General features: G+C 41.6%; 2 protein-coding genes and 1 long non-coding RNA gene across 3 annotated transcripts; 1 reads left to right on the top strand and 2 right to left on the bottom strand.

The window, feature by feature from the left end:
- Positions 1-2,224: 2,224 nt before the first annotated feature.
- Positions 2,225-2,966, bottom strand: LOC109402962 (uncharacterized). Its single transcript, XR_003894489.2, has 3 exons — positions 2,489-2,966; positions 2,355-2,421; positions 2,225-2,300 (listed from the first exon to the last, which is right to left on the bottom strand). It is a non-coding gene; the product is annotated as an uncharacterized LOC109402962 (long non-coding RNA).
- A 33,393-nt stretch (positions 2,967-36,359) lies between these two features.
- Positions 36,360-49,081, top strand: LOC115260053 (uncharacterized). Its single transcript, XM_062848289.1, has 2 exons — positions 36,360-36,673; positions 44,890-49,081. The coding sequence occupies exons 1-2, from the start codon at positions 36,360-36,362 to the stop codon at positions 49,079-49,081; spliced, it is 4,506 nt and encodes a 1,501-aa protein (XP_062704273.1).
- A 1,356-nt stretch (positions 49,082-50,437) lies between these two features.
- On the bottom strand, positions 50,438-50,862 carry LOC134286642 (uncharacterized). The gene is made up of 2 exons (XM_062848288.1): positions 50,851-50,862; positions 50,438-50,776 (listed from the first exon to the last, which is right to left on the bottom strand). Exons 1-2 carry the CDS (start codon positions 50,860-50,862, stop codon positions 50,438-50,440), a joined length of 351 nt encoding a protein of 116 aa, XP_062704272.1.
- Positions 50,863-72,089: the final 21,227 nt, after the last annotated feature.

The raw sequence follows: 72,089 nt of genomic DNA, 5'->3' as shown, positions 1-72,089 counted from the left end.
TTCCGTGGCATGTCTCCTGACTCGTATTAAATAGGAAAACAAATCTGAATTCCACATCTGCATCTTTCCGATTGATGGCTGGATAATGGTTTTATTTAGAAGATTGATAAAACTATGATCAGGGTACGAAAAACGGATCACGCCGAAAAACAAACGCTTTGTCCTAAGCGGTGCATGTCGGCAACAAAGCCGCTCCGCAACAAACGTATGTCATGCGATGAGAGCAATAAAACAAACATCGCTTGCCGTGCGTGTGCCGAAATTCCGGTTTTTCTGCTGAGATTTTCAACCCACATCATCGAATTCATAAGCATTTGGACGAATTACGACTCTTGCAAACCTCAGAGTCGAGTTTCAGTTGTAAAACAATGCGAAAATCACGATGTGAATAGAACGAGACAAATAGTCCTACCGTTTTTGTTTTGAACAAACTCGGAAGCGATTTGTCATTATCTGCTAACAAAAAAACAAAGCGTTGTTGCCGTGCCTTCTTTGTTGCATATTTTTCGCTTGCGGTGCCACATTCTGCGTACACTGACTATGATACAACCCGAAACCCTAAGCCGGTTTGCATACGAAGTCCTGTAGATCCTAATAAGACTGGGCCAACTAGCCAGAACGTGGGCTTATTGAGGCATACAAGAACTCGAGAGCATTATCAAGTCGGCATCAATGGTTTTATGTTTAGGATTTTTGAATCGCTAAAAAACTTTGATAAAATTAAAATTGTTACTTGGGATATTACCGGAGGAATGGATGGAAGGTATCGTGTGTCCCATCTACAAAACGGGCGACATGTTGGATTGCGGGAACTTTCGCGCGATCACACTACTGAGCGCTGCCTACAAGATACTCTCTCAAATTTCATGCCGCCGTCTATCACCGATTGCAAGAGAGTTCGTGGGGCAATATCAGGCTGAATTCATGGGTGAACGCGCTACAACGGACCAGATGTTCGCCATCCGCCAGGTGTTTCAGAAATGCCGCGAATATAATGTGCCCACACATCACTTGTTCATCGATTTCAAATCAGCGTATGATACAATCGATCGAGAACAGCTATGGCAGATAAAGCACGAATACGGATTCCCGGATAAACTGATACGATTAATCAAGGCGACGATGGATCGAGTGATGTGCGTAGTTCGAGTATCAGGGACACTCTCGAGTCCCTTCGAATCTCGCAGAGGGTTACGACAAGGTGATGGTCTTTCGTGCTTGCTGTTCAACATTGTGTTAGAGGGTTACGTACCATCTACGGCGGAGTGCAGATGGAAGACGGGACTTGGAGAAGGCGAAAGAACCACGAGCTGAATCAGCTGCTAAGAGAGCCAACCATCGTCCATACCGTGAAAATCGGGAGGCTATGGTGGGCGGGTCACGTCATCAGGATGTCGGATAGCAACCCGACTAAAATGGTTCTCGAGAGTCATCCAACCGGTACAAGAAGACGTGGTGCGCGGTGGGTGGATCAAGTGGAGATCTGCGGACCCTTCGTAGACAGAGTACGGAACTGGAGACAAACAGCCATGGACCGAGTTGAATTGAGACGGCTACTATGTACAGATGAGGCCACCCCAACATTAGCCTGATTGGTAAGGTAAGGTAAGGTATTCTCACAATATGCCACCTGCACCATCACTTTCTTTGCACTTAACAAATTAAATTTGCTAAGCATGCAAAGTATACACGGTGCTCTGCACCACGACATCTTAGCAGATAGAAAGCTTCTGCACAACTGATTTCAAGGATTTGTTCGGGAATTTTTGTTCCAGAGATGCCTTCCGATTTTTTGTTCAGAAAAAAATTCCCGTTTTATTACATCCACGTGTTCATAACGTTTTCAGAAAATCCGACGGAAATTGTTCAAAAGATTCCTCCAGGAAATCCTCAAAATATTCCTGAAGAAATTCCTTCTCCAAAGATTCTTGTGAATATTCCTTAGAGAATTCATTTAAAAATCCCTTTGGAAATTCCAAAAGGGATTTCTTTTGGAAAACCTCCCAGTGATTCCATCTTGAATTTCGTTTTACGAGGATTCTACACGGTAACCTATCAGGAATCCCAACAGATGTTCCATCCGAAATTCTTCCAGGGAGGGGTTTGTTTCTAGAGTTCCCCCATAGTATATGGTCCAGTTATCTCTTCGGAAGTTTCTGTAGGGATTCCTTGAAATATTCTTCAAGAGATTCATCAAAAAACAGATGAAGAATTCATTCAAACTGTTGGGCGGTAATAGACGAATAGTCAATTATGTGAATTTATTGGTGAGATGATACGAAGAATAAATTACAAAATTCCTACAAGAAAGCATATTTTTAGTAGGTGACAATAATAAATATGTTTCGTTTTACTTGTAGTAATTCGTTACCGCTCAACCGTTCTAGTTGATGCGTTGATTCTTCAACTTATAAATTCTTCCTGCAATAATTCGTGTTATATAACGGTTAAATAATGGTTTTTGATAAAGCATAGTTAAGTTGCTCACCCTGTGACAAGTGTCGTAGTTCAATTTAGTGTTTAAGTGTATGTATCCTAGTTACTAGTTTTGAATGCACTTCCTTAAATTTATGCTATTAAAGAAAAAATATATGTAGATATAATCAAAGCATTTTGCCAAATAATCTGTCTCACCCTTATCTGTAATTTTATATATATCTACGAATTCATGTGTAGTACAATTCCAGTAAGCTACTTCAAAAACTGCAATAAGAAACAACTAGCATATAGATCACGAGTTTCACCATTTAGATGTTTAAATTACTTGCATGGTATCTAAACAGTTAGATAATAAGTAGCACTTGGAATTCATTTCATTAGAGCATAAGTAATTCACTTAATCCAAATTATTTTAATTTTAGCTTCTAGAGTGATCTGCATGTCATCACATTCACTTGCTTGTTCTGTGTCCCTATTGTTTCTACCTACGGGGTCTGACGTCTATCGTGCACGAAACAATCCCTTTGATGGCCGTTGGGTGTGGTCGAAACTGGGGCATCGGGGGCTCGACGGAGTGTCGACGTAGCGGAATCAACACAAACATTCTTCCAAATTTTCGGAAACTTCTTCAGAAATGCCACCAAGAATTCTTCGGGATTGATTTTTCAGAGATTGCTTCGGAAATATCTCCAAAGATTCCTTCAAAGTTACATTTTCCAGCCATTCCTTTTTATTATTTCATCCAGGGATTCCTTTTCGGAATTCCTCTAGTGATTATCTGGGAATTCTTTTAGAGGTCCCTTCTAAATTATTTTCAGGATTTCATTCCGGAATTCCTTTAGTGATTTTGTTTGGGATCCTTGAATGTTTTTTTTAGCAAATCCTTCCAGAGATTCAAGAGTTTTTCCAAGGATTCCTTTATAAATTCATCTAGGCATTCCTTTTGGATTTTCTACAGGGATTCCTTCGGCTGTTTCAGTCGGGAGAATTGAATGAGATTATTTCGGGAATTTTTAACAGAAATATTCTGAAATATCTCTAGATGCCACTTTGTTTATTTCCAGGATGGACCCATCCTCGACCACATTCTTTCCCCAAGGATTTCTTCAGAAATTCCTCCCGAGCATGAAGACTTTAGCGAATTCATTGCAAATCATTCCAGAGATCCCTTCTGCGATTCATCTACAATTTTTTTTTTCAGTTATGCTTTATGGAACTCTTCCATTGATTATTTACGAAAGTTCTTCATTAGCAGAGACGAACCAGCCAAGGGCTGAAAGTCTCTCTAATCAAGACAAATCAATCAATCAATCAAGTTCTTCATTGATGCATTTGGAATATATTGTGTAGGGGTTGCTACCCAGTCAACACAAAGTCTTATATGATGTTGAATAGAATGCTAAAGTGGAGGCCATATGCGTACCTGCTCCCATTTAACCGCATGTAAAGTGTGCGTATATCGCCTCCACTTTAGCATCCTATCCAACATCATATGCGATCGTGTGTTGACTGGGTAGGGGAGACTGAGGAGACTTGATCCCTGGGGAGACTTGTTCCCCCCATATTTGCTCGGAATCAAAAACATTTTTCTTCTAGCATAATTTTTCCAAAACTACTCCTGGACAAACGACTATGTTTTGGCTACAAGTGATTTCGATTGTACATTGCATTATTTTTAAACGGCTGATGGTTTGTTTTCAGTCCTTCAGAAATCTTTTAGGCGATTCCGAAAAATCTCAATAACTTTGTGAAAATTGAACCAAATTGTGTCAAAATTTCACAACACATAGTTTAAATAAAATACTTTCAAACTTATTTATCCAAATAAGGCTGTAGCTAACATATTTTAATTAATTCAGTTTAGTATACACAACAGTGACATGGAGAGACTTGATCCCTCGAGGATTACACACATATTATACATGTGAAAAATAAAATTCTATTCGGAAGCCTCTATTTACTTGGAATTCTAGTCTATTCAACGATAAAATGTGTCAGATAATTATAACTTTAGTACAAACCAAAAAAGGGGGATCAAGTCTCCCCATTTTGAAAATACGGCATATCCTTAAAAATTTAAGGAAATCTTAAAATTTCAAACACTCCATATTCATCGAAAATACAAGAAAACTCGAAAAGAAAATGAATAGGAAGACTCTGGAATGATTTTCACTTTAAATAAACCATGTGCTGAAAGGGGGATCAAGTGTCACCCATTTTTGAAAAATACATCATAAGACATGCCTCCATAAAAACACAGTTTTGAAAACGTTAACAATAATTTGAAGGCCTCCTGATGTGTATTAACTTGCAATACATGTTTACCTACCATTTTGTACGGAAATCGGATCTAGTTTTGTGTTTTTTCTTAAAGTTTCAGGTAAATTAAGAAAAAGGGATCAAGTCTCCCCAGTCTCCCCTACGGGAATTCTTCCCGGAGTTCGTCCGCGAAGCTCTCGAAAAATTCCTTCAGAAATTTATGCAGTGATACATTCGGCAATTCCTCTCCAAAATGCTGGAGATCGTGGCGTAGTTGATCGTACGTTCGCTTAATTTTCGGGTGTACAAGGGTTTGATTCCTTATCACTGATTTAATATTTTGGATAAAAAATATGAAATAGGAATCAGAAAATGTCTTTTAATATCTAGTCTAGTCTAGCCTAGTCTAGTCTACACATACACAACCATTCATTGGAATATTCCTGGAAAATTATAGAATCGAATATTTCTATCATTGTATCACCGGAAGCTGCATGTAGGGTAATTTTCCAATTGTTGCACGGCTAAAAACTCGCCTATTGTTGCACATTCCATGTTATTCTTATGTGGTGTGCAACAATTGGCGAATTTTTAGCCGTGCAACAATTGGAAAATTACCCTAATTCCCTTTTTTTTCAATACACGTTTCTAGCATAGTGTAAGATTCCGATGACACAAAAAGATTGAAATTCGGTTCACTTACCACTGAGATATGGGTGGATAGACGTTTGCCTGTGGGTACTTAGCGTGTTAATAACTTTGGAAATGCTCACAGAATACTAAGCTGAAGAAAGGTAGGCCAAGTTCCAGTGAAAAATAGAGCCAGAAAGCAGAAGAACACAGTTTTTTTTTATCTGTATAAACGAGATTTTTACACCCTTGGCAAGTTCATCTTGGGACCCACGCTTTACTTCCCGTCCGAAGAAAAACCTCACATTTTGTGAGTTTGTCGAGAGTGGATTTCGATTCCAGATCCTTGGTGTGACAATCTCGTACTTTAACCATCACACCAGGTCCACTTCACTAACATCAGTTTTTTGCCGAGCTTACCAGCACCACCGATCATGAATTTGATAAGTAACTGTCAATAACTGATGTATGTAGCATTTTAAGGGGGATAATCTACGTAGAGTTGAGCAGATCTGGTGTGATGGTTAGAACACTTGACTATAACGTCGAGGACCTGGGCATCGAATCTTACCACCGACAAACTCATAAAATGTTGATTCTTCCTCCGTAAGGGAAGTAACAGGCATGGGCTCCGGGATGAACTACACTCTTAAAAAAATAGTAATTTACACGTGACGTAAACCATCAACTTGCGTAAACATTTCATGGCTGAATGGCAAATTTGACTCAATTTTACATCCATCATGTAAGTTCGAGTTGGTTGCACAAGATGTCAACAAACCTATCTTACCAGATAGGCAGAAACAGTTTTACATTTATCATTTGTCTTACAACTCGGTGATACAGCCGGGAGGTATAGTACGTGCCTCTCAATCAGCGGACCAGAGTTCGAATCCAGTTTGATATTTTACTTACATATGTTTTATCTCTCGCTTCGGCTCTAGCGATTGCTAGCTCGACTTTATTTGTGCTAGAAGACGTAAAATTGTGTCCAACGAGCCGCTCGTTTTATGTGCATCCAAGTGAACTTAAATTTACATGATTTTTTCTAAGAGTATAGCCATGGGCTACTCGTTAATAAATATAAAAAATCTGCGTGAACTGACAACTTTTATCAAAAGAAAATTATTAACTTTTGAACACAAAGTAAATATTTAGATTTTTTAAAATTTTAGTCAAAAAAAAATCTTAAAAGACACCAGTAATGCATACAGCTACATAAATCCACTCCCCCTGAACTAGCCAATCCGGTGTAGTAGCGAGCAAATACTTCAGGAATTCAATTCGTTGAAGATTGCTTCAAACTGCACAAGTGTTGCTTGAGGCGATCATCAACCGAAAAAAAAACTGGCTTCATGCTTTGACCGGTCAGACTCTGACCGTACCGGGAGAAATGAAACAGAGATGAATGGAGTGGAGGGCACGATCCCTACTTAGCTGTATTAAATACTAAGAATGACATGTGATGGATTGTTAGTTATTTATTTTGATTAAAGGTGGTTTCTACAAGTCTTTTCATTTCGGACCCATGAAGGGCTACCGGTTGATGCTTGGGTGCGTGCTATAACCAGTCGAGGACCGGGCCCCCAACTGAAGAATAGGTCATGGGGGTCTCACGAAATGCGGATGGAACTTTGGGCGAGCCAAGTAGAGGATTTCGGCTGCAATCTGTCTGCCGGAATGACTCAGACGGAGCGAAACACGTTTGGTCGGTGTACGATCTGACCTAAGCGTCATCTCGTAGCGAAGCAGCTTGGGCTTGAAGAGAGTATCCGTTTTGAAATTGACTCGTTCTGGAATCTGATTGACATAGTTAAAACCCAAGATGGCAAGATTAAACGAGGAGAGATGTGGGAAACGAAAGCGAATGTTATAGCTTCTCATGTGGTGCGTTGACCGACCACAACAGGTAGCTTGAATGTTTGACAGGTTGAATGTTTCTTTATTGTGCTATTTCTTATTGAATAATGGCTAGATGAGAGGAATGTTGGAAGTGATTCTTCTTTTTCTGAAATATAGTACCAAGTAGAGCCGAAGATTCTGATTAATCTATCTTCTATGTATTCCGTTAGCATTATCTGAGAGCTCTTTCTCTGCAAGAACGGTTACCCACGTCACATTATAACATTATGTAATACAAAATCAAAGTGCAATGCTTTTTATTCGAAATCCCGAAGACATTGTACTTAGATTCATCCATATGTTTTTCGCCAAACCCCTCGAGATACTCAGCCAAATTTAGTAAGATAAGCGTTAATAAACTCATGTAGGGCGTGTTTCTTACTAGGGCAGGTGTTATAAAATCCCTGATTTTGTAGAAAATTTCATGTTGTTGCGATAAGGTAAGCATAAAAAAAAGTTATATCACTTTAGCTGCATAGCAGTCACGGCGTAGCGGTGGTGTTATTTAGTAAATTAGTCTCCACTGTCCAAAAATGAGTCTACCTGTAGCTTTAACCATGTCAGTGTAGCTGCCGGCTTAGAAGCACTACGGACCACCTGTTCCGGGGGTAAAAGTCCACCAAACAGGTAACCCCAATCCAAGGTGTCAGGCGACCCGTGCTGAGGGATGAATGGTTGAGGGGGTTTAAAACATGCTCGATCTTTAACAAAGCCCGTAGCGTGGGTAGATCACCTTTTTGGGTTGCGTTGCGGCAAAAGATCGACCTGATCTTTTGTGATACACCACCCGCTTTTATCTATGTAACCACATATCATGGCGATAGGTCACTATGAGCAGAGACCCTCAGCGCATGATCGTCGGATGTTTCCCCGGAGGGAAGAATGTGTCGTATAAAATTAATTACTTTACAAGGCTGTAAGTACCATATTTCAGAGGGCTGTAGGAATCCCTTATCAAAATATCTTACTCTTGTAGTAAAGAGTGTAACACAGTCACATAATAAATGTGCAGAGGTTTCAGATTCCTCAATGCAAAATCGACAAGTATCATCTTCAACTTTTCTCATTATTTTCTTGTGATAATTGGTAAGACAGTGTCCTGTTATTAGTCCTGTATATGTGCACAGGTCTTTTTTGGACAGTGAAAGAAGCTTGTTTGTAATTGATACATTTGGAGTAATGAACTTTTTAGATTGTCGTGCACCTTGGGTTTTATTCCAATTTGCATGAACCATAACCCTTTCCCAGTTCCTCAGTTCCATTTTTATGGAACATGGAGAGTTGCCACAAAAAGGCTCTGGGCCTAGAAGAGGTTTTGATGATCCTATTCTTGCTAGTTCGTCTGCCTTTTCATTCCCATCTATTCCTTGGTGCCCTGGCACCCAGTAAATATTTATGGTATTGTTAGCAGATAATTGCTGTAGCAAGAAAATACATTCCCATACTAACTTCGAATTACAGCTGTAAGATTTTAAAGCAGTTAACGCTGCTTGACTGTCAGAGAAAATGCAAACATTTGAATGCTTGTATTTCCTCTTCAAACAAATTGTGGCACATTCTAGTATTGCTTGTGTTTCAGCCTGGAAGACGGTTGGCCATCTACCCATTGAGACTGACAAACTAACACCAGGGCCTATTACTCCAGCTCCCACTTGATCGTTTTGTTTCGATCCGTCGGTATAAAAAACGATTGAACCTGGACGAATTTGCGGTCCGCCTTCATTCCAAATGGTACGGTCCGGCTCTTCTACGTTATATAAACGATTAAAATTGAACTGCGTTTCCATCCAGTCATCATTGACTGTAACTAATGGATTGATTTGAATTTCTTTTAATATACTTAAATGTCCTTTGATGTCACCATCATAGAAGACCTTGATTCGCTTAAGCCGTAATGCGGCTTTTTCTGCTTCTAGTTGAACATATTGATGTAATGGAAGAAGATTTAGAATTGCATTTAGTGCTTTTGTAGGAGTGCTACGCATTGCACCAGTAGTAGACATGGTAGCCAGCCTTTGTAGTTTTTCTAACTTTTTTATCGCAATTTTTTGCTTAGTTTTTGGCCACCATACTAATGCAGAATATGTAATTCTGGGTCTTACGATAGCAGTGTAAATCCAATGAATCATTGCTGGTCGCAGACCCCATTTATTACCAAAAGTTCTTTTACTTACCCACAATGCATTTGTTGCTTTGCAACTAACGTGATTCAAATGTGAATTCCAGTTTAATTTGCTATCTAAAATGATTCCCAAGTACTTAACCTCCGATGAAAGTGTCATGAGAGTTCCTTTCATACGAAGATTAGAAATCTCAAACTTTCTCCTCTTAGTAAAAGCAACAATATTTGTTTTCTGAGGGTTGATATCCAACCCTTCAGACATACACCACTGAGTTGTGTAATTAAGAGCGGTTTGCATTCTGCTCTTAATCACACTATCGTATTTTCCTCTGACTATGATCACAATATCATCTGCGAACCCTATCACTTCAAATCCCTGTGATTCTAAATTTGTCAGTAGTTCATCCACCACAAGGGACCATAGAAGTGGCGATAAAACGCCCCCTTGTGGACAACCTTTTACTGCCTTGATTGATATAGATGAACTACCGAGTTCTGATGAAATTTCTCTTTTTGATAACATTTCACTCATCCATTTAACGATACATATATCAAAACCTCGTTTTAACATTGTCCTCGTCATGGATCTGTAGGATGCATTATCAAATGCACCTTCAATATCAATGAAGGTTGCAAGCAGAATATCTTTCGTATCATAAGTTTTTTTCAATTTTCGAAACCAGTGTGTGTAGCGCAGTTACAGTTGATCTACCAGTTCGATAAGCAAACTGATTATTGTTCAACGGATATTTTTGTATATAAATTGATTTTATATGTAAATCGAGAAGTTTCTCCATAATTTTGAGTATTATAGATGTTAAGCTTATTGGTCTGAATGATTTAGGAGAAGTCTTATCCTTTTTATTAGCCTTCGGGATAAAAACAACACGCACCTGACGCCATGACTTTGGTATATATCCAAGTAGCAAGCTTGCTTTGAACATATTACAAAGATATGAAGTAAGAATGCCGTTGCTTTTTTTGTAGAAATGCAGGAATTATTCCATCCACGCCCGGAGACTTGTATGGATCGAACGAATTGATTGCCCAATCTACTTTGGATCGAGTAAAAACTGTTTCTGCTATATTTTTTGCATTATGAAATGATGAGTGAAAATTGGTATGTATTCTTTCGTCAGGATGCATCCTGGTTGTTTTGCTACCAGTATTGTTTCCCATATCACTCTCGCTATTATTAATAATCCGTACAGAACTAGGAAAATGTGTCTGCATCATTACTTCTAACGTTTCTTCTCTATTAGAAGTAAGGCAGTCATTTTCTTTTTTAACTGTTCCTAGACCATTCGTATGATCTTTTGAAAGGACTTTTTGCAGTCTTGCAACTACAGGGGTGTTTTCAATGCTTTCACATGTATACCTCCAGTCCTTTCGCTTAGATCTTCTAATTTCTTTGTTATATTCGGTTAGAGCAATTTTGTACTGGTCCCACTCCATGGTCCTTTTTGCTCTATTAAAAAGTTTTCTTGCCCTTTTCCTAAGAGTACCCAGGCGTTTGTTCCACCAAGAAACATCTCTATTTGTAGAGCGTACTGTTACTGGGCAACTCGCATGGAATGCCCCTTGAATAGATTCTAACAAGTGTATAGAAGCTTCTTCCAGCTCTTGAATAGTATTGAAATTGTTTTCAGAAGAATAATCCTCATTTAAAAGTTTTGCATAAAACAAATCCAAAACATGGATTAGTAATCCTTATCTTTTATTCGGTATTCACTGGTTTGAGGCAGTAGGGACTAGGGTTCCGATGCATGGTCAATATCGGTATCATTTCTTGACTTTTTCGTTAAGGAATTCGATTTTGACTGAAAAAAGAGCGTGTTAAAAGCAGAACCTATCAATCAGAACCTTGTGAACTAGTTGAAAATGACTACTGTAACAAAATCGAATACTTTATAACTTCTCAAATGGTGATAAAGTAATACGACATGCACTATACAAAGGACACGGGGTATACCACAATAGATCAAATATTGGTCGCAGTGGTTATGTCCCGAACAGAGAAAAAAATTGCATTAACCAGTTCGACAGATGTATCATACAAAGTTAAAAAAATAGTTGCCCTAAACCTCTAGGGTTCATGCAATGGTGGTATGATTCAGAAGCATGCCTCTCAACTTTCGGATATTTCACCGAAACTGGTTGATGTGTTGACATCCTATCCATACAATCAGTGTTTATATGAGGAATGTAACAACTGTTATCGAATAAAACTACGTTTGAAAATAAGCACTTTGTTGTGGGAATGCGGGTGGAAGATCTACCCGACGAGAAAAAACCAACTTTATCCACGCGTTTCTTCATTGATGATTAGCTTTTCTCACAATACATATATCATCACAACAAGCGGTGGCAATACTGTTTGGTCCCCCATGCAGAGATCTATCAACAATATGTCAGCGGCTCGTACGCCATACGAGGAGCCAAAAGCCGCAACTGTTGAGAACCCTACACGACACGAGCTTTGCGGTCAATCATGATTGCGGTTTCGTGAGGGATCATGCGCTTGAAAGAGGTGTAAACAACGTTATTAATACACATCCAATTATCTATAATTTAATGACATAATATTCTCTCAAAGTGGAGGATATATTTCTGTGTCCCCTCTCCATACAGAGGCACCGGAAACCAATGTCATGAAACCGACACCCGAAATTGCTCACTTGGACAGCGAATGACCACAAAAAGGTAATCGGAGCAGCGACCAGCAAAAAATCTTAAGAAAGAGGTGATAAATGACAGAAATGATTTTGTGTGATTGAGGCACGTAAAATATCAATTATACAATAAAAATACACAGCACATACCGCTTTGGGTTTCATTGGTGCGTCTGAGAATGCAGTCGGTCGAAATGTAGGGCTTTTGCGCGGAACGAACGAAGACGCCGGAGTCAAGCAGCAGAATGGCTTACAACGAGGTCGTTTAAATTTCTTTTCTTTATTATAGTAATAAACAAAATCAAAAGTTTCGTCACTGATTAAATGCCCCGAGTTTGCGGTGGGGAAAGAATCTGATACGATACACCGGAGAATGAAACAAAAGAAATCGACATAAAAGACGGAAAGCACAGACATAAACACATTGCATGGACCTATAATTTATTAATTATAGAAATTACGAACTATAAAGGAATTCTAACCCCCAACAAGGCAGGGCTGATGGCATGCTTTACTGTAGCGTTAATTTTATGTTTTCGATTATATTGGCGATTGTTAACAGAACATTTTGTACCATTGTTCTGAAAACATCTACGAAGCATGTCAATACCCACGAACTACAAAGGGGAGCATCAGTAGTATATGCTTTATTCCTCCAAAGCTGCCGCAGTAATAAACATTTCACAGAGATGACAAATCGTCCTGGCCGAAGTAATGGCACTTTAAAATAAATTTACGAGCTGCAGCACATACATCTTTCTTTCGACTGCAGACAATACGTTGACCCCCGGCAGCTCAGTGTAATCCAGCGCCGATTGTCCGCTTTGTCATTTGGGAGATAAGTGTTTACCGGTTTTGACGACGACGACGCATTAGCATACGCTTTCTCACGTGCCTATCTATCCAGCTGTTGACGAATGTTCCTCGCGAGAAGGTTTGTCACAGATGGAAATTGGAAATCAATTGTTACAAATAAACAAAAACTCACGGCAACTACCGTCTGGGATGGACGTTCGAGTTGGAAGGTCTTTTGCACAGCTAACAAAATGTATGAGATGCTCAAAATTGATACTCAGTGAGGAAGTTGATTAATTTTTATCATCCGTCGTATTGATAGTCATTGCTCTTACTATCCTGATCCTCAGTGTCTGTCTTTTACGTGTCAGTGAGGTGTTCGTTAAAGTGAAGCTTTCATCTTTCAATCAAAAATTGTCCATGCGTCCGTTAAGGCGTTACATATTTTCTTTGCCCCAGGGCCGGATTTACAAATCTTGGGGTTCTGTTTGTACGAAACAATATTGATATTAACGTGGAAGAATTGGAACGTCTTATACTCCGAGTCACCCTGCACTATGAATTTGTAAAAAATCGAGTCCCAGAAGACGTCGAACAAGATAACATCGCAGTATTTTTATTTTTTCAAGACTGTAAAGCCATCTCTTCTGGTATGAATCAAACTATCAAAATATAGTTAGCATCCTCGAACATGGTCTATGTCTCGTCTCGTGTCTCTTCTGACTCTCGGAAGTGCTTTCACATAACCTCAGGAACCGCAGGGTTTCATCCTGGGTCCAGTGTTATGGAATGTCACGCACGACGAGGTGTTGAGGTTAGAGTTCCCGGTGGTCGTGGAGATTGTCGGCTTTGCTGACGACATAACACTCGAAGTCTGCGGTGAGTCAATCGAAAAAGTGGAGCTGACTACCATCCACTCGATCAGGGTTGGGGAGGCGTGGATGAGGTCCAGGAAACTGGAGTTAGCTCACCACAAAACTGTGGTGTTGGTTGTGATCAACCGGAAGTCGGGGCAGCAAGCGGTGATCAGTGTAGGCGATTGAACTATCACGTCAAAGCGCTCCGTCAAACACTTGGGTGTGATGATCGACGATAAGCTCACCATCGATAGGCACGTTGATTACGCCTGTAAAAGAGCCTCCACAGCTATAGTGGCACTGTCCCGGATGATGTCCAATAGCTCTGCGGTGTACGCCAGTAAGCGCAAGCTTCTGGCTACTGTCGCAATGTCTATACTAAGGTATGGCGGCCCGGCGTGGGGCACTGTGCTAAGTACCGAAAGCTACCGTGGTAAGCTGGAAAGTACCGAATGTTACGAGCGCGTCCCGTAACGTGCCACGCGACGCGCTCTGCGTCATCACTGGACATGGAGGACATGGAGTGCTTCGAAATGCGCGGCACAAAAGGCATTCGCAGGACTGCCAGGATGACCTCAATGGTCAAATGGCAGCACGCGTGGGACAGTTCCACCAAAGGAAGGTGGATGAATAGGTAGATTTGTAGGGTAGATAGTTGGATTAATAGGCGCCATGGGGAAGTAACATTCCACCTGGCACAGGTCCTTTCATGCCATCAGTAGGTCGGCTTCAGAGGCATGTTCTCCTCCATTTGGAAAATTTGTGCCATTGTGCCTTTCAGGCCATGGTTGCTTCCGACAGAATCTACACCGTTTCGGAAACGGCAGAACACGTTTTGTTCATGTGTCCGCGTTTTCGCACAATGCGTGACCGCATGTTTGCCACATGCGGGAGGACACTACTCCGGACAATCTTGTCCAGAGGATGTGTAGGGTTTTTTGTTATCTGTATTAACGAGATTCTTAGCCCTAGGCTAGTTCATCTTGGGACCCACACTTTACTTCCCTTCCGAAGGAAGAACTCACATTTTGCGAGTTTGTCGGGAGTGGGATTCGATCCCAGGTCCTCGGCGTGATAGTCAAGTGTTCTAACCATCACACCAGGTCCGCTCTACGATGTGTAGGGATGAGTTTGGCTGGAACGCCGTTTCAACGTCTATCACTCACATCGTCTGGGAGCTACAGTACAGAGAATGGCTTATTAAGACGCGGTACAAAAGGTGGTCCAGGGGTTTGGAGTGGGCTTTGTAGGTCATACCGGTGCCCTGCGGTCGAAATCGACCCTTACAGCGATTAAATTGCCGCAGTGAGGAAATCCTGTTAGCGTTGCTGTCGTGGCTTCGGTCTACTGGGTTGGATCCGAACCCGCGGTTGGAAAGGGGACCCCGATAAGGGCCAGGGCAGGTGGAGACCCTACTGTTAGCAACCTTCTGGCGCTGCTGAGAGGACCTGATGGGTAGTGATACCGTTGCCTTCAGCAGATCTGATCTGGTTCCACGTAGACATGTTTGAAGAACAGTTAGACGCGGGCGTGGGATCGACCCTGCCCGCCTTCCGAGAACAAAGGGAGTGGTCTTCGGGAATTTGGCTGAGCGCCAGCATGCTACCGTGATGGACTCTCCAATGCGAGTCATTCATGTTCGTTTCTGCAGGCTACGCAGCTAACCTTGAGCGTGCGATGTGCACTAGCTCCTCTCTGAAGCAATGCCTTCTTGGTGGTTCCGGAGAGACGAAGGGTTTGGCGACCATAGGAACGTGTTTTGTGGGCCGAGGAGAAAGTAGTCCTGGCTTTTACTTTTGTTGTAGAAGACGACCTGAACCTGGCTAGTCTATGTTCGAGTCCCGAACTGGTTCAGACTTTTTTTGGAATGGGAACTTCGGTCATCTCCCAAATCTTCGCAATGCTAATTTTCGAAGGAAGCCCTGAATAAGCAGAGAAGCAGACTCCGTCTCAGAAAAAAGAAACAATAACCCAAAAATCGGATTCGGCGTCGAATACCTTCGATTTTTTTAAAGAAAAGCCAAGCTAAGCAAATAATTATGCTTAAGTCTCCTAAATCCCTCCTTCTCAATTTAAATTTTTTGTAATCCCTAACCTGAAAACAGTCGCGAGTACTTCAACTTCCAACTTAGTATTTGAGGCAGTAAAAAAAAGTTAATTGTAAAATTAATGTTATGTCCATGTGGCGCCTGTGAAAAGCTTGGGCGAATAAATAAAAATCCGCAAAATGTAGACAATAAATTTGTCAAATTGACGTTCTTTCCAATCATCATTATGGGTCCCATTTCCTCGAAGAAAAAGAAAATCAAAAGATCCGCGGCGACTCACCCTTTGCTATTAGTTGTTCGGCAAAATCCGTCTAATGATCAACAAAAACGCTCGGTTCTTGTTGTATCCGTTTCAATATCATGTGTTGTTCCTTTCCAAACCCTCTTTTGACACAGTATCAAAGGTTGCCGTTCCAGAGTCTTTTGACGGTATGCCGATGTGACGTACGTATATAGAAGGAAGGATACTTCAGAAATCAGTTCATTAGATCACTGGAGTGCCGACGTATAGAGCGATGAGAATATTTTAATCAGACCACGTTGACCCGAGGAGGGTCACTGGGAAACGGCAAGCGGAAGGAAAAGGAACAGAAAGGTCATCCCACGAAAACTACTCGATTGATTCAATGGACCAACATGGAACAGACGGGTCAAACTTTCACTGATAGTGAAGTGAGAGACGAAAAAACTCGAATATTTATAGTCAATTGTTACCGAATCTCCACGCTGATATCTCTGTACACATAGAAAAAGAAAAGACTGCTATCGTTGGGTGGACAGGTACAGGGTGGACAACGAGACGGAGAGATTTCGGTGAAGAACAAGTTCTATCACTTTGAAAATTTATCACCGGTCGGCCTCGTGACCATAAAGGCCCCCGGCACAATGTCCCATAAAAGCGTTCTAAACACGTAAAAACCTCGACGACGACGGTTCAAACGCTGAATGGAGCTCAGCAGCGCTTTTTGTGTCATTTCTGTGCCATGTCTTACTTTTTTCCGTTGTTCTCTCCCGAGCAAGCGGACGACGGGTTTTGAGACAACACCACATATGAATGTCGACGACGAGCCACGGTGAATTGAATAAACCCGGGTGCGATGCGTGAACTTCGATATGTCACGTAAAACGCATCTTTTCTCTCGTTTTGTTCTGTTGTTATTTTTATTTCAATTCTTTGCCAGGAAAGGTATTTTTCTACTGTCGCCAGTATAGAAGAGCATTTTGACGTTGAATAACGTCCTTCGGCAACATATAGGGGTGTAACTTCAGAAAACCGAAAATTTGAGCATGTAACGAAAAGTGGTTAGATTTTGACCGCTAATAACTCTGTCATTTCTTGATGGATTTTCAAAATTTTTGCATGAATTGATCACAAATTTATCTACGCATCGATTCTCTACAAGGTAACTATTGATTTTCAATAGCAAACTATTGAAAAGTTGGGAAAAGTGAACCCATGTTTTATCCAGCCAATCACGTTCGAGCACAGATTTGAGGTTTTCGATCGAGCGCCTGGCAGTATAAAAGCTATTTCTTCTTCCCCTCTTCCTTCATTCTTCAGCAACACCTCGAGGGGAACGCATCGGGAGAGAGCTGTGCAGCTTGCTCCGTTTGCGTTTTCGTTTAGTATTCTTTGGCAAGCCGAGCGTGATGGTCGGTCGTGCGTCTTCGCGCGCGGCAGCTCAAGCGGAGTCGTTCACCGGATCAGAACGGAGGAGCACAGCTCGGTTTGCATTTTCGCTCAGCATTCTCACAGCACATTTTCACGCTGTCGACCGCGGTGGACGGGCGGACGCACCGACGACAACCGAGCAGCAGCGGCGGTGGTGGAATAATTTATCATTTCCCCAGTTCGGAAAACGGATGGGCGCCGACAACACGGCAGCAACGCGGTTTGGTTTTGTGAAATGAAAATTAAACAGCCCTTATTAGGGCTACAATTTTAAATTCCACGAAAGAGTTGATTCGAATTCCACTAGAAATTGAAGAAACGCAAGTGCAAACATCTTGAAACCTACTTCGAGAGCACCGCCGAGCGCGGTACAAGCACCGACAGCAACCTAGTAGCAGCGGCGGTGGTTTATTAGCAATTTCCTAGTGCGATAGCGAATGGGCATGGCAACAACTGGGAATATTTTAACCGCTTGATGTCGAATCTATTCTAAATGCAAGATACGGTGACAAAAGCCTAAACTTATGCGCGCATAATAAATCTGCTTAAAATTTCTTCAACTTTGAAGAATGGCAGGTTTGCTGGAAAATAAAAATGTTAACCAGCGTTGCTAAATTTCAATAACAATTTTAGAATTTCAAATATCTGTAATCTTAAGAAATTTTGGTCGAAAGTACATGACTTTTGTACTATATACTGTCATTCCTTACTAAACATTATAATATTGGTTAATCCTAAGCCTACATACTGATTTGGAAATAGCTAATAATAATCATTTTAGTATATTTTAATACTCCGCTATAATGAATTATTGCAGATAAATTTGTATGGCATCGTTGAATTTTACTCCCCTCACATTTAACCAATCACGTTCGAGAGGGGAAGCCCGGCCATTGTGCCATATAAAAGCAAACTGCTTCTTCTCATCTTCCATCATTCTTTCTTGACCCGTCGAGGGGATCACATTGAAGGAGAGCTAGCCAGTTTCTCCGTTTGCGTTTTCCATCAGTATGCTTTGGCAAGCCGAGCGCGGTGGTTGTCGGCTGTTACGCTCTCCTTCGTATCGTTGTACGCGGCGCCAGTGGAGCAATCAGCCAGTTCAAACTGGTGCGCGGCAACGAGGGCTTTCTTTTGCCCCAAGTTTGCGCAGCATCGCCATCGCAAAACCCCCATCGGAATCAACGCCACCGATGGCGCTCTGGATTTGGTTGGCATAGCTACCGATTTTCACCTCATGCAACAATTGAACGATTATTGTACAACAAATGAAATTAAACAGCCTTTCTAAGGGCTTCAAAAATGTTCCTCCCAAGAGTGAATCGAATAATTTTCTTAGACGACGCGTCGGGTCACAAATATGTCAAAACCGACTAAGTCTTAAAACCGTAGCATAAACTTTGCAAGCGGAATATGTAGTGGAAATATATTAGATTGTTGTAGCATCCTTTATATTTCCCAGACATTTTTGCCACACAATATAGAAGAAAACTGTATGATATCTAGAAATTCTTAGTTATATAATTACATATTGGTAATTCCAGTCCACCAATTAGCATAAGCTAAATGATTTGCATTTTTGATTGATCTGTCAGATTGTATCTGCTTAAATTCTTATAAAATGAACGGTTAAATGGTTTTGACAAATTCGTTTATGGAAACATTTTAAAACCAACTACTACGCGGAACAAGTCTTGTCGCGTCCATTCTAAATTTCTATATATAAACCAGCAAAAGCAGAGAAATTGTGCGAGAGGATTTGAAAACTGCATAAATTTTCTTCGCAAAATAATTACCTGTTAGCATCCAAAGAAATTCAAAGGTCTAGCAAACCCGCTGAAATTATTCTGCAAATTGACTCACTGTATTTCGAGAGCAACAACATAGTTTAATGAAAGAGAAACTAGTTACGACTACCAATACCTGGGCTGCCCATAAATGGTGAACCAAGAAAACCTAGTGCTGGGCTAGTACACAGGTTTAAATAGTTCTGACGTTCGATTTGAATAGGTCTTATCTGTATAGGAATCCCAGCAAACTTACGACCTATTCAAATTGAACGGCAAAGTTTATAAAGAATGAATCGGATCGAAAATAATGATAAATAATAAACTCCACTATCAATTGCCGTCTACAATCAAACTAAACCAAACCAAAATTTCACATCACAGTCTTTATCAATGTTAATACAGCATTCAATAACCGAAACTAATGATTGATTAATTGATTGATTTGTCTTTATTAAAGAGACTTTCCGAAACTAATGCATAAACGGACGTTATTCAACGTCAGACATGCGGTCGTGTCTAGTATATAACCCCTCCAACTTTTTTTCCGCGAGCAACGATTTCAAAGGTAGGAGAATAGGACTTTGTATTATTTTGTTGATGGGCAGCATGGGGAGAAAAATTGTACTCGCAATGTGACACTTCATTGCTCTTTGGACAAAGCTGGACGAAATTTTGAACTAAGAAACTACAAACTTATTTCTTGAGATTTTTTCCCTTCTTTGTTTTGTGATGTCAAGCTCTTCTTTTAATTCTAGACCGTCAGGGGACCTCAGTAAATATTTGTGGATAACGAGTGAATACTACTAATTTATTTATAATGATGTAAGCAAGATTGCTTTTTTTCCTCCTGTTGGGGAAATTGAGCCACTGCGTCCAACAGGCTGAGCTTCTGTGGCATGTCCCGTTTTGATATTCGCATCTAGCCAGCTAATTACCATGTGTCAAGTAATCAGCTTCGGCCACGACGCGTCGTCTCCCATTCAGGTGCAATGGAATTGATAAACTCCAAGACCTTCCCAGGTTCTGCAGACCAGATCTCACTGGGTTGCAAGCAACCACTATTTAAAAATCTTTGCCTGCGCGTGTATAAAGCACCACAACTGCAAAGCAGATGTTCCGAAGTTTCACGTTCCGTATCACAGAAACGACAGATATCACTCTGCATCTGGCCTATATTTTTCAAGTGATACCTGCTCGTGCAGTGTCCAGTGTATGTACATAGAGCTCTCTTGTTGAGCTCTAAGAGCTTTTTGGTTTTATAAGCATTTGGCGTTATAAATCGTTTTGACTGATTGCAATGTTTGACATCCATCCAATTGGATATCACCCTCTGCTCAGCCCAGCATTTCAGGTCCATTTTTATTGCACAGTTTGATATACCACAAAATGGTTCTGGACCAGCAAACTGTAAGTTGGAACCACTTTTAGCTAGCTCGTCTGCCATTTCATTCCCTTCAATGCCACAGTGACCTGGAACCCAGTTTAAGTTTACTGAATTCCCTTGACACAGCCTGCGCAGTGAAAGAATTTATTCCCAGACAAGCTTTGAAGTACATTTATAAGCGCACAATGCTTTTAGTGCAGCTTGACTATCTGAGAAATATTTGCACATCTGTATTTTCTCTCAAGGCAGATATTTGCGCATTTCAAAATAGCAAGCATCTCTGCTTGAAACACCGTAGGATAGTGTCCCATCGCCACTGAAATTTGTATTCCAGGGCCGTAGATTCCTGCTCCCGTTTTTATTCCAACTTTTGAGCCATCTGTATAGAATTTGATTGATCCTTGACGAACAGTGGGAGCTCCGACTTCCCAATCTGCACGAGTTGTTTCGTGCAACTTGTAACGGTTCTCCACTGGTTTCATCCAGTCTTTAATCATTTACATTACTGGCCTATTTTGGAAGTATTCTGAAATGCTAAGGTGACTTACAAGATCACCTGGCATAAACTTTTCAACTCGTTCAAGTCTCAGCAATTCGTTTTCTGCTTCTAATTGCACGTACTCGTGCAAAGGTAGCAGATCGAGAATTGCATCTAAAGCTTTTGATGGAGTGCTTCGCATCGCTCCTGTAACAGCAATGGACGCAAGACGTTGAATTTTCGCAAGTTTTGATTGAGTGGTAGCCTCTTTTATTTTTGGACACCAGACAAACGATGCATATGTCACTTTTGGGCGAATTATGGCAGTATAAATCCACATTATAATTTTTTGGTTTCAAGCCCCACTTCCTGCCAATAGTTTTGGAGCATAACCAGAACGCACTTGTTGCCTTACCGATCACGGACTCGATTTGAGCATTCCAGTTCAGTTTGGCATCCAGTATCAAACCTAAGTATTTGACTCGATCACTAGGATGAATTTGTACTCCTCCAAGCCGAAAAGCTTTTAGGTTGATCTTCCTTCTCCTAGTGAAAGGGACAATTACGACTTTTGACTAGCAAGAATGCTAGTCCGTTGTCTATAGTGTCGTGCTTCCTCAAAGAGCGATTAGCTTACTGGAAGCATTGAACGTATCCGTGTCTTTAAGATTATTTTACAACTCCCCAGATTAACATCCATCGAGAACAAAAAATATTGGTAAGGCGTCGTCGACATTCTAGGAGGATCCGAATAGCTGCTAATCAAAGCTCAAAAAGCCACAGATGCATGTTCACTTTCATTCTGTTTGAACCATCAAATTCTCTACTTTTGATTCATCTCCATCATCTTACTAGATATTTATTCGGCATAATATGTGTTGAAATTGATAGTTATTGGAGACTATTCTCAACATGTCACTCTTTTTCAAGATCATTGTCCAAAATGGACTGTTAATTTTGTTTGGGAATGTAATATAACCAGAATCATGTAAGTAACAATACTTTGTACAACTTCTTTTTTAAATCGCCAAGAAATGAAATCTAAATGATAGTTTAGAAAGTTCACATAATTCCTTGATGGGTATCCCAAAGAACTTCTAAATTTTCTAGCAGCATCAATACATAATATTGGTAGGGTAAAAGGGTATAATGCGCCCCACCGGGCAAAATGCCCTCTAAATTTTCTATCGATTTAAGAGCTTTTCGCATGCGTGATCGATTGCAAATCATAAATATTGAAGAATAATTGCCAGCAAGCTGGACCGTTCGTGGAAAGCAAAATATAAAAAAAGTCTGAAAACGTAATATTCTGCCTCTTGTAAACAGACTTGATTATAAACGAAGCTAGTTCTGTTCCCTTGTATTATTTTGCAACATGTATTGCCCCGGTTGTTTTGAAATGGCAACACTTGAGACGTTTCCGATACACGTTTTAAAGCTTCCATAGCCGCCCCTCTAAAGGCATAATTTGCATGCAACACTTCATTAAAGAACAACGATTATCAGTGGACAATAGATGTAATAAGGCGCTAGCTTCAGAGATAATGCCGTTTCTGCTTAAGGGGGGCTTATTATAACTGTTAACCCTAAGTGGTTCCTTACGGAATTCAAGTTTCTTGTGAAAAAAATCTGGTAAAATTTGCAATGGAATTCCAGCAGAAGTTTTTGAACCCCTTGTGAAAATAGATGCCACATAGTAAGAAAGTGCTGATATAGCTGAAGCGTAAACGCGAGTGTATTCATTAAAAATATTGTGAAGGTGATTTCTAGTCGGTCATTATAAATTTCTTTTACTTTCCTGAGCATCGAGTATTTGCGCGTCTATCAAACAATGCACATTTTAAAATGGTCATCCAGGATGTAATAGTATCTTTAAAAGTTCTAGAGATTCAGGCGTTATCCTAGTTTCAACGTCACGGGCGAAGCCAGCTTTTCAACGCATTACTTCATTCTAAAGCAGTCACGCTGTTGTAGGTATTTGGTACATTTCGTTAAAAAAAAAACCTTGCCTATTCTACACAAATCCGAGCTGTGCTGGTAGCGGTGGTCAATTTCTGGAAGATTACGAACTTCACTCGTGCATTGTTTCTTGTAGAACTTATAACATGTTTTTGGTCATGTCTACAAAGCTATCGTGACAAATTGTAACCGTTCGTCGTATAAGCACAAGAGAATCTCAAAACGCGATGGCTTTTGCGCCACTCTCGCGAACGAGAGACCACCGGTTCAATTTAGGTTTGCCCGACTAATTAGACAACTCTACTCTCAAGGGCTCCTTCGAACGGCCGCTATCTTGAACAAAAACCCAAAACGCACTAAACCTTATACACATAAACGGACGAACTGAAGCAATAACGGAAATTTACACCAAAAAGAGACTTAAACAGAATTAACAAGGAAAAATAAACAATTAAGGGTCGCTGAAGTGAATTTATTCAAACGGAAACAAATAAGAATGAAACTAAGCACAACAAGCAATCAAATTCGTTTTACCGTATATTATTTTTCACAAACTGATCGTCAAGATGTTTTGTGTATGTGTGTGTGTGTGTGTGTGTCTGTGTGTTATCATGGCCATGACTAACGTACCTGCGCAGGTTTTGTTCGTCGACGGTGGTGTCTCCTGGCCAATCGTCGACGTTAGCTCGCTGTCCTAAATATTCGCCGGACTATAGGTGCGGAGGGGTGTCGGCGGTCCGGTACTCTGCCCGATCGTGCCTTAACTGCACGCAGGTAGGCCGGAAGTATTCCCCTTGACTCCGTTTAACTGCCAGGAACTGGCGGGCGAGGACGAGCACTAGTGGCTTAAAGCCCAAAATAAAAAGCGTCTCTTGGACGCTGAGGTCCATGGACGAAACACAGAGTTAAAACAATATACACTAAAAACAAATTCAAACTCACAATTACCTTTTTTACAACAATTAAACGCACAGGAAACAGAGCATCTGCCCCTGGCGACAAAATCCAACATTTAAGTTACTACAGAATGAAAAACAGACAATTAATTATAAATTCACTTCAAACGGCACTACTTCACAAATCTACATTACTACAAAAACACTACACACCTTTGACAAAACTTAAAACTGGCAGAAGGTCGCTCAAGCTAGCTTCTGTTCTCTAGCCGACTCAAACTGAAAGTGATGGAGTCAAGTCGAATTCTCTAGTCAAGTAAATTTCCTGCTATAGAAACAGTCGTCTATACAATCTACAAACTATTATTTACAAGTGCGCCAAATTCAAACCGCACATGGCCGCAAAACTATTTAGCGCCATCGAAAAAGTCCTATAAGATGCATAACATGAATCGTCATTAGCTTAGCCTAGACACAAACCTTACATGAAAAGGATAATCTCTATTATAGGAAACGGTTCAAACTCCAAGCCAAATTCAACGAATCTAATTAACGAGATTTTACTTAAAAAAGATAAAAACGTCAAAAGCTACAAATTAACTAAAATAGTAATAATTTAAAGAAAAAACCCTAATTAATCCACCTAGCGGTGATGGCGCCTTTCTCGTGCCTTCGAAACCCCATTTCAATAAAACTCAGACGAAATGTTTATGTTAGAGTGACTGGAAGGGAGAGTGGCGTCATGTTCCGATTTTGACAGGTCTCCTACTCGTTTGGAACGCGCGTTTGTATGGATTTGACAGCAATTTGACACATGATCTTTGTTCCAATTTTGACATTGACGCCACTCTTGTTGGGGCACTCTAGTTTATGTATATCGCACTTTCATACAATTAACAGAAATCCATTTCATCATACCAGAAATCATATCGTTTATCTGGCTTTCGATGTTTGAGCCTCAAACTCTTAAGAAAAAGACGCTATCTTGAATTTGAAGCCGCGATTTAAGATTAAAGATTGTCATCTTGGATGTTCTGGTCGCCATTTTTGGAATCCAGACATCATCATCATACCAAATATACCAATAATGCATTGTTTCAGGCCCTAAAACTCAATTAAACAGCCGCGATATTGAATTCGGAGCCGCCATCTTAAATTTAAGATCGGCATTTTGGATATCCTGATCGCCATTTTGGACTCTGGAAGTCTTCCCCATACCAAATATAATATAATAACCAGTCATCAGGTTATCAGGAAAGCCATTATTTGTTGTATCGCATGCATGAGTTTGGTACTCTTTTATATTTGGCCACACCCGTCGAGACCCCCGGAACCGGTTCCGGACAACTATCGGTTCAGATATGGTCTGATACTGCTTTCCTGCTGACCGTTCATCAGGGTATCAAAAATGCCGCTGTTTGATGTGTCGCATGCATGGGTTTGGTACTCTTTTATATTTGGCCACTTCCGGTGGGACATCCGGAACCGGTTCCGGAACACTACCGGTTTAGATATGGTCTGATTCTGTTTTCCTGCTTACCGTTCGTAAGATTGTCGAAAATGCCTCTGTTTGATGTGTCGCACGCATCGGTTTGGTACTCGTTTATATTTGGTTACATCCGGCGGAACATCCAGAACCGGTTCCGGAACACTACCGGTTCAGATATGGTCTGATACTGTTTTCCTGCTTACCGTTCATCAGGTTATCGGAAATGCCGTTGTTTGATGTGTCGCATGCATGGGTTTGGTACTCTTTTATATTTGGCCACTTCCGGTGGGACATCCGGAACAGGTTCCGGAACACTACCGGTTCAGATGTAGTCTGATACTGTTTTCCTGCTAATCGTTCATCGGATTATCGAAAAAGCCGCTGATTGATGTGTCGCATGCATGAGTTTTGTTCAATTTGATATTTGGCCGCTTCCGGCGGGACACCCAGAACCGGTTCCGGAACACTACCGGTTCAGATATGGTCTGACACTATTTTCTTGCTTACCGTTCATCAGATAATCGTAAATGCCGTAGTTTGATGGGTCGCATGCATTGGTTTGGAGCATTTTCATGTCTGGCCCCTTCCAGGGGTACCGGTTCCGGAGCACCTAAATGGCCATAACTCCGGAACGGCTGGACCGATCCGAACCATTTTCAATAGGAAACAATGGGACCAGATGCCGCGTCGAATGAGCCATCAATCGTTAAAATCGGTTGATATTTACTATCTAAAAGTGAGGTGACCTTTTTTGTACACATACACACACACACATACATACACACACACACATACACACACACAGACATCATCTCAACTCGTCGAGCTGAGTCGATTGGTATATGAAACTTGCCCCTCTGGGGGCTCTATCGAAATTTTATTTTTGGAGTGAACATATAGCCTTTCGGTACTCCTTGGTGTACGAGAAAGGCAAAACAGATTTATCCAAATTTATCAAACTGAATTCAAACTTTATTTTACTAAAAAAGATGAAAAACGTCAAAACGTTACAAAATCAAAGCTTAACTCTTTTGGAAATTACGAATTCTACGGACTAACCCAGAATTTTCGTCATGATATCTTTTAAAATTTTCTCCAGTAGAACATAATGGACACCCGAAGATTTTTTGGAAATGTCTACATAATGTCTTTTATGACTAACTGGAGTTCTTTCAATAATTAATCACATAATTTGTCCATGCTTATTAGCAATCTTAGAATACCCTTGGAATAACCTTCAATTTTATCATTGCCGGAATTTCGCTAAAGACAGTTTAATATACTTCTATACTGCATATACTCATCTCAGAACATAATCTTATAGAATTGTCGATAAGCGTATTCCCGGAAGAATTATTGGAAAAATTTTTGATGGTATTCTCTTGAAAGCCTTTAAACTATCATTGGATAATTTCTTAAGGTAATTTTTTGGAAAAAATCTTGCAGGTATTTCCGAAGAACTCTCAAACGATGGATTTTTTTTTAAATCCTGGAATTTACCTGAAGGAATGTATCTAAAAGAAAATGTCTGGAGAAATTTAAGAAGGAATTCCTAGAATCCTAGAATTAATGGTGCATTTTCTAGAGAAACTACTGGGAGAAAAAAAAACCTGGGAGAATTCCGAAAGTATTCTCTTGTGAATTTCTGAAGAATTTCCTGGATAAATGTCTGAAAGCGCTTCTAGTATGTAATGTACTAATATGTTTAAAGTAAGTCACAGTGTCTGCGAAAGAATTGCAAAACAAATTTTTGAAAAAACTACTTTGCAGGAGCTGCAGGGGTATTCTTGAAGGAATTCCAGAATAAATCTGTGGAAGAGTTCCTGAATGATTTATTTGTGAATTTCCTGGTTCATGTATCCCTCTAAAATTATTTTAAAGAATTCCAAAACAAAACGCTGGAGAAATCATTCAAGTAATTCAAAAATTCTTCAGGTAATCCTGGAAAAAATCTTGGGAATCCCTGGAAGAGATAATGGATGAATTTCTGACCGAACCCCTGAATATTGTTTTTGAAAAGACCCCGAGAGGAATTTCTAAAGGAATCACTATAGGAATTCCTGTAGCAAACTCTGAAAAAAAAAATCCCGAAGCAATTCCTGAAGGAATTCCTGCAGAAATCGCTGGACGAAATTCTTGCAGGTTTGCCTGGAGTAAAACCTGTAAGAATCCCTGGAAGAATTCCCGAAAGTATACTTGAAGGAATCCCTGCAGGAATCTTTAGAGCACTTATGGGAGTAATCCCTAAAAAAATCGCATGGGGAATATCTAAAGAAGTTCCTAAATAAATTTCTGGATGAATGCTTGGAGGAGTTTTTGGACGAATTCCAGAAGGAATCCCTTGAGGAATTTTTGGAGAAATGCTGGAGGAATTCTTGGAGAAATCCCTAAAGTAAATCCTTGAGGAAATCCTGGAGAAACATTTAAAAAAAATTATTAGTGGAATCCCTGGAGACATTACTGGAGGAATTTCTGTAAGTATACCTGGAAGAATACCTGGAGAAATCGCTAGAGGGAGGAATTTCTGAAGGAATAATTGAACTATTTTTTACTGTCATACTCATATGAGCCCTTCCACGGTTATTAACTGAGTGCTGCCTCTTCCAATGACCATGTTGAATGCGTATATCGAGTGGTATGTTTTTTAAATCTCTTTGTTGTTGTGAATTTAAACGATAATGCTAGTTCTTCACAAAATTTTCTTCACGAAAAGCTCTTGGACCGACTGGAAATCGAACCTGTCACCCTCAGCATCATGGTCGTACTGAATATCCAAGTGCTCACTACATCTGATATAAAAGCTTTTAGACCTTTTTATTTAACTCAAAAATGTAAAAAAAAAGTTGCAATACCGAGCTAGATAATTTTTTGTCGATGTGAGAACATTGCTAGCTCTGGTTGAAGATAATAAGTAGTTTCCTTTATGATTTTTCGACGAAATTTAGCCCTACGCTGCATCATCTCGAGATCTACGGATTTATTTCCCTTCCAAAGGAAGAGCTCACTTTTTGTGAACTTGTCGGGAGTAGGATTCGATCCTTGGTTCTCGGCGTGAAACGCATACGATTTAACCGGTTCGTTGATGGTTCGCTTTTCAGTTTTTATAACAAATGAGCGTTCATTTCACGTTTGCATACGTCGTTGACAGTTGTACTGCACTTCAGTAAAATTGATGACCACAATTATCGAAGTAGTTCTGCAGTGCTAATTTCGTCAAAAAAGAAATGGGTTAATTTCAACAAGAAGATTGTATTTTTAAATTTTGCATTTATTCTAAATGTATAATTTTCACAAAATTGCCCTCTAATATTTTCAAAGTGATAATGTAGACAGCGATGATTGCTATTTTTTTAACCGCTGGAAACAGACACTTCGTCTCCAGCCCCAAGCTGAACCGCTTTAATTTATTGACTTTTACGTTTACTGCTGGTTGTTTATTCTACCATAGATGTAGCACATATTCGGCATATCTCTGCATCTACACTCTTCGCCCATTCTTCGCCCGTCACGCTGCACCAGTCACCACCCGACCCTAGACTAAACCCATACAGAACACACTGAAGATGTGGCTCCGAAACGAAACAAAAAAAATCTCCATGGATTTCTCGATTTAAATCTTCGGTAGCCAGATCGGATCACAGCTTTCCGGTACGCCATAGTGTACAAAATAGAGATACCTGACCTCACTCTTAAGCTCATGCATTATTCATAAAGTACCACCGAGCTACATCAGTTCCAGCTCTTCCCGCTCCCCTGCTGCGGTGTTTCTCCTTGGCTCCGTAGAGAAAGGTTCTTAGCCAACGACGACGACGATGCAACGCGCTGCTGTCAACTGCAGCAGCAAGCTTTACCAGAGGCGCACTGGCACTCCACTTGAGGCCAGTGACGACGACGACGTGCTGGTCCTCCCCGGAGGATCGGTGCCATCTAGCTTCTTGGGATGCACGTGGAGAATGAAGAGCCCTTATTGCTTACATATCGAGAACGAAAAGCATAAAAGTAAAAGTCAATGAGCGGAGAACCGTACGGGATTTTTTTTTTTTCGGAATATAGTGTCATATGCACCACCTCATCGCATTTGGACAGTTGTGTTCATAGTTTTGGCAAGGCAGATTTTGCCTGTCGGGAGCCTTGGTTTTTGGATGGAGTTTGGAGCCATGAAGGCATACATTGAATGCCGAATGCCACGCCACTAAAGGTTTGCCATTGATTGAGATTTATGTGAAGCAATATCATATAGTAGGAACAAGTGCGTTGTTAACTATTTAAATGTATACCTTAACTTGTTTTGAGTCATCAGTGCTGAAAATGTCATTTCGTTAAATCCTAATTCAACCACATCCAGCTCATTTTAGAAGTTCAACCTGAGCATATGGTTTACGAAAAACTTATGCGGCTAGACCAGTTCTACAAGTAAGTCACGAAAAAACCCCAATTTTTGGATTTTTAAGGTGACTAGCTTCGAAAAATGAATATAATTGGCATTTTTCGAAGGTAGTCCGTGACATTTGGTCGGCGTTCAGTCTGAGTGGACTACGCGATTTTTCTGACAGTTAAAGATAAGCTGAGGAATTCGTTGAACCTGAACTTTTCGACGTTGTTTTGATGCAGATGTGTCATTACATACATACAAGTATAATAGTATTTCTGAAACTAATGCCAGAGATTTGAAATTTCAAGTGCTTGCAGGACATTTTCTCGAAATCATTGAAAAAAGATCTGACTTAACGCCGACCATTTATCTTAAACATTCGAAAAAGAGCGAGTTTTCCTCGATATTTTCTCTCGCTCAAGAGCTATTTTACGTTCTTCCCTGGCAATCTTTCTTTTCTGTTTTTCTTCTTCCAATCGATGTTTCTCCTCATCTTTCATTTTGAACTCCTCGATGAATTCGTCGGACGTCAGAACATGATATCGCTTAGATTTATACTCCCGTTTTGCTGATCTTTTCGGCGTTGGCGGTACGTTAAGAAAATCCTTTAAAGGTCTTGAAGAGTTCTCCTGAACAACTTCCACTGTTGAGGCATTCTCAATCGATTCTGCGTCAAGAGCCAGTTCTATTGTTGAACGGTACTTAACACAGGATGATGCGACACCTTCTGTTGGCTCCGGGTTGACAGGGACCTCTGCTTCATAGGTCAATATGCTGCTGTCTCCTTGGACTTCAGTTGAAACAAGGCTCATTTCCGCTATCGAACCATATTCAAAGCTGCAGAAAACATCAGCTTCATCAGCATTCTCTGTTTCCGAGTCGAAAACATCTGGGGGGCCGTCCATATACCACGTGGACAGCTTAGAGGGGGAGGGGGTTCGAGAAAAGTCCACGCTTGTCCACGGAGAGGGGGGTGGGTGTTCGTCAAATGTCCACGTGGACAACACTGTCTTTTGTCAACAAGAATTTACAAACGAAACAAATTATGTAGCATCATTGATGAGATTCCCTTCAATAACAGTACTTTCATACATTTTATTTTATTATTATGTTTTAAATTATTAGAATTTCCAATTACCTAGTTTTCTTTATCGAGGAATATTTTGGAGATTTTAAATGAACTGTAGACCATGCAAATGTTGGTGTTTCAGTCAGAAAATGTTCATTGAAGTTCTGTATGCATTTCTCGAAGTTTCAATTCAAATTTTTGAAATTACTTTGAAGTTTCAATATACATATAGGCTTATCTCAAACACTTTTTGTAGCTTCCTTTAAAATTTAAGATATTTCTGTATGGTATTAAAATCTAAATTTCAGCAATATAATTTAGTTTCGAAAGGTTGCTCTAATACTTGTTTTTGTAAGAATCTAAGAAATATAATCTTATTGCAACAAAAGTCTAAAAAAACAAATTATCTCAACAAAACAATCAGACAATCATAGATTGAACAAACATTCTTAAAACACCATCTTCAACCAGAGGTCGCACAGACTGAACAATCACTATCATTAGCCGATGGACACTACACGAAACACCCAGTGAAGAATTTGCCGATTGCCGAAAATAGTTCACCAAGTGTAGCGGGAATCGAACCCACACTCCCACAAACATTAAGCTCAATTAAAAACTACGTTGAAAATTTGTAAGTGCCTATTATGTGCCTCTTTGAGAAAGACTTAAAAAAGAAGTCTCTCAAAAAAGTTATACCTTCTATATGAAGCCTATATAAAGCTATAGGGTATTGGTTCCCTTATTAAGCATGTGGCTCCCATTTTCATCCTACGAAAAACAAACGATTGAAGCGCTGTTTGTTTTGTTTCTTATTTTGGTATTTTTTGTTGGAAGTGAGAACCCATGAAAACCAAAAGAACAGAATAAATCGGTGCCGTAATAGCTTGTTTCGAATAGGATGAATATAGCAGCGTGAGATTACCTACCCGGGAGCTTCTTGACAGCTGCCGAACAACGTCAGCGTACCTAAAAATTTTGGTCCGGGTGGTACTGTCAGATTCAGAGCAGCAAGCGGTACTTTTGAGAATGACGAAAACCAAGAATAACAAACCGCACAAAACATATTGAAATAATGAACACGAATCTTAATGTGTTGTTTAAGTGCGGTATGATTAATTTGTTTACTAGAACTGAAAATTATATCTATAAAACGGGTGAAGGCAAAATAGTCGACTTTCATACTATTAATCAGAAACTCATGTTTTCTTCTGGTGCGGTTATTATGCACATGCAAGCAATAAATTACTACTAGGGTAAAAGCTCCCTTAGTGGAGGTAGTACCAATAGTGGTGGTAGTGCCAATTTAGCACTAATTCAAACAAAAAGCTTGCAAATGACATTTTTAATAGATGCATCATAACTAATTAATAACATTAATTCAGTTTTGTGCTCAGGATTTGCCGAAAAACCTATTTTAAACAATTATTTTGCTTAAATTTTTGACTCCTTTGCACCTATAGTGGTGGGTCCCATTCCCATAAGAATTCAATGGGATGCGCCACTATAGGAACCAATATTAAATTTTACCTCCATAACAGGAACCGTGTACCTATAGTTGGTGCAAGTGATTTATTAGCAAAAACTTAAATAAACAATGGTTTTTACACTTTTCCTAGCAAATTTATGTCAAAAACTACCGATTAACGTTTTCAGGCTTTTTATTTTGTAGTATTATCTATTTTTTTTTCAATTATTTTTCTACAAGGAGCTACTAATAGCACCACTATTGGTACATTTACCCTAATGCTAACATTTTACAGCTGCATATCTGGTGGAAAATTTAAAATGGAAGTTAAAACCAATCAGATCAGATGTTTTTTTTTTAGTTTGATCCTCGGTTTGATCTAGCATGCACAGTTACAAATTAATATGCAATAGCGCTTAACCCTCGAACAGTCGCGTCTTCAGCCACCCTCAGCGACACCACGCTCATGCTGTGTAACACAAATGTGCTTTTTTCATGGTGCGTGTACTCAGTACACGACGCAACAGCTTCCGGGTTAAACAAGTGCTTTTGTTACATTTCTTACAGCATCAAATCAAAATGATTTGAATTTAAGTAACATTATTTTTTGCGCTTCTGTTGAATACGTCCTTTTAGTACGAAACGCTAGCTGCTTGTTGGCATCCACTCACCACGAAACAAAAAGATGTTTTCGCATGGACAAAAATTGTTGCGTCAGTGAAGGATGGAGCCGTTGTTTACGTACCGTAGCGACATCTGCGATTTGCAAGTAGGTACGCGAAACTGAGCTTATCTGTCAAGTTGTGGGGGGGGTTGGAGATTACTGATGGCACACATACCCTAGAATATTTGTAATTCACAAAGTTATTTATATTTAAGGCAATGTTTATGAAAATAAACATTATTACAAGAATTTTTTTTCTAAACTTTTTTTTTCATTTATTTTAGAAAAAGATGATTTTTTTTCGGATGTTCACGTGGACATTGGGGGAGGGGGTAGGGGTCAATGAAAAGTCCACGCTTGTCGACGTGGAGGGGGGAGGGGGTCAAAAACCATGATTTTTTCTGTCCACATGGTATATGGACGGCCCCTGGGGTGGCTCGATTGTAATTCTGTATAAATGTGCTGAAGAACCTGTTCTTCATCGTTCTCCAAGCACACGAAATCACCCTTGAATTTTTTTACTCTTTCTCTACCAATAAGTTCCGAACACCTTTTAATCGTCCGTTTTGCTGCCTGGAGGTCCACTTTCAAATTCTGCTGGTCTTCTGGCATTTCAGAGGCCTCTGTAACATTTGTCGACATAACCGTTGACTTTCCCAGACACTTATCGAAATCGATAGTATTGTAATCCCACGGGAATAGTCCCGGGGCCCTGAAACCATTCTTGACGGATTTCACCGTCAAAGATTCTCGCAAACAATCTTTAAGAACTATAGCAAAATTTTGAAGATTTACCGGCTTATTCAAGTCATCCCCACGGAAACGCTCGACAGCTTTCTTCCATCCTGTTTTCAGTGGTTTAAATGCAGCAACATCTGCCGGCTGCATAATTCTGGTGACATTCGGATGTAAGGCTATCAGTATGATCCCCATATCACGACACGTAATCGATGTATGGATATTTATGCGACTACTATGTCCGTCAGTAATGAAAATCACCGGTTTTTTAACGTTATTCTGCTCCAGATGCTCGTTAAGAACTTTTATGTAATCACGAAAGACGTCTGTCGTCATCCATTCATTGTCGGACTTCGCGATTCCCCATTTCGGTGGAACAGATTCGGCCACAGATTTGGGTATCGTTTTGTATGGGTAGATTATAGTTGGCGGTACCGTCTTACCGGATGCAAAAAAGGAACACATAGTGGTGATTAGAGGTTCCAACCCGGGATATCCCGGGACAAAAAATCCAGGGATCTTGAAAAATTCGGGATTTCCCGAATCCCGGGATAACATTTTTCACCTTCCCGAAAATCCCGGGATTCCCGGGACGCACATTTCTTACACATATTTTTCGCTTTGATTTGAATTTGGAGAATCTCTGAAACGTATTCGAAGAGTCGTGATTTTTTTTTTCAAAAATCGCCTTCAACAAAAAATCACGAAAATGTTACATAAACCATTTCAACTGTGTGTGGACATCAAAACTCGTTGAAACTCGGCTGAAACAATGCTGGAGCACTTCATTTACGGTTTTGAAAGCATCATTTTTTTCGAAATAGGCCTTTCTAGACTTATGTTGGACATGGATAATGATTTTGAAGCTGCAAAAAAAACATCAGGAAGCTCTTCAGCCAATCAGACTCGCTTCGGAAGCATTGGGAAGATGAGATGCTATATTATTGTCTACGGAAGGCAGCTTGAGTTTCTTGTATTCGAAGTTTACAAAAAGTAACTCCAATGTTAGAAACGACCTCTTCCATGAAATTATAAAAAGAATCAACAATCGGCGCCAAAAGGAAATAACACAAGTAACAAAACTAGCTGAATAATAGTTTCTTAAGCTAAAGTTTACTTAAGAGTGGTTTGTTCCATTCTTATACAGCAAAAATGTTTGTTGGGAATAACAGCGCTAAAGTTCCTTCAAGGTCTTTCGTCGTCAACGCAAGTGCCAGCAGAACTGGAAAGCTCATCGAAAACGCAAATGATTAAGTTCATCAAGAAACTGGGAGTTCGATTGTTGCGAGACTGCCAAAGACAGACCGATAATGATGCTGCCGAGTTGAATGCTGGATTGTCTTGAATGCAACAGCATCGAGCATGCGCGAAGAACTGGAATCGGCTATAAAGTAATATGGCAACCCGTCTTAGACTGATTCGGAAATGATTGAATTTTCGAAAGTAATTGCGAAAGAGTTGTCACTTTTTGAGCTACATGGTAAGTTGACCCCGAATCTTAAAATCGAACTCCGGATATATTTGTTCTAAAAAGCGACCCTCACTGTTCGATAAAATCATCAAAAACATTTGCTTCTTGAAGTCGTATTTTCAGAGAACGAATTCAAATTGATAAGACCAGTTACTTGATGTGAACCATTTTGTTAACGCAAACCCTATCCATAGCCCTCATTAGTGTATAAGACCAATAGTGATCTCACTCGATCGCCTATGATCAGTTATATATAAGTGCTCTTTCCCTATCACTAGCCTTAAGCTAGTGAGAGAAGAGAATTATCTCTTAATAGGCCTTTTTCTCTTGAACTACCAATTTTCTACCTGAATTCGCATATATCACCATACACGAAACAGATCATATCAGTTGTAATAAACCTATCAAACCATACACGTCGGTCGTACTATCTGTCGATAGCAGAAAGAGTGTCGAATAAAAACGAAAAGTTAACGCGAATAAAGTGTTTGATCTTGCCTCTAACTCCGCCGCGTTGTGAACTGTTCGTGATTCCGAAAACCGCCAAAGACTCCGCGCCAACATTTTTTGGTCCTTCGAGCCGGATCAACCGCGAGTAGTGACAAAAATCGCGGTGATTTTCGCTATCTGTCGCGAGTCTTTTCGGGGGAAAACGTGCGCCACGCCAATATCATACGTCGTCGGCGTCAGTGTTCGATCACAGTGCACCTAAACCAAGGGCCTGTGGATCAAAGCGAAGTGGGAGATTGACTAAAAGTGCGCGAATGATCCTAAGAAGTGTTCTCGGAAGATCTAGTGATTGCCGGAGATAGCTGGTCAGTGTGGAGCGCGGCAAATTAGACCGGGCAAGCGCGTGGTGACGCCAACCGTGGCTTGGTTTGGGTTCTTTGTGTACCACCTCACAATAGGACAATACGGCATTCACCCAGGGACGTTGCACCGCCGCCATCGTAAGTGTGGAAGATCTCCTGTAAGTACCGCATGCGAGTTGAAGCGTCGAGTGATGACGAGATAATTTGCGAAATAAAAAGGGATTTGTAGTTTTATTTGCATTCGTTCTGGTGCTGACATTTTTTAGTTCCATTCGCTTGCTTTCATCCCTTGCTAGTTGAGGTGCATAGTGTGCTCTGGTTGCTCAGGTTGGTCACTTTTTTCGTATCGCTGGTGGTTAACTGATTGATAGTAGAAATGACGAAGCTTCGTGAACTGATACACCAAGAGCGGTTTTATGTGGATACGATGACCAACATGAAGCAGTTTATGGAACGGTTTGACGCCGATCGGGATAAGCACCAACTGGAGGGATGGAAGCAACGGATAGAAACGGTTTATAAGGAATTCCAGATTAACCGCCTGAGCCTTGAACTGCTGTTCGAGGATACGAATGAGGAAACCTCAGTCGAAGAACAACGGGATGCGGAGAAGTCCAATCGTGTCGTACGACAGAAATTTGAACACGATTACATTTGCGCCTATAGTTTCCTCACCACTAAAATTCGAGAGTTAACTGCCCTTCCTCGGTCTTCCACTCAAACCGTTGCAACAGCGGGTGCTCCAAACCCCCCTCAGTCACGAATCAAACTCCCTGAAGTGAAGCTTCCCACTTTCGATGGATCCATTTCCGAATGGATTACATTCAGAGACACATACAAATCTCTGATTGATTCGAACACGCAATTATCGCAAATTGATAGATTTTCGTACCTCGTAGCATCGCTTACCAAAGATGCTAGGAAGGTAATAGAATCGATTGAGCTTACTGAAGCAAACTATGCTGTTGCGTGGCAGCTTCTGGAGAAACGATTTGACAACAAAAAGTTGGTCGTCAAAACTTACATCGATTCGATTTTCTCCATCGAACCGATGAAAAGGGAATGCTATGAATCCCTTATGCGTCTTGTGTGGAGTGTGCCAGTCTGCGGCATGGACCAGTCTAATACTCTTGCATACTATGGGCATTGATCGCGCGTTCAACACACTAACGAGTGGCAGACAGTCAGCATCAGACACGCGAGGCGATCGGTTGTGTGGCCCGGTCGGCGGTGCTGCATGCTGGGTGATTGTCGGTGGATTATCTAAGTTTCACATTGGCGAACCTGCCAGGATAGTTTTCAAAAAAAAAAGAATCGATAAAGCTTTCCACAATCACCCAGTATGTGCGCGATTTGTGTTTTGGAAAGTGTTTTACAAAGTCCTTGTGAAATGAGTGAGCGTGAAGTGAAAAGAAAAAAGAAGCAGATCCGAACCTTTGCAGCAGCGCAAGCATCAACTGTAGCTGTACGGCTGACGTGTTCATTTCGGTATTAATAATATTGGTGTGTGTGCACCTCGGTTTGAGTGGTGATTGAGGGTGTGGGGCGGTCGCGTTTGCGTGGTAGTGGCTGGCGAATATGCCTGCACTGCTGCACTGAAGTGCGTCGGGTTTTTGATGATTTGTGGTAAGCGTTTTTTTTCTGTTTGCTTGTGTATGCAAACGTGTGCATCTGTAAATGGGCATGCTGATGTTACCCCTCAAATTTCCGGTGCATTGTAAGTAGTGATTTTGGTAAACTGTGTTCTCATTTGCCACAGATAAGAAGAAAATACACGGAGAAGGTAAGATGAATTGGTCCATACAACCAACGGTTCCATTTAACTTTGATATAGGTGGAAAAGCACCTCAACCAGAGGATTGACTTTGAATTGGTCGCTTGTTGTCGGCAATGGAGAGCTTGTAATGTTAAATATTTTTTCGTCGTGTTGTGGGGAGCAATCAGAAATCAGTTCGCACGCTCCGCTGTGTGTGTGAATTGCGGGTTTGTGTGTGCAAGTGAAATAAATACATATTTATAATCATAAGTATTGGTGACAAAGCCTTTTTTTGGTATGGGAGCTTGCACGCTAACGTCATCATTGTCTCCTTCTCTTTCTTTCCTTCAGCGTCGGTACATAAAGACGTCCTTGCCCTCAAAAAAAAAATTGAGGGCAACGTTTACAAATCGTATGAGAATTCGATGAGGTTATATTTTTGCTGCAAGCCTCTATTTCTTGGATTAAACATTTGACGGGCTGCTGTGAAAATTGACATTCTGTTGGGAAGTGGTTGTTGTGAAGTGGCATTCAGGCTTCCATTTGTATTCTCTCGGGCGAGTTTTCTTGGGAAATAGAATGCATGTATATGTACATCGGACAAGGGCAGTGTAGCTACTTTTCGTACTGTATGCTTATGTTGTCTATTTTTTGTTGTTGTTGATGGTTGTAATTGATAATAATACGCCATGATTCCCTGCTTGATCTGAATGACGGCTCGCCCCGAAGGAGGTATTATCATACAAACTTTTTCATTCAAAATGGTTCCGGGGTTCCAAAAATGATTAAATTTTGGATGTTAATTCAGTTTTGGATGATTTCGAATATAGAGTGGTCTGGACACCCTTATGACTGATTTAAACTATTCAATTGAAACGAGCAATTGACTTGCAAACTTCTCAAACATGTTCAATCCAATGAAGTGATGTGTTTAGACTTAGAAAATGAATTGAGTGTTAACTTGAATGCTTTTGAACGCATCTCAGTTGAAGCAAGTGTTTACTTTGTTCAATTCGTGCGGTACGTATGCCAACTAAATAGTCAATTTTATGAGTCGTTTTTATGTATGAAATTTTGACAGGAGGTAGCGTCCTTACCTGTGAAAATCAATATCATCATCAACATTGTTGTCATGTTGTCACTTCGAAAAATGGCTCATTGAATTCATCCCGCTTGACAGATATTTTCCATTCAGCTCACATTAATCGCGGGTTTAGACGACGCAAGTCAGATGATTTCGTTTGACGTGAATGATAAAGTTCAACATGTTCAACTTTCGTTCAAGTCAAGTGAGTTGATCAAGTGAGATGAATGGTGGTGTTTACACGTTCAATTCGCATTCAATTGGACATTTCTCCATTGACTTGAATCAAGTCACTTCCACCATGTATACCAGGCATTGAAGAACCCACTTGTTATCTAGATTGCGGGTGCTGATCCGTTTAAGTTGTTTATAAGGACAGGTGCGGTGTTGGCGGGTGAGTGGGTTTGATATGTTTAAGTGATCCGTCTCGATATTGTGTTCATCTTAATGTATAGTTTCGAGAGGGGTGACTGCTTGAAAACTAAAGGGATAATTGAAGACGGATTTTGTCCAACTCAATTCTTTGTACATTGCCTAAGGAAATGACATATTGTTCGGGACGACCATGCATTATATATTGTCTAAGAAAAAGGCAAAGGCGTGTTGATCGGGATGACCACGCAAGAGTTGAAATATGGCATGTTGTTCGGGACGACCATGCATTGTACATTGTCTAAGGAAAAGGCAAACGCGTGTTGATCGGGATGACCACGCAAGAGTTGAAATATGGCATGTTGTTCGGGACGACCATGCATTGTACATTGTCTAAGGAAAAGGCAAACGCGTGTTGATCGGGATGACCACGCAAGAGTTGAAATATGGCATGTTGTTCGGGACGACCATGCATTGTACATTGTCTAAGGAAAAGGCAAACGCGTGTTGATCGGGATGACCACGCAAGCATTTAAATGGCATGCTGTTCGGGACGACCATGCATTGTACATTGTCTAAGGAAAAGGCAAAGGCGTGTTGATCGGGATGACCACGCAAGAGTTGAAATATGGCATGTTGTTCGGGACGACCATGCATTGTACATTGTCTAAGGAAAAGGCAAACGCGTGTTGATCGGGATGACCACGCAAGCATTTAAATGGCATGCTGTTCGGGACGACCATGCATTGTACATTGTCTAAGGAAAAGGCAAACGCGTGTTGATCGGGATGACCACGCAAGAGTTGAAATATGGCATGTTGTTCGGGACGACCATGCATTGTACATTGTCTAAGGAAAAGGCAAACGCGTGTTGATCGGGATGACCACGCAAGAGTTGAAATATGGCATGTTGTTCGGGACGACCATGCATTGTACATTGTCTAAGGAAAAGGCAAACGCGTGTTGATCGGGATGACCACGCAAGCATTTAAATGGCATGCTGTTCGGGACGACCATGCATTGTACATTGTCTAAGGAAAAGGCAAACGCGTGTTGATCGGGATGACCACGCAAGCGTTTAAATGGCATGCTGTTCGGGACGACCATGCATTGTACATTGTCTAAGGAAAAGGCAAAGGCGTGTTGATCGGGATGACCACGTAAGAGTTAAAATATGACGGCTGGCATAGCTACCGAAACCTGTTTAAAACATACTTAGCAGTTTGTTTAGTTTACCTTACGGCCTGATCCGTGTTTTTGGCTTTCACTCGGGAATCATTCGCCTGATTCACGAGAGATAAGCAGATGGTTTGTTAGATTTGAACAGGCATGTATAGATCGTGAACTATGGGAAACGGCCGCTACTGTTCTTGGGGTGATGGGGTTGTCTGGCTTGAGAGCCGACTACACCCACAGGAGACATCCATAATGGTGGTGTCCGGAAACATGGGTATTTCATAGATATACTGCTGTTTGAAGAAATCAGTCTGTTGATAAACCTAGTATCAAGGTTCCTGCAACGAACGACTGTTACTTTTGTTTTTGTGTATTTATCGCCAGTGACGGCAGCATGCCACAGACGATCGGATGGATAACATGGCTGGCTGCATATTTATTCGTTTCCAATTCGCACTGCAAATGATCAACGAGTGACACGATTCATGAGTGACCATATATCCGATTTATTGTTGCTTTCGTGGAGTTCTCGTTACTTTCTGTGTTAGTTCAACATTACAGCATCTGCATATATTGATGAGAGTGGAATGGTGTTTGTATGTTACGATTTATCATCGGAATATGTCAGTGGATATGCACAATTCTTTCACTGTTCACTGTATTTGTGAAGGGCTCCGACGGGTTCGTGTGAAAAAGAAAAAGCGATGGATTTGGGTGGATCACTTGGGGCAAATCTTTTGCTGCATCTTCCTCGACTCGAATCAGTGAAGAGGAGTGAGTAAGAATTGGATAAAACAAATATACACTGAAAAAATTACTGCAAATATTGTATGCATGTGTCGCACACATAGATTTTTACAATTTGTCAAACATATAATTAATATGTGTATCGACACAAAGATAACCCTTTTTCATGTGTGGACACACATAGTGTTTATAAGGTCCATCGATTTTATGTGTAATCCAGCGTGGAAATCGAGTATGTGTGCGCAAATAAAATTTATAAATTAAATCCATGGATGCTTTCCAATAAAAATGTGTGGAATTTTTGCAGTGTACGCATCACTTTTTTATAGAGAAGAGGGAGGATGTGTGGAGTGTGCCAGTCTGCGGCATGGACCAGTCTAATACTCTTGCATACTATGGGCATTGATCGCGCGTTCAACACACTAACGAGTGGCAGACAGTCAGCATCAGACACGCGAGGCGATCGGTTGTGTGGCCCGGTCGGCGGTGCTGCATGCTGGGTGATTGTCGGTGGATTATCTAAGTTTCACACGTCTCATTGACGATTTTGAGCGCAACTTATGCCTAATCAACAAATTGGGCATCCAAACAGACAACTGGAGTGTGCTTCTTGCTCACATGGTCTGCAGCCGTCTCGATCCGTTCACCCTCAGGCAATGGGAAGCCCACCACAAGTCTACCGAAGTTCCTCAATACAAGGATCTCATCGAATTCCTACGTACGCATCTGATGGTTCTACAGTCGTTGGTGCCTTCGAAATCTCGTTCGTCCGATTCTCCCAAATCGGAACCAAACCGACCGTCGAAATTCTCGAAAATCAATACAGTCCACACCGTAACAAATTCAACGCCTGGTTCCTGCCCGTTCTGTTCGAAGAATCCACACTCACCATTCAAATGCGATACGTTCCTGAAGATGACCGTGTCCCAACGCTTTGACCAAGTGAAGAAAAAGTTGGAGGGGTTATATACTAGACACGACCGCATGTCTGACGTTGAATAACGTCCGTTTATGCATTAGTTTCGGAAAGTCTCTTTAATAAAGACAAATCAATCAATTAATCAATCATTAGTTTCGGTTATTGAATGCTGTATTAACATTGATAAAGACTGTGATGTGAAATTTTGGTTTGGTTTAGTTTGATTGTAGACGGCAATTGATAGTGGAGTTTATTATTTATCATTATTTTCGATCCGATTCATTCTTTATAAACTTTGCCGTTCAATTTGAATAGGTCGTAAGTTTGCTGGGATTCCTATACAGATAAGACCTATTCAAATCGAACGTCAGAACTATTTAAACCTGTGTACTAGCCCAGCACTAGGTTTTCTTGGTTCACCATTTATGGGCAGCCCAGGTATTGGTAGTCGTAACTAGTTTCTCTTTCATTAAACTATGTTGTTGCTCTCGAAATACAGTGAGTCAATTTGCAGAATAATTTCAGCGGATTTGCTAGACCTTTGAATTTCTTTGGATGCTAACAGGTAATTATTTTGCGAAGAAAATTTATGCAGTTTTCAAATCCTCTCGCACAATTTCTCTGCTTTTGCTGGTTTATATATAGAAATTTAGAATGGACGCGACAAGACTTGTTCCGCGTAGTAGTTGGTTTTAAAATGTTTCCATAAACGAATTTGTCAAAACCATTTAACCGTTCATTTTATAAGAATTTAAGCAGATGCAATCTGACAGATCAATCAAAAATGCAAATCATTTAGCTTATGCTAATTGGTGGACTGGAATTACCAATATGTAATTATATAACTAAGAATTTCTAGATATCATACAGTTTTCTTCTATATTGTGTGGCAAAAATGTCTGGGAAATATAAAGGATGCTACAACAATCTAATATATTTCCACTACATATTCCGCTTGCAAAGTTTATGCTACGGTTTTAAGACTTAGTCGGTTTTGACATATTTGTGACCCGACGCGTCGTCTAAGAAAATTATTCGATTCACTCTTGGGAGGAACATTTTTGAAGCCCTTAGAAAGGCTGTTTAATTTCATTTGTTGTACAATAATCGTTCAATTGTTGCATGAGGTGAAAATCGGTAGCTATGCCAACCAAATCCAGAGCGCCATCGGTGGCGTTGATTCCGATGGGGGTTTTGCGATGGCGATGCTGCGCAAACTTGGGGCAAAAGAAAGCCCTCGTTGCCGCGCACCAGTTTGAACTGGCTGATTGCTCCACTGGCGCCGCGTACAACGATACGAAGGAGAGCGTAACAGCCGACAACCACCGCGCTCGGCTTGCCAAAGCATACTGATGGAAAACGCAAACGGAGAAACTGGCTAGCTCTCCTTCAATGTGATCCCCTCGACGGGTCAAGAAAGAATGATGGAAGATGAGAAGAAGCAGTTTGCTTTTATATGGCACAATGGCCGGGCTTCCCCTCTCGAACGTGATTGGTTAAATGTGAGGGGAGTAAAATTCAACGATGCCATACAAATTTATCTGCAATAATTCATTATAGCGGAGTATTAAAATATACTAAAATGATTATTATTAGCTATTTCCAAATCAGTATGTAGGCTTAGGATTAACCAATATTATAATGTTTAGTAAGGAATGACAGTATATAGTACAAAAGTCATGTACTTTCGACCAAAATTTCTTAAGATTACAGATATTTGAAATTCTAAAATTGTTATTGAAATTTAGCAACGCTGGTTAACATTTTTATTTTCCAGCAAACCTGCCATTCTTCAAAGTTGAAGAAATTTTAAGCAGATTTATTATGCGCGCATAAGTTTAGGCTTTTGTCACCGTATCTTGCATTTAGAATAGATTCGACATCAAGCGGTTAAAATATTCCCAGTTGTTGCCATGCCCATTCGCTATCGCACTAGGAAATTGCTAATAAACCACCGCCGCTGCTACTAGGTTGCTGTCGGTGCTTGTACCGCGCTCGGCGGTGCTCTCGAAGTAGGTTTCAAGATGTTTGCACTTGCGTTTCTTCAATTTCTAGTGGAATTCGAATCAACTCTTTCGTGGAATTTAAAATTGTAGCCCTAATAAGGGCTGTTTAATTTTCATTTCACAAAACCAAACCGCGTTGCTGCCGTGTTGTCGGCGCCCATCCGTTTTCCGAACTGGGGAAATGATAAATTATTCCACCACCGCCGCTGCTGCTCGGTTGTCGTCGGTGCGTCCGCCCGTCCACCGCGGTCGACAGCGTGAAAATGTGCTGTGAGAATGCTGAGCGAAAATGCAAACCGAGCTGTGCTCCTCCGTTCTGATCCGGTGAACGACTCCGCTTGAGCTGCCGCGCGCGAAGACGCACGACCGACCATCACGCTCGGCTTGCCAAAGAATACTAAACGAAAACGCAAACGGAGCAAGCTGCACAGCTCTCTCCCGATGCGTTCCCCTCGAGGTGTTGCTGAAGAATGAAGGAAGAGGGGAAGAAGAAATAGCTTTTATACTGCCAGGCGCTCGATCGAAAACCTCACATCTGTGCTCGAACGGATTGGCTGGATAAAACATGGGTTCACTTTTCCCAACTTTTCAATAGTTTGCTATTGAAAATCAATAGTTACCTTGTAGAGAATCGATGCGTAGATAAATTTGTGATCAATTCATGCAAAAATTTTGAAAATCCATCAAGAAATGACAGAGTTATTAGCGGTCAAAATCTAACCACTTTTCGTTACATGCTCAAATTTTCGGTTTTCTGAAGTTACACCCCTATATGTTGCCGAAGGACGTTATTCAACGTCAAAAGAACCTGTGTATAAACTGCCTCTCCTCCTCGCACCTTCTCAGAGGTTGCTCGTCCAGCGGATGTCGAGTGTGCAACCAGAAGCACCATACTATGCTCCACCAACCTCCTAGCGATCGCTCGTCCTCCCAACAGAAAGCAAACACACCCTCTGTTGAAGGCTTGAGTTCGCAATCGGCGAATCAGCCACACTCCTCGAATCAGTCTTCCTCGCCAGCTCGGTCCTCCTCGTCGTCTGAAACCCAACCACCAGCCGCTTCTGCCCCAGTTTCCAGTCTCGTTTCCACCACTCTCGTCGGTAGTAGTCGAAAAGTTCCTGCTACAGTTCTGCTGCAAACCGCCATCATCAAGGTTTTCGGCTCCGATGGAAACACTCTATGGGCCAGAGCACTGTTGGATCCTGCATCACAGCTATCGTTGATCACCGAGAGCATGGTTCAGAAGCTGAAACTGCAACGCTTTCCCAGTCGACAGGAGATCGGTGGGGTAGGAAACACACTTGTCATCTCGTACCACGCTGTGGATGTTCGCTTAGGGTCACACTGCACCGAGTACGCGGTCGTAGAACCCTGTCACATCCTGAAGAAAATCACTCGTGAACTCCCAGCCAATGCAGTTGACTCCTCCCAGTGGAAGATCCCGCCTGGTATTACCCTAGCTGACCCGAAGTTCCATGAACCAGGTGCGATAGATTTGCTGCTGGGGATGGAACTTTACTACGAATTGCTTCTGGAGGGATTCATAAAACTTGGCCCCGAACAACCGGTTCTTCAAAACACCGTTTTTGGCTGGGTAGCTGCAGGAAGGGTAGGAATCCAGCCTCATCGAAACCAGCGGAAGGTTGCACATGTTTGCAGCACGGGGGATGCCGAAGACTCGATCTCTCGTTTCTGGGAACTGGAATCTTGCTGGTCACCCAGCACTAAATCGCCGGAAGAAACTTCTTGCGAAGAACACTTTGTAGCCACCACATTTCGTGACGAATCAGGCCGATTTGTAGTTACTCTTCCAAAGCGCTCTGATGTTCTGGCTCAGCTCGGTCGCTCCAAGGAAATAGCTGTTCGTAGATTCCACGCCCTCGAACGTCGCCTCGATTCCAACCCAAATCTTAAGGAGGCCTATTCTGCCTTCATTTCGGAGTATCTACAACTCAACCATATGCGGGAAATTGAAGACACCGATGACTGTTCCCCATCCTACTACCTTCCGCATCATGGTGTGGAAAAGTTAGACAGCACGACTACCAAATTAAGGGTAGTCTTTGATGCCTCCTGCCGGACGGACTCTGGCGTGTCGTTGAACCAAGCGCTGATGGTGGGACCTGTCGTACAAGACGATTTGTACGCAATATCGCTTCGCTTCCGAATGCGTCAACACGCCATCGTTGCCGATGCGGAAAAAATGTATCGGCAGATTCGTCTGCATCCATCCGATTACCCGTTGCACCGTATTCTTTGGCGGAGGTCCTCCTTGGAACCTCTCAAAACGTTCGAGCTCACCACCGTTACCTATGGTACGGCTTCGGCGCCGTACTTGGCCACCAGGTGCCTCCTCGAGTTGTCCAAGCAAGGAGCAAACGAGTTCCCTCGAGCTGCGGAGGTTTTGGCCGAGGACTTCTATATCGACGACATGCTTACAAGTGTCGACGACGAAAGCGATGGAGCAGAACTCTGCATCCAACTTCGGAAGCTGTTACACTCTGGCGGCTTCAGTTTGCGAAAATGGGCATCCAACTCCGAAGCCATTTTGTCAGTCATTCCGCCGGAATTACGAGATGAACGTTCGATGCTGTGCTTGGAGACACCGACAACCATCAAAACTCTAGGACTGATCTGGGAACCATCCACGGATCTGCTCCACTATTCCGTTCCAAAATGGTCGCAAACGGACGGTATTACGAGGCGTACCGTGTTATCGGACACGGCAAAACTCTTCGACCCTCTAGGGTTGATTGGTCCTGTGGTGGTCATGGCGAAAATCTTCGTGCAATCTCTCTGGCGAACTTCGAGCTCTTGGGACGATCCTCTCAACGACAGTCAACAGGAGTACTGGCTGGCGTTCCGCAGCAGTCTGGAAGCACTGTCGTCAATTTCCATTCCTCGTTGGGCAGCATTCGCCAACGCGCCGGTGAACGTGGAACTGCATGGTTTCTGCGATGCGTCGATCCGTGCCTACGGTGCGTGCCTCTACATCAGAACCGTCTCCAGTGACGGTAGCATCTCTGTTCGCCTCTTGACTGCCAAATCAAAGGTTGCCCCGCTCGGAGATTCGAAAAGGCAGAAAAAGGTCAGCCTACCACGTCTGGAACTATCAGCAGCTCTACTCTTGGGCCATCTTTACCACAAGGTCAACACTAGCATCTCTCTGAACACTCGACCATTCTTCTGGTCGGATTCCACGATAACGCTCCACTGGATCAACTCGGTTCCTTCAAGATGGAAAACTTTTGTTGCGAATCGGGTTTCCGAAGTTCAACACCTGACTGCTGCTGGTGTATGGGCTCATGTTTCGGGCTTGGAAAACCCCGCGGATATAATCTCCCGTGGGATGGAACCGAGCCAGCTAGAGAATTCGAACTGGTGGACCGGACCTTCATGGTTGAAGCAGCCGTCACGTTTCTGGCCTCCTGTAATCCAAGCTGACCCGCCAGAGATTCCCGCCGAAGCTCTAGAGGAACGATCAGTATCGCTACCCATTCGGGTCCAGGAACCAAACGAAATTTTTCGCTTGCGTTCATCCTTCGTTTCGATAGTTCGGCTCATAGCTTTGATCCAACGTTTCGCGCACAACATCAAGCCAGCAAACCGTGCGAACCGTAAATCTGGATTTCTACAGACTACCGAACTGAATCAGTCTATTTCGACTTTGGTGCGACTAGCTCAATCCGAAGCGTTCCCGAATGACGTTGCTGCGCTAAGTTCCGGGGGTCAGGTGAAACCGAACTCCCCATTGAAAAATCTGCACCCTGTTTTGAAGGATGGCATTCTGCGCGTCGGTGGACGTCTTACTAACGCTCCGATCCCGGAGGACAGAAAGCACCCGATGATCCTTCCCGCGCGGCATCCGCTCACTGACAGCATTTTGCTGCACTACCACCTCAAACACCTACACGCCGGGCCACAATTGCTGGTAGCATGCGTCCGGGAGAAATTCTGGCCACTGCGCATCCGTAACTTGGCACGGAGCGTGGTCCACTCTTGCGTCAACTGTTTCCGCTGCAAGCCTACAGTCCTGGAGCAACTCATGGGAGACTTGCCTCCAGAAAGAGTCACGCCAACCTTGCCTTTTCTCAACACTGGCGTTGATCTTTGTGGACCGTTTCAATACCGGAAAGTCCGCAAATCCCTACCTACGAAGTGCTACATAGCCATCTTTGTATGCCTCGCAACCAAGGCCATCCACGTAGAAATGGTCTACGATCTTTCAACAGCCGCCTTCATTGCGGCACTACATCGCTTCGTCGCTCGCAGGGGTAAGCCCAACACTATCCATTGCGACAACGCCCAAAACTTCAAGGGAGCTGCTCGAGAATTGGCTGAACTGGCCAAGCAATTTCGGTCGCAGCAGCATCAGGCGGCGGTTGTGAACAACTGCGCAAACGATGGAATCCTCTTCAAATTCATCCCTCCCCGCAGTCCAAACTTCGGTGGGCTTTGGGAAGCAGCGGTGAAATCATTCAAGCAGCATTTCCGTGCGACCGTTGGCAATTCCGTTCTGTCGCAGGACGAGTTCGTTACGCTGCTAGCCCGCATCGAAGCCTGCTTGAACTCCAGACCACTCACCCCAATCTCAACAGACCCGAACGACCTGGAAGTGTTGACTCCGGGCCATTTTTTGGTTCACTGTCCCCTCACATCCTTCCCTGAGCCTGAGCTATCGGAAGTCCCTCGGAATCGTCTCGATCGTTGGCAGGAGAACCAAGAGCTCCTTCGACGAGTATGGAAGCGCTGGTCTACGGACTACTTGTCCGGGCTGCATCCGCGCACGAAGTGGACACAGCTCCGGAACAACGTCGACGTGGGGACAATGGTGCTCCTCAAGGAAGATAACCTCCCTCCGCTAAGGTGGAGATATGGCAGAATCGCTCGAATCATCCGAGGACCCGACGGCAACATCAGAGTGGTCGACGTGAAGACCTCCGACGGAGAGTATCGACGAGCCATCTCCAAGGTGTGTGTACTCCCTGTACGCACAGGAACGACCGGTGGGATCGCTCAAGATCTCTATGACCACTGAACTCCACGATCGCGGTATTTCGATACTGCGCAACGATCGGAGGCCTGCGGGCCTCCGAGCCCTGTAAGTATTGTTTTTTATTGAAATTGCAAAAAGCTCAAGAATTTTTCGTCCTCCTGCATGTACCCTGGATCCGTCGACGGCGACTCCATCCCGGTTCGAGTGCGCCCAACCCCGATGTCTAACTGGTGTTCGACCGGTTTGAGCCAGCGATGAGCGATAACGTCACCAGCATCAACCAAGCGAACGACCAAGTTCAACGACCGGAGCAGCGAGGAGAGGTTTCATCGATGGCCAGGCGGTACGAGTGTCGATGACCTTTATGTGTAGAAGAAGACCCAAAACAAACTGCGAGGAGAGTAGTCTGTCCACGGAGAACACACAAACTATCGATATTGATGAGAGCCTCTCGTGAGTAAATGTAAGAGTGTTGGTTGAACGGCTTAACCTTTCAACGGGGGCCGGCGTATGTTAACGCAAACCCTATCCATAGCCCTCATTAGTGTATAAGACCAATAGTGATCTCACTCGATCGCCTATGATCAGTTATATATAAGTGCTCTTTCCCTATCACTAGCCTTAAGCTAGTGAGAGAAGAGAATTATCTCTTAATAGGCCTTTTTCTCTTGAACTACCAATTTTCTACCTGAATTCGCATATATCACCATACACGAAACAGATCATATCAGTAGTAATAAATCCTCGAAACCATACACGTCGGTCGTACTATCTGTCGATAGCAGAAAGAGTGTCGCAATAAAAGTTAACCGGAATAAAAGTGTTCGTTCTTGCCTCAAATTCCGCCGCGTTGTGAACTGTCCGTGATTCCGAAAACCGCCAAAGACTCCGCGCCAACACATTTGTTTATTTGATATGCTGAATGTAACATATTTCTGATCGCAAAAATGTGTTTTTAAGCAGATTGAAAAATTTCCCGGGAACCCGGGATTTCCCGGGACAAGCAACAAATTTTATCCCGAATCCCGGGACAACCAAAAGGGTCGGGAAATGGAACCTCTAGCTGGTGATATTTACTTTACTGGAACTTCTTCCAATGTCGTAGACATTGTGGCTGCCGCGTAGTGCTAAGACAGCTTTGGTCTTCGGGTTCAGCTGGAAAGACGTCTCATCACCATTAATTACACGGTTCGGATCTTGCAGGATGTCAAAAAAGTTGTGCGATTTCAAATAGGCTTCAATTTTGTGAAATACTGTTGCGCTAGCACTGGTTACAAATTCTGGTGTCCGGATTGAGATTTTTGGATGACGCTTCAGAAGAAGTTGCAGCCATGTTCGCCCTAAAACAAACATTAGAACCGTTTTCAAATTCGAGTAAATTTTTAACCTACGGGCACACTAACCTGGTCTGTTGTTCATAAATCGGGTCTCACGGTTATTTGTATCCAGAAACTGCTTCACGCTATCCAACAGCCAGTTTTTCGTGACTGAATACCCCCGATTCTGCATATCAAAAATCCACTCCTCCAGCTCCATTTCTTCCTTGTGCGTTAATGATGTATCCGGATCAGCACGGACCTGATCCTGATTCTTCTGGGACAGACGGGAGCGAATAGTAGATCGTGGAATACCGAAGTTTTTGGCAGCTATCTTGATGCTCATCTTTTTGTCCCGAATCATCGCAATAGCGGCAGAAAGAGCTGCCGGAGTGTAATTTTCCGCATATTTTTTCGGTGTCTGAAAGCAAAATAGGATTAACCATTTTAGATAGAAACGAATAAAGCTTGGAAAACCAGAATTTAGCTACTTACTTTGATATCCATGGCTGGATTTCACAAAAGAAGCGCTTTTTGAGTTTTGATTGTCGAAGAGAAGATCCGAGTCCGATAATTGCGTCGTTTGTTATGACGATTGACAGGTACGAAAACGGGAGGGGCGAAAATAGAAACACGCAAAATAAAAAAAACGTCGCAAGGGATTTCGCCAGTGGCGAAATTTGAAATCGTTAAAAAAAGCGTTAAATTTCGCCACCTAGAAAAACAGTAAAAAACTGATAAATTTAATCAAAGCAACTGAAATATATCATTGTTGTGTATTCCTAGGCCATGTATGATCAATACTATTCAACATGTATGTACTGAAAAGTTAAATTTTTATGTTTCCCCAGCTTTTGATTGTCAGCGTTGTTTTCATAGAATTAAAAAAAAACCATACATAACTGTCATGACTATTTTATTATCACTAAATGAATAGCTTAGTGGCTGGTTTTATTAAATGCCATTAGTGCACTTGACCATTCATTTCATATTCTTTAGAAAGAAAACAACAATCTAATAAATTTATCACAAGGGATACGAATGTTTTATTAAGGGGCGAAAATTAGGGAGGGGGCGAAGAATAATAAATTTACCCTACTTACGTGACGTTTACCTTCGCTCGAGCCAGCTCATTCCCCGGTCAACCATTTCTTTAAAAATCTTTAAATTTCTTTATAACGATCTTTAAAGACGTTCATATCAAAAATCGATGGCGATCGTCATCGTTTCTTAAAGAAATTTAAATAAAAATCAAGTCATTTCGTTATCGATTGATAAAGATTTTTGACGATACATCGATATCAGAATAGTGGGTTCTGCTTTATCGACACGTCATAGTCATCCAAAAAAAAACTAAAAATAACAGCTACCTCACCGCCACCCCCACCCTTCCTGTTCATGTTTGTTATGTTTTTTTTTGCAATCATTTCCTAAATTGGGAATTGAACTTATGTTTTTAGAAACTTAGATATTTTATGTTAATACTTACTGAGTCACACGCCATTACAATAATTATGGGCGACCAAAGATATTCAAATATGTATCCAACAAATAACTATAGTCTTCAGTCTAGCCTTCAGCAGATTTCAAAGGCACAACCGAATTGTTAAAAAATTCCTCCAGCATTGATGAATTGCAGCAATATTGAGAAACCATAATTTTATCAAGTAAAACACGGCCCACACAAAACATCTCACAAGGTTCCCCCGACGCAGGAGTGAGTTTTTCTTGACGGCGGAAATCACGCATCCGAGGTTTTAGGTGGCTTCATACGGCCAACGAAATACCTGCATGAATTGCTGCTCATGTTGGTGTCCTGGGGAGCAATCCAGCGAGCTGCAGCCTAATCCGAACCTTGGCATCATTTTTTCGCTCGGAGTAATCCAAGGAGAAACCGTCTTGGTTTAATCTCGGTTTCAATGTTTTTTCTAATTCAAGCAAAACCAAAACATTGCTCCTGTCATACGAGACATCAGAACACCTTTACTCAGCTTCATCTAACGATACCGAAAATAACGATAAAGGAGTATCGTGACTAATCTTTGTGCTTCGATATCAATAGGCAAAGTTACGTTGATATCGAAAATTGAATATTAGCCGATAAATGTTCATGAAGAAAAACAAAGTTTCAGCGACAACACGGAATTTAACGAAATTAAGTTACGTTTCGGTAAAGATTTATACCTTATCACCGATAAAGGACATATTTCAAATTTGGTTATCGATCGATGAAGTTGTTTGAATATTTGTAACGTAATAATCAGTAAAGAATAGTCGACATTAATCTTTAAATTTTGATAACGATCTTTAACGAAGTTTGTAAAATGGTTGACCGGGACGAGGATCAATCTCAAATATATTCGTAGTTGCACATAGAATTGCAATTTATAACTGAAACCAGTTTATTAAAAAAAAATAAAGAAAACACTGTTTACTGAAAAAACATTTAATGAACACGTTGGAAATCTATCCCATTGAACGGTACCTAGTCCAAAGTGCAGAGGTTAAGAAGTTAAGTTAAGTTAAGTTAGGTTAGAGAAGTTCAAAAATATCATCTAAAATTCCTACAAAATTACAAATAAAAATAGTTGTTATTCAACAGTACCGTAATCCGGGGTATCATTGATCAGCGGGGTAACATTGATCGGCTTGACCCACCTCATGAAATGTTCAAACAAGCATTTTACATTGAATCAGTTTCTACTATGGAATGATATATCGTAATCTGCTATCATTTAGCTATTAAACGACATGCAATTTATGAAAATTGAATTTCATAAACATTGAATTAAATCGATTTTTCCATAACTGTGTTTCGTAACGCAATGAGATACACTGTTAAACATTCATGCTTGGCGTGAATACAAGATATAATATGAGGTTAGAAATCACTGTATTAGTTCAATATGATATCCTAGAGTTGGATTTAATAAACGAAACTTTTATGAGAATGCTTTTTTTCAGTAAAATTTACGATTTATTAAAAGTCGACTAACAATTCCTTAAGCCATTGCCTACCTTTAGGCGTTATTCGTGGTTTAGAGGATTTTAATCCTAAAATAACTTTAAAAGTACATAATTTGTAAGAATTTAGACAACATATTCGAAATCAGCGACCCCGAATTTAGTAAGTAAGGGTATTTTCAACACAAATGAACATTGATCACTGACATGATCAATGTTACCCCAAATCAACACATTCAAAAATTAGATTAAAAAACTTATTTAAACATGTTTTTAAGTTTTACAATACTTTTTCGAGTAGTTTAACACATACTCAGAGGGCCTGTACTTGTTTTAAAAATATAAAACATGTAACGTTTGCTTTTACAAGAGAATTATTCAAGAAAGATCGAAAATTCTGATCAATGTTACCCCGGATTACGGTAACTTGTTGGGTTAAGGATTTTTTTTTTCATTTTAGCAAAAAAAAACACTTGGACATTGCACTGCCAGTTCTCCTGCATCCCTATGGGACTTTATCGTGGCAGCAATCATGGTAGTAACATCTCCTGCTACAGAACTGGTTTGATGAAATCATCGTACCGTAATCCGGGGTCAAATTGATCACTTTAAAACAACTTTTGCGGATAACATTAGTGACAATCAAATATTGCCAAAAGAATTTCTGTAAAATCAGTACCCAGTGGATCTCCATGGAACCACGTGACAGAATTTTGTTCAACAAATTTAAACTTTAAGTTAAATAACTCCAAACATCATTAAATTGAAAATGCCACTTTGGGGCGAAATTGATCAGTATGCAATTAAGCATCGGTTGGAAAGGAAAATTCCCTTGTCCGCTTAATTTTGCCCTTCTAAAACCGAATAACGCGTTTTAAATCTTACAACTAGTGAATTTAATGCTTTAAATGCAAAATTAAATTTTGAAATATCCCCTTAAACGCCTACACGTAGGCAATTTCATTTGAAATAAGTGATTTCTGTCACAATAAATGACTATTTCAACATAAAATGACCTTTTTTTTTAACTATTTCATGTTCTTATTAGCTACATATCTTTCCAACCAAGGCTCCACAAAAATGTTAAAACAGAGAATTTACGGAATGTCCTATTAGCAATCGATTGTTTAGTAGCCATGATTTCAGCTAAATGAGTAATACATTGCAAATTCCTGAAAAAATTAAGGCTAAACTAACTTTTTTCTAAAACAATAAAATTCTACACTCATCTCTAGATATCTACGTACCAGATGACGTAAAAAATTTAAGATCATTACGACGCTTAAGAGTTCCTAGTATTGAATAACAATGTAGTAGCCGAATGATCAATTTCACCCCGCTGATCAATTTGACCCCGGTTTACGGTACTTTAGGAAGGTTTCTAGAGACGACAGCAAACGTTCAAAATCAAAAACGTGTTAGAAAGCCATGAATGATGAGTGCTTTCCTGATCGTGTGGCAACATCAGTCTGTCCAGAATATCCTAAAGCTTTAGGTTTCCCAAGAACGTTTTACTTGACTCTAATGACTGAGCAAACTGAAGGTAGGGTACGTGTACCAATTATGGCACTACCTAAGGAAACCTATTTATACAAAAATAACTAGAAGACCAATGAATGTCATCAATAAGTTAAAAGACAGCTTAGTTTCCATACTTTACAGGAAAAATATAGAAACGGAGCCAAAACTACTTTTAGTATTTATTACAGCGTGTGCCAATGATAGGAACCCTGTACCAGTTATGGTTACATTTGTTAACTTCGGTTCCTTTTCGCACTATTCGCATGCATTCCTTATGGGGTTAGCCATAACTGGTACACTATGGCGATAAAGGGTGCAAGGAAGCCAAAATTTTAAGGAAAATGATTTATTTCTATCATGAATTGAGGAAAATGTGGGGTTTAAATGAGTGCGACTATCTTTTGTGAACGTGATCTGTTGGTCACAGTTTTTTTCCTGTTGATTTACATCGTTAAAGGGTGAAAATCCACTATGGCGAATAATTGGTACTATAGCCATAATTGGTACACTTACCCTATGAGTTTATTGTTTGCTACGACTGGGTAGGTCAGGAACAGTGACCCTATTACTCCACAGTCCACATGCACGAGTATTAGGAGCTTGTTTACTGGTCGCAGATAAACCAATGGCTACTCTTTCTTTATCGCCCTGACTAGTGCATCCTACTTCGGTAGGGCCGAGAATTGAGGCAAGTTCTTCCAAAGCTCTGATGGATGCATTGCAGTACCAGCCATCAGGATGTTCACGGTGATTAGCGTTTTGTGCATGTAGAAGTTTTACGGGAACAGTACTTACGTGACGTTTACCTTCGCTCGAGCCAGCTCATCCGGGGATCAATCTCAAATATATTCGTGATTGCTACTACGTGGTTGACCGGAGCAATTGAAATTGCACAGAGAATTGTAATTTATGACGGAAATCAGTACTTATTTTAAAAATATTAAATTAAACATAATACTGTTTCATGAAAAAGCATTTATTGAATATGGTGGAAAACTACAAAGCTAACCCATTTCACGGTACTCCAAAGTACAGATGTTATTGTGCCTTTCGATCCTCAACATATTTATACAGTGCATTTCCCTTCTTTGTCAACCTTCACTTTGTTACGAGATAACTTCAAAAAGTGCATGGTGACGTTGTAGAAACTGAACTAAGAAATTCCACAACTTTTGAATTCAACAATGGGACTAGAGCCAGATTAACCCCCTTGTTCTTGATTATCATTTACAAGTTTGGCTGCGAACGGGTAAATCATCGAGGTTGTTTTCGCACTATTTTTCATAAATTGTGAGCCACTTGTTGCTCGTTCTGCTTGATATTTATTGCATTCAATCTCAGCTCGCTATAAACAATCGTTAAATTTTGCTCAGTTGACTTTTGAGAACTATGAAGCCAGCGAAAAAACTCGTACAGTGCGGCCCATGCAAAGTGGGGGTTCTTCTAGCTTCCCACCGAGACCTCCCTCCTTCCACCCACCGACCGCGTGGAAGAGGATGACAAGAGGGATTTTATGTGGAGCATATTTTTCCGACAGTATAAATAAAACGATCTTGCGAATGTGGCATCATGGTTTATTATTTATGATTCTTGGCACACATTCTCTTCGTCGTTGGACTCGCTTCCTCAAGCAATATGTATGTGATTGCGCTCCAACGGGGTGAAGTGTCCTTTGGTGGTAAGGACTAAGGATGTCAAAATTTATTTGCAGGAAAAACTTGCTTTGAAATGGGACATAAAAGCAATGTGATAAATTTACAATGTCGGTCGGTTACGACTTCTTAAATGATATTGATGTCATCTAACTCTGAGGAAAATGCAACGTTAATCTGGTGAAATTGATACAACGCAACTGCTGAAGTAGGAAAAGGGGAATGGCGTAAATCACTGCCCCTCGGATTTCGCCGATCGATCATATCGGCGTTGGACGTGGACAATTCACATTTCCTTTCACCCTTCGGCGGCACAGAACAGACAGTTTGTAAATACAATCAAACTCATTCAATCGCTATTACACCGTACTATTACGGATCGAAATGAGGCAACATTGTCAGCAGCTCTAATTGAACACTCTCTTCTGCTGGGCTGGAGGTTCGCCGTGCCATGTATTATTGGCTTTGTGAGCACACAAAAAGGACACGCGTCAATATTATTCTCCTCTGTCCCTTCTGTTTGTTAGCACTGCACTTTTCTATGGATTTGCTTCTTTTTCCCGATACATTCTATTTTATTTGACGCCTTTCAACTTTTTGTTCATGCCTTGACCTGAACCGTTCCAGTGGATGTTGCTGCCAATATAGGTATTGGGTGTTTGTTAGAATCATGCAGTTTTGCAACGGACAGTGTTACCAGTATGAAGCATCCTAGTGTTTATCAATCGTTCAACAAACCGGCAACCCTAGACTCGTGACGTATTCTTCAAGCTCATTGAATGGTCACACGACGACGTCGGACGCCCAGGAACCAAACCGAGCCGCTCAGCCCAAAAGAGGAAATCGAGGTAATAAGGAGAAAACAAACGACTCCCAACAAAGGCACATTTGCCAAGCGTTGAAAAGAGAGTTTGAAAGGTATGAAATTTGATTCTTACGCATGATTGATTGATTAACACGCAGTCAGATCGATTTTTCTACATCTCACTTCTCGGACTTTGATGGCTCGGTCTGTGTCGGTTGTAGGTCGGAGTTGTGTGGGGAAACGAAACAGAATGATACATCAAGCGATACGTGTCGTGTACGAGAGTCGGCCTTCCGATTTCCCGGCGTTGATGTTCATTTACGCCTGTCACAGCCGGAGACTGACTTTTTGAAGACCTCATCTATCCATTTTACTTAAAAATCCATTTAAACTGAGGCTGAAGGCCCGGCGATAATCCCGCAGGACGACGTCAGAGAGCAACCGAAATTGAGAATCACCTTCAGTCGAGGTGGATTTGGTGAGAAGGAGGAAAAGGTTCGAATCTAACGGGGATTGAGATAATTCCCAGAGACCGAAAGGGAGTCAAACCCATCGTTGGACAGGCAGGCGCTCGCTCGCATCACATGTGCACTTTGCCACCACCCAAAAGTTACACACCGACCGTATCAGAAGGCTGGCAGCAACTGTCGATTGAAGGCCGGCCACATGATTGGGAGAGTAATCGCGGAGATTATTTCTTGACAGAATGCCAATTCATTCTGAGGCGATGGGCAGACGAACCGAGATGGGAAGGTTTAGCGTCAAGTTTCAATCGATTGAGTAAGTGGTGATTAGGTTAGGGTGATTCCGAAGAATTCAGATGGGTTGATATGTGCTAGGTCTTGTGTTTCAACTGATGAACTCATATTATCGTAAATTTTGGAACTGTTGGGGTTCTTAGTTCTATTCATTTGCAATTAATATTTGACTTTACGTTCTTGTCATAGTGATTCCAAATTGACTATTAAATAATTGACAATGAACTTCATCTGAGAGCTTTTTTGTTTTAATAATACTTACATAGCTCTTTAAGTTTGCAGTGCTACAGCGTTATTCGGGGATTACACTGCTAACTGTTCCATTTAAGTATCTTTCCATCTTCTATTGATATACTGTTTTAAGGCTTATTATTCCTTTCGATCTAACATCTATTCAACCTAATAATTATTTGACCTCACTTGACTCTATTTACATCATGCAACTGTTTTACTTTTTTCAGAAATTTAATTTGTCCTACTTCTGAAACTACACTCGACACACGAAAGTAGATCTACTTAACAGACACCTGCGAAAGAGAAATAAGCTTAGCTAGTGGGGGACTGGGACCTCCACCATCGCCAACGAAGGAGAAGGAACTACTTCCCCGACCTAAACTGTTCCCATTGCCGCCAAGTCCATCGTCTCTCCGGGATCACCTGAAGCTGAAGATATTCATTATGAATGGGGCTAGTGAAGTTCGCACCTTCAAGGTTAGCTGCTTAGTTTTACACATGCGGACTTCGTGACCAAGTCGTTGGCATATATAGCCTATATGGCCTTACCGCTCCCTATGCCATCAAAAGGCGGGTGAGTTCAACACCACGCCTACTTTGATCTATATGTCTACGTTTCCTCGTCTTCGGCAATAGGACTAGGCTCTGCCGCTTTCAAACTTCTGGAAAGAATTCCATGCCAAAATATTTCTGCTAAGCAGATCTGAACATATAGGGAACCTCTCTAGGCCTGTCCAGCTTTTCAAAAATGTTCTCTGATTCTCAAGTCCACCCCCATATTTTGATTGGCATCCTAGAAGAAGTAACTGGTCAAAATTTCAGCCAAATTCATTGAAATTAAGAGGTGCATCAAATCAATTTTTGAACTTCAAAAAATCATAACTAAACTAAAACTTGTCAAAACTTAATTCTTTTGGCAGAAATTGAAAGCTATACTTGTTTGCTACAATTTCTCCGAACAACGCGTGCCAATAAAATTGAAGGAATCATGTGTAATTATCACATTTCTAATCAGAAAAACCTTAAAAAGTTGATTTTTTGATAGATTTCGTTCTGGAACACCCTAATATACGTAATAAGTTTGATATTTTATAACGGCACCATATTCTCTCATGTTTTATGGTTATCTGCTTCTTTGACACCAATGTTGTAGGAGTTGAGCAAAAAATATTAAAATTCTGGAAAACCAAATGTAACCTAAAAACTAGCTTTTTGGAGGCAATCACGCTGTGGCGCGAAATTGTACTGAACGTAGTAGCTTTGCTTCCTTGTAGTTTGCCTTGGCTACCCCCTATCACGGGTGATAACAAACAAGCGTGATGACAGGTGTTGGCTATCATATCAGTGCTGACGCGATGCCATTTTTTGCGCGCCAAAGCGTGATTGCCTCCAAAAACCTAGTTTTTAGGCCACATTTGGCTTTCATGAATTTTAGTAATTTTTGCTCAACTCCTACAGCTTTGGTGTCAAGGAAGCAAATTACCACAAAACATTGGAGAATATGATGCCGTTTTGAAAAATCCAACTTATTACGTGTATTAGGGTGTTCCAGTACGAAATCTATCAAAAAATCAACTTTTTAAAGTTTTTCTGATCACAAATGTGATAATTACACATGTTTCCTTCAATTTTATTGGCACACGTTGTTCGGAGAAGTTGTATCAAACAAGTATAGCTTTCAATTTCTGCCAAAAGAATTAAGTTTTGACAAGTTTTAGTGTAGTTATGATTTTTTGAAGTTCAAAAATAGTCGAAAAACACAAAATTGATTTGATGCACCTCTTAATTTCAATGGATTTGGCTGAAATTTTGACCAGTTACTTCTTCTAGGATGCCAATCAAAATATGGGGGTGGACTTGAGAATCAGAGAACATTTTTGAAAAGCTGGACAGGCCTACGCTTCTTTTAAGGACAGGTTTAGAACTTAATCCGGGTCCGGCACCTTACCTACGCCAAAGGATTCCTCCATCGCCAGCCTCAGTCCACAGCGGTCCTACGAAAGGGTCATGACGCGGGAAGATCCCCTCGATGATCCTTTCTAGCATCTGCCCAGTGAGAGGCCTCACACCTCTTGGCTTGGCCACCAAGGCCCTTTTTTGCATCTCCCCACGATTTGGCGCTTTGCTGTCTGAGACTCTTATTGCAGGGCTTTTGTCATGCCCTCATCTCGGTTTTGAGTGCGACTTTGGTGATAGCGAACGCTATCCATCACGCGCTAAGACCGCTCAGCTCCTAGAATGTGTAAGACCTACTCATAAGTGCATAATTTCCAGACTACACCAAAAATGTGTAACAGTAACACATTCACAAAAACAGTTCGTATACTCTCCTAGATGCGAAATATCGATATTTTTTGTTTACCAAGGTCACTAGTAAACCTAGCTAGATTGCCGTAGTTTTTTTTTGCGATTTTCACGATTTTGTGGACGCAGGAGCTGATTTTGTGAATATGCAAGGGTTACACATTTTTGGTGTAGTTTGGAAATTATGCACTTTACTGCTGATCGGTTTTAGGGTGCATGCAGGCGCGGCGTAATTTCCCAATAGCTTGACTTCATCAGGATAGCGGGAATTTTTCCCATTCTCTTAGTAATGGTCCAGTCCAGGTAGTATGGGCTTGAGGACCATCTGCTACAGATAAAGTAGAGGAAAGCACTACACCGCGGCCCACTAAATACATTCTCATTGCCGCCAAACCCTACCTACGTGCATCCGGATTCCGGAGGTTAGCTTCCTCAAGGTTAGCTGCGTGCGTAGCCATGTAGCAACCAAAATCGATGACTCGCTTTGGGGCGTCGCTGACGCTTAGACAACTTTCCGGGTGGTCTTTACCATTCCCTGTGTCTTCGGAAGACGGGAAGGATCAACCACCACGCCCGCTTCAACTGCAAGCATCAAGAACTGATACTGCGTGCACCGCGATTTGACTTACTGAAGGCTCAGGCTCTATCAGCTAGCACTAATACGAGCTGCTGACAGGCAGCTCTCCATCTGCATTGGCCCTTTTTAGGGCCCGATGCCACGATAGCAACGCTATCAAGTTTTTCTATTTACTTTGAATAATTTAATCGCAATAAGGGCCAATTTTGACCGCAGAGCACCGGTATGACCTACGTTGCTGACTCCGAACTCTTGGACCACCTCTTGTAGAGAAAATGGGTGGGGGGGTGGGGCTGGGGGTAAGTTCGACCCCAGTTGAAAATTCAACTTTTTTCAAGAAATCGAAGCAGATAAAAATAAATGAATACCGTGTGGTGATTCTACCATCCATGAGATAAAAATTTGCTGAACAAAGTTACACCAAATATCTTTTCAATTTTGAGTTACAACACTTTTTGTATGTGTGTGTGTCTCATTCGAACTCTTGCCCCACCACTGGGGCAAAAGTTCGAATCTAGTGTTTGTGGAATTTCACTAACCGTAGCACACTATTTTGACACTTTGGTAATCTGAATACCTAAAACCAATTGATATTTGATGTGGGAACTAAAATACACTTTAAAGTTCGATCTGGATTTTACCCAAATCAGGGTTAAATTTACTACATCAAAAATTAGTAGTTTTCCGCCAAATTCAGATGAAACAACATTTGTTTTCAACTTTGATCAAATTTTCTCACTAATTCCATCATGTTTAGAGATAATATGTACATTTTGCAGAATTTTAGGTTTTTACCTAAAGTTGCTACATGACTCGAACTCTTGCCCCACGATTCGAACTTTTGCCCCACTATGTGTAAAATATGATTTCCAAATCTTTTTTGCAAAAAGTTATTCATGCAAACCCATCTTCAAAATATACCTAGTTATGCCCCAAAATAAAATATCGAATTCGATTTCATTACAATACCATTCCATGCGTTGAAAGGACTATCGCATATTACAATTTTTTGATCAAAAATCAACATTTTGTCATAACTTTTCGAAATATTGATCAATTTTCATAATTTTTGGAGTGAAAGGCTCTTTTTTAGAAAGGCATCGAACAACCTTGACACACGAAAGAAATAATTTGAATTGAGCTCAAAAACTTCAAAACTCTTGCCCCACTCGAACTTTTGCCCCACTTTACTCTATAGTGTCTCAACTAGTCATTCTCCGAGTGCACGCGTCACCTCTTATGTAGCTACAAGAAGATGTGGGTGACAGCCGATAAAACAACATTTCAGCTCGTTTTTAACTCGTCTTTACATATTCTCTGGGCAAGTTTATCCACAGTCGGGTCCCCTCCGCATGTAGAAAGCATGCGGTCACGCATAGCGCGAAAAGCGTTTGCGCCGTTTCCTCTAAACCTGCACAAACCGGACATTCGGGAGAAATCATATGACCGAAACCCAACTATCTACCCTCGGGATTAACCTGTGGGTCCACCTTCCTTTGATGGAACTGTTCCACTCGCTCTGCCATTTGACCATGGATGTCAATCTGGCGGTCCTGCGTATGCCTCTTGTGCTGGGCATTTCGAAGCACTTTTTATCCTTCCCGATAAGGATACCGATAGGCACCATACCAATGATGACGGAGAGCGCATCGTGTAACACGGTACAGTACGCGCTCGGAACCCTCAGGCTCATTAGCCAAAAAGTACTTTTCAGCTTACCACGGCAGCTTCTGGTACTCAGCGCCGTGCCACACGCTGGGTCACCATATCTTAGTATGGGCGTAGCAACACTAGCCAGAAGCTTGCTCTTACTGGCGTACACCACCGCAGAGCTATTGGACATCATCCGGGGCAGTGCCAATATAGCTGTGGCCTGTGGAGGTTCTTTTGCAGTCCAACACTTCGTCGTACGCGACATTCCATAACACCGGACCCAGGATGGGAACTTGCGGGACTCCCGAGGTTATGTGAAAGCACTTCCGACCCACCTCTATGTCGTAAACTAATACTTGATTCTGGAAGTAACTTCCGAGAATCTTGTACAGGTGCTCGGGTATCCCCAGACGCAAGAGCGCATCGGCAATAAATGGCCAATTGGCGCTATTAAACGCATTCCTTACTTCCAGAGTCACTACTACACAGTAACGAATCCCCTTTCTTTTACGCTGGAACGCTACATCGGGTTATGACAGGATAGCGTCTACAGTCGACCTCCTCTTCCGGAAGCTAAACTAACTTTTCCAGAGGCCATGTTTCTATAGCCTCGGAGTGCCTAAACATTCTATTGAGGATGATTTTTTCGAGCATCGTTCCAGCCGTGTCGATCAAACATATTGGTCTACATGCCGACGAGAGCGCCGCTACCAGCTCGTCTTCACTATAAATCGAGCAGATTGCGCTCGGCAGAGCACCTCCCTAAACACCTCATCGTTGAAGTATTATGTATTCCACCTGCGAGGGTTTGGCCTTGGCATAGCCGCCTTTTCCTCTACCCGCTGTCTGCTGTTGTTGTAGCGAACCAATGAGGTACAGATACAGGTGGCGCAGATAAACATTGCGAACCACTAGTTGTCTCTTTCGTTCTACCGCTGATCAAATGCAACTCAATTAGTGACGTCACTAATTGAGTTGCATTTAATCAGCGGTAGAGCAAAAGAGACAACTAGTGGTTCGCAATGTTTATCTGCGCCACCTGTATCTGTACCTCATTGGTAGCGAACCGCCAGCTGTGAGCATCGTCTACCCTCCAGTTCGAACTACCTACTCGTTAGGTCAAAACTACAAAAAGTAATTTCGATAGACTAAGCTCCGTTCCAGCTAGAGGCACTACCTGCTAAACAGTGAGTCGATAAGGAGAGCGTCCACCATAGTTCTGCTAGGGGCTGTCCATAAACCACGTGGTCATTGGGGGGGTTCAGCCAATGACCATTTTGTATGGACGAATTAAAAAAAAAATTTATGGACAAATGATCACGCGGGGGGGGGGGGGGGGGTTGAAAAGTCCCAAAAAATGACCACGTGGTTTATGGACAGCCCCCTACCGTGATTTTACCTTTCCGGTTCACCATTTACTTTGGAAAAGAAAAGTGTTCTCCTGGTTGACAACTGCAATACCTGCAGAATTATGGCGATGATGATTGATATCTCAAACATTTTTGTACCGATCATACAATGACCCTTCCACCTGCCAAATTGCCGAACCGTTCATTTGCCATGCCATTTATAACTGTTTCTCACACTTTTATAGCCGGAAAATTGAAGCAACACAGTTCCCACTTCGAAAACAGTTGAACGGGTGATCCGATGATAAAAGCATTTAGGATACCGCTATTTAAGTGAAATTCCACCAGGAAAGGAAGACATCCATAGAGAAAAACCAAAAAAAAACGCCAAAGGATTGCGAACCCTTCTCGCGCTTGCTTGTCTGTCCGCTGCTCACGTTACTGCCACACTACTGCTTTGTACAGGAAACGCTCCGTAGCAAATAATAATTACTGTTTTGTATCGGAACGTTGGCGAAATAGTATCCAGTTTCCTTACAAAAGTGGCCCTCCCAGATTCGTCCTGATTTTCGAAAAAAAAAGAAGCAAATCGGTCATAATTGCAGAAGCAAAGCGTATACAGCAAGCATTAGAAGAAATCCCTGCTACCGAAGCGGAAAAGATTTCACCGGCGAGGTTTCGCCCCGTTTTCTGCCAGCCAGGGGAACGGAGAATCCTTTTGAAAGGGTTGTTACACCTTGCCATCAGGCCGCGTGATATAGCGTTATAATTGCAGGGCTAAAGGTATCAATTATTGCATCGTTTTGTGTGAGGTGTACTTTTACGATCCGATGCTACCGGTTTCAGTTTTTTCATTTCAGTTTTTATGGCCTTTTTTGTCTGTGATATGTGAAATCAAGTAGCAGCACAAGGTATCATCGGAAGCTAGATGAAAGCGAAACAGTTATTCGAACGGTGAGCCGTACTAGAAAAGAGATGTCTGAGTAAAACTGGAATTCTTTTCTTAATCTTTTCACCGATTAATGGGGGTCATCACTTAACCATTAGTTTACGATTCTTAACATGAATGAAGCAGATAAATTTCATTCAATTTCGTTAGAAATGAGCTACACAATCCTCTCCACCCAAACAGCATCATCGAAGAATTTTCTCACGTGCATCCTAGCCCATTAAACTCACCCACACGTTAACCATAACATTAAGTACAGCTTCTCTGATAAGAGATAAATTATTACAAATTAAGCATATCATTACTCATTCATTATCGCATACGTCGCTTTTGATGCGGCTGCTTCTTTCTCTCGCCAACAAGCCCACAGGAATGAGGCTGCTTCTGCTGCTGCTGTTTCAGTATCAAGCGATAAACATTTACGAGCACATTTGCACCCACATACACACCCTAACCCACTTGAGCCACATCTCCGAGAATCATCCCAACATTCATCCACCCCGGGGTCGAGGTTAGAACCCTTTCACACTTTTCCACCTCACTAGCTGACGAACGCATGTCGGTACGATACGGGAGCACACCGTTGCCATTACACGAGGTCGTAAAGTTTAACCCTTCCTTCTCACTTTTCCTCGGTTGCATCACCGGAACTGGATCCCGGTGTCTCTGACAGACGCTGCCATCCAAATTCCTAAATCATGCGCGCATAATTATTTTTTCATGGGCTAGATAACGACATTCCAAGAGTCGTAAAACAACGTACGCCTAAATGCAAAATGTGCGTGAGTGAACGTACAAAACCAACTCTCTCCGGTGAGGATGCCTTGGGTTACCCACAAACCACGGAATCTCCATTTAGGAATCTGCTCTCGATCCATCCGGATAGCGAAGGAGTGGGTCCGTATCGGGGGCAATTATATCTCTTTAATTGATAAAAGCTTTCGTTCTGGTGATGCGCCGTAGGGCATCGCCGGTGAAAAGGGTTGAATTCGACTGTTCTAGCAATATCTCTTGATCGGTCCCTTGCTGCTCCTGGCTGTGAAACGAGGGAAATAATTAATTTCCATTTGACAATATCTTCGGGCAGTCTATCTGTGTAAATGATTTATAATGTACATTGACACATTCATATCAATTAGTTATGATTCTGCAGATATTGGTGTTGTGATGCGTGTTTTACCTTGATGTCATTCGAAAAAGCGTTGTTTGTTCAGCAAATTCCCTATTCTTCTTCTTCTTCTTCTTCTGTATGGCTCTACGTTCCCACTGCAACTAGGCCTGCCGCTCTCCAACTTAGTGTTCCTAGAGCATGGTCCATGTCTCGTGTCCGTAGAGGACCACCGCACCGCGGTGGTGCACCGGTCTTATTAGCGTTTTGTACATGGTGCATTTGGTGCGTGGGTGAATCTTTTTCGACCGCGGTTTCTTCTGGAGCCCACAGTAGGCCTGACTTCTGCTGATGATGCGCCTCCGAATTTCACGGCTCACGTTGTTGTCAGCCGTCAGTAAGGATCCGAAGTAGACGAATTCCTCCACCACCCCGAAGATATCCCCGTCTATCGTAACATTACTACCCAGACGGATCCGGTCGTGTCGGTTCCGCCTACCAGCATGTACTTTGTTTTTGAGGCATTCACCACTAGTCCGATTATTGCTGCTTCGCGTTTCAGGCGGGTGAACAGCTCTGCCACCGTTCCAAATGTTCTGGCAATAATGTCCATGTCGTCCGTAAAGCACACAAATTGGCCGGATTTTGTGATTCGTTCCCCGGCTGTTGATCCCGGCTCGTCGCATCACACCTTTCAGCGCGATGTTGAAGAGTAGACATGAGAGTCCGTCACCTTGTCGCAGTCCCCGGCGAGATACGAATGAACTGGATAGTTCACCCGAAACCCTTACGCAGTTTTGCACACCGCCCATCGTTGCTTTAATCAGTCTAGTCAGCTTCCCAGGAAAGCCGTTTTCGTCCATGATTCTCCATAGCTCTGTGCGGTCGATACTGTCGTATACCGCCTTGAAGTCGATGAACAGGTGATGCGTTGGGACCTGGTATTTACGGCATTTCTGCAGGATTTGCTGTACGGCGAAGATCTGGTCCGTTGTCGACCGGCCGTCGATGAAGCCGGCTTGATAACTTCCCACGAACTCATTTGTTTTAGGTGACAGACGACGGAAGATGATCTGGGATAGCACTTTGTAGGCATTCAAAATAGTGAACGCCCATGGTCGCCTTTCTTGTGAATGGGACAGATTACCCCTTCCTTCCACTCCTCCGGTAGCTGTTCGGTATCCCAGATCCTGACTATCAGCCGACGCAGACAGGTGACCAACTTTTCTGGTCCCATCTTGATGAGTTCAGCTGCGATACCATCCTTACCAGCTGCTTTGTTGGTTTTGAGCTGGTGAATGGCATCCTTAACTTCCCTCAGCTTGGGAGTTGGTTTATTTCCGTCCTCCGCTGCACTGGCGTCGTCGTTTCCTCCGTTGCCGTTGTCTCCCGTGCCTACGATCTCCACGCCAGGCAGGTGCTGATCGAAGTGCTGCTTCCACCTTTCGATCACCTCACGTCCGTCCGTAAAGAGACCTCCGTCTTTATCCCTGCATATTTCGGCTCGCTGCACGAAGCCGTTGTGGGATGCGTTGAGCTTCTGATAGACTTCCGTGTTTCTTGGGAACAACACAGCAGTTCCATTTCTTTGCACTCCGCTTCTTCCAGCCGGCGCTTTTTCTCCCGAAAGAGGCGGATCTGCTGCTTCCGCTTCTGTTTGTAACGTTCCACATTCTGTCGGGTCCCTTGCTGCAGCATTACCGCCCTCGCTGCGTTGTTTTCCTCAAAAACCGTTCTGCACTCTTCGTCGAGCCATTCGTTCCGTCGATTCCGTTCCACGTACCCGATGGTGCTCTCGGCTGCGTCGTTGATGGCTGCTTTCACTGTACTACAGCAGTCCTCTAGAGGGGCCTCATCGAGCTCGCCCTCGTCTGGCAACGCGGCCTCGAAATTCTGCACGCATGCTGAGGCGACATCCGGTTGCTTCAGTCGCTCTAGGTTGTACCGTGGCGGTCGCCGGTACCGCACATTGTTGATGACGGAGAGTTTTGGGCGCAGTTTGACCATCACCAGATAGTGGTCGGAGTCGATGTTGGCGCCACGATAGGTCCTGATGTCGATAATGTCGGAGAAGTGCCGTCCGTCAATCAGAACGTGGTCGATTTGCAATTCCGTCTGCTGTGGTGATCTCCAGGTGTAACGATAAGGGAGGCTGTGTTGGAAAAAGGTGCTACGTATGGCCATATTTTTGGAGGCGGTGGAATCAATAAGGCATAGGCCGTTTCCGTTCATCTGCTGGTGGGTGCTGAACTTACCAATCGTCGGTCTGAATTCCTCCTCCTGGCCTACCTGAGCGTTTAGATCTCCTATGATGATCTTGACGTAGTGGCTTGAGCGGCGGTCGTACTCGCGTTCGAGTTGCGCGTGAAATGTGTCCTTGTCATCATCAGTACTTCCGGAGTGCAGGCTGTGTACGTTTATTATGCTGAAGTTGAAGAATCGGCCCTTGATCCTCAATCTGCACATTCTTTCGTCGATCGGCCAACAACCGATCACGCGCCTCTGCATATCACCCATCACGATGAAAGCTGTTCCCAGCTCGCGTGTCTTGCCGCAGCTCTGGTAGATGGTATGATTACCTCTAAACGTTCGCACCATGGATGCTGTCCAACACACCTCCAGCAGCGCTACAATGCCGAATCCGCGGTCTTTCAGTAGATCGGCGAGTATGCGGGTGCTCCCAATGAAGTTGAGATATCGGCAGTTCCACGTACCGAGTTTCCAATCGCAAGTCCTTTTTGTTCGCTGGGGTCGTTGCCGTTGGTCTCGGTTCATAGTATTCTTTTGCTGATTTTCCGTTACAATGGTTTTTTACGACTGGCTCGTAGGGCCTGACACCAACCCCCTACTTTCCGGAGGACCATAGTGTATAGTTGAGCTTAGAGTCCTTCCCTGGCACTCGGACGTTGCACAGTGCTGCGCCCCATAGACAAAAGTGAAAAAAAAAGACTTCAAAATTTTGTTCAATCTAGTATGCCATGCTGTTCATACATGCTTGAAGTATGTTGCTCGACCATTATAAGCTTGAAGATCGTGTTTATTATACCAAAAAAAACCTAGATTACTAAACAGTGTTTTCGTTGTTCATAGAAAAGTAATATTTTATAAAACAGATTCATTTTTGGTCTAGCTCAACATTATTAAACGTTTAGGTTTTCAGTGAAAATCAAAATGGAAGGTCTACAACACATCAGTAGTATCTATTTTTTCGTTTAGCACGGCAACATGTTTTGATATTTGTGAAAATAAAATGTCATAATGTAAGTACTATATGGCGTAGAGGAAAAACGACCCCGAAATTCAAATTGATGAAACAAAAAATGACCTCAAAAGACCTCTCTGAATTTTTCACCATGTTTTCTTTAGGGGCCGTCCATATACCACGTGGACAGAAAATTCATGGTTTTTGACCCCCTCCCCCCTCCTTGTGGACAAGCGTGGACTTTTCATTGACCCCTACCCCCCTCCCCCAATGTCCACGTGGACATCCGAATTTTTTTATATTTCTTAAATAAATGGAAAAAGTGATATTGAAAAGTTTTTTTTTTGTTCGTCGTAAACAATGTCTTAAATATAATTAAAAAACTTTATAAAATAAAAAATATTCTATAGCTTTACATAGAATACAAACAAGTAGCACAAAATAGGTACCTAAAAGTTTTAAACATTGTTTTAAATTCAGCTTAATGATTGTGAGAGTGTGGGTTCGATTCTAACTCCAGTTGGTGAACAATTTTCGTCAAACGTAAAATTCTTCATTGGGTGTTTTTGTGTAATGTCCATCGCTCAATGTTAGTGATTATTCAATGCTTAGTCTGTACAGTCTCTGGTTGACTACGGTGTTTTTTAGAATGTTTGTTCAATCTATGATTATCTGATTGTTTTGTTGAAATAAGGTAATTTTAAATCTTATATTTTTTTAGATGAGATTATATTTCTTAGATTCATACAAAAAACAAGGTTTACAGCAACTCAATTGTATTGTTGAGGTTTAGACTTTAATCTCGATTAGAAACATCTTTAATTTAAAGGAACCTACAAATAAAGTTTTTGAGATAGGCCTGCAAATCCTTACTTGTAATTTGAAACTTTGAAGTAGTTTAAACATTTGATATGAAACTTCGAAAAATCCATACAGAACTTCAATGAAAATTTTCTGACTGAAACACCAACGTATGCATGGTCTACACTCCATTTTAAATCTCCAGAATATTCCTAGAATATTCCTCGATGAAGAAAACTAAGTAACTAGAAATTCTGTTAATTTAAAACAAATTAGTCTGTGAATCAAAACCATGATTTTTTTTTCGTTGAAGAAGTAGCTTACACCTAAAAGACAATGTATACTAAAATAAAATGTATGAAAGAACTGTTGAAGAAAATCTCATTAATAATGCGACATAATTTGATTCGTTTGTAGATTATTGTATCATTTGTATGTCAATGTTGTCCACGTGGACATTTGACGAACCCCCACCCCCCTCTTCGTGGACAAGTGTGGACTTTTCGCTAACCCCCTCCCCCCTCCAAGCTGTCCACGTGGTATATGGACGGCCCCTTATAGTATCCGCTGAATACTGAATTCGACTCCAGCTGCTTTTATTTGCTAATTTGTTAGTAATCGAGCTTTTTCCGAATGATGTATTTATAGTAAAAATCGAAGATATTTTTGATCAAGTGTTCTTTTCCGATCCATTCAAACGAAAAAATGCATCAGTTTATATTGTTCCCACGTTTCCTTATGAAACTGCTGATTTCTACGAAGAATTTGAGGGTAGACTTCAACGATTTCTCCAGTTTTAAAGTATGCAACTGGACAAGAAATGGCCAAACGCACGATCTTCAAGAAATAAAATGTTCGGTGAGAATAAAGTATGGTGAATAAGTTATTCTTGCAATTACCGTTTTATTACAATCTATATGTTTATACAGTTGCCTAAAATGCATTTTGGAAAAAAAACAGCGAAATTAAAATAAATTGGCGTTTAAGACACTTAAGCGATTATTAATTATACATAGGACAGTTATGCAAATTGTAGCTTATATCAAGTTTGTCAACTTCACTGAAAACACTATTGAGAAAAAATGTTTGGCACGTTAGTTATGAATTTTGTCCTGCAGTTCCATACATTCGCAGCACTGTGCGTTGTTCAGCCGCCATGGGGATGGGGATCAGACGCTGTTGTGAGCAGTTCCTCCTGGAGAACAGACGCACAGGTTTGCCGAATCAAACCCCCCCCCCCCCCCCTTCCCTGTCAGCCTACGACCAAAGTTCCCACTGGGGTTGGTTACCCGATCTTCCCTAAGTTACTCATAGTTTCCGGCCGGTACCACGCACGTGGAGGTAGAGATAGGAGTAACTACTGTGAGAGTTAAAATCTTAAACTGTATCTATGCCTCCCACAGTGGTTACCATTGTTGCCGGTTTGTCGGTAACATACTATATAAAAAGTTTTAAGTTATGGGCTGAAAGAAGAACCCGTGATTAGTTTTTTTTATGAAACTATGGTATAGAAACTATAGTAACTAGGCCATAGTACTCTTTCGAAACTTGAAATCTGTACGAACACAATTTTGTTTTTGGCTGTTTGAAGTTATATGCCACATTACAGTGCTAATTCTGCCCATCAACTGTACTTTGACATAAAATAAACAAACGCTGGAGACATTATATTATTCTAGTGCTTGCCTAGCCAGTATTGGAAAGCATCCTGGAAATACTTTTTTTTACCTAATATTTTCTTGTCAGCATTCATATTTGCATCATATCAGATATGTAGCACAAACATTTGAATGGCGGCCGCTGGAGACATTCTTTATTAAACTAAAATTCTTCAAGCTACAAGTATTAACATAATTT

Source organism: Aedes albopictus, chromosome 2 (assembly GCF_035046485.1).
Source record: "Aedes albopictus strain Foshan chromosome 2, AalbF5, whole genome shotgun sequence".
NCBI lineage: Eukaryota > Metazoa > Arthropoda > Insecta > Diptera > Culicidae > Aedes > Aedes albopictus.
This window is presented reverse-complemented; position numbering and strand designations above follow the sequence as displayed.

Coding starts and splice junctions, on each gene's coding strand:
- LOC115260053 (XM_062848289.1), top strand. CDS start 36,360: ATGACGAAGCTTCGTGAACTGATACACCAAGAGCGGTTTTATGTGGAT. Junction 36,674..44,889: donor CTCACCACTAAAATTCGAGA/GTTAACTGCCCT, acceptor GCACCTTCTCAG/AGGTTGCTCGTCCAGCGGAT.